This window comes from Dendrobium catenatum, unplaced genomic scaffold (genome assembly GCF_001605985.2).
Source record: "Dendrobium catenatum unplaced genomic scaffold, ASM160598v2 fragScaff_scaffold_447, whole genome shotgun sequence".
In the NCBI taxonomy this organism is placed as follows: domain Eukaryota; kingdom Viridiplantae; phylum Streptophyta; class Magnoliopsida; order Asparagales; family Orchidaceae; genus Dendrobium; species Dendrobium catenatum.
Window position 1 is genome coordinate 288,969 of NW_021318909.1, and position 53,726 is coordinate 342,694.

Here is a 53,726-nt window from a genome sequence, read left to right on the forward strand (position 1 = left end):
GTTATTATTATCTTTTCAGATAATATAATATTATACTTGTTATATTCAATTTTAGAAATGTTGAATTTTATAAAACTCATTCTTGCTTTTGGATATCTCTAAGAATGTTATGTTCGTCTTTTAAGATGATATAATATTCTTCTTGTCATATCTAAATAAAAGAATGAATAAACTTTTTCAAAAACGTATTTCTATCTTTAAACATATTCTATAGAATTTCATGTTCATCTTTTGAGATGATATATTATTCTTTGAACTATGTTTGATTATAGAAATATCAATTTTCAAAAACCCTATTTTGATATTGAATCCATTGTAGAATATCGTGTCAATCTCTCGAGATTGTATTTTATTCTCAATGCAGTATTCGATTACAAAATAGGAGAACATCAAAATCTGCGTGGTGACACATTATTTTTCCCACCACATATCAGCTCATTTACAAAAAATCTCATGACTACACTCATCTCAGAATGTTTGGTTGTTATTGCTACCCTTAGCTTCATCCTTATTCATCTAACAAGTTTGCTGCTCGATCAATGCCACGTATTTTTTCTTAGATACCCTTCTTCACAAAAAGGCTATCACTGTTAAAATCTACTATTGGTCAAACTTACATTTCTAGAGATGTTACATTTGATTAATTCACTACCATCCCCTCCTCCACTCCCTCTCATACATCCATTCCACCACTCTCTCAAACTATTCCAACTCCTCCACATCCCCCAACTTCAATTCTACATTTTCCCTATATCTCCTGCTCTATCATTTCATACCACATCTTCTTCCCACTCCACTCATCCATCCATTTCTTCTTCAAATCTTCCTTCCAGCACTCACTGATTCACAATTCTCCTCCCACCTCCACTCCTTCCACTTCCAATTCCCTTAACTCCACACTTCCCTCCTCCATTTCATCTCAAATTCTTTCTCGACATCCCATGATTACTTGATTTCAGGATGGCCACCTCAAACCTCACCAAATTCTTGACCTTAATCACACAATATGCAACACTCCCATAGCTTAAACTCTACTATTAAAACAAACAGAATTGATTAAGTCACTATCTAATGAATTTCATGATTTACATTCACAAGAAACCTGGACACTTGCACCTCTTAGTTCCAATCAAAATTTCATTGGCAGTAAATGGATCTTCAAAACTAAACGCCATTCTGATGGATCCATTGATAGATACAAAGCTCGACTTATTGCATAGGGCTATAAACAAGAATATGGTATTGATTATCTATAAACCCTTAGCCCAGTCAACAAGTCCCCTACAATACGCATATTTCTTACTATCACACTTCCCTTCAGTTGGCCCATTTTATAGTTGGATGTTGCAAATGCCTTCCTACATGGCAAGTTGCATGAGACACTGTATATGGCTTAACCATAGGGTTTTAAAAATTCACAACATCCTGATTGTGTATGCTTATTATACAATGTGCTTTATAGTCTAAAATAAGCTCCATGATATTAGTTTCTAACACTTTCTTCATAACTATAGCAACAAGGCTTCCAAAATAGCTATGCTGATAAATCCCTTATGTTATATATGCATTAAGACATCAGAATTTATATTCTTATTTATGTTGATGATATTTTAAAAATAATTAATGATCAATTAACCATCTCAAATATCCTTTACCACCTGAATTCTCGCATTAACATCCATAGCAGAAGCACTATCTCTTGCTATCTCGGTATTGATGTATGCTCTTCTTCTATCAGTTTGACTTCTCACATCAATCCTACATTATAGACCCCCTTAAGAATACTTGAATGACTACTTGGTAGTCCTTATCGAATCTTCTACCTATCAAATCCTCCACATCAGCTATTTTGTAAGCTGCTTTTGCCCATCCAACCCTATTTCACCAACTCACTGGTTCTCTTCAGCATATAATCGCAACTCGCTAAAACATTACCTTTTCTTTTAACAAACTCTGTCAAAATGTGCATAATCCCATGGATCACCATTTTTAATCACTTAAATAAATTATTCATTATCAAAAGGGAACTGCTTCTCTTGGACTCCTTAAAAAAGGCGACCTTTAGTTCACTGCTTATTTTGATGCTGACTGGGCTGACAACAACTTGGATAGGAAGTCTACCATTGGTTTTTGCATCTTACTTGGGCTGAATCTACTATCTTGTTGTGTTAAAAGTAGATAATTATTACATGTTCTTCCACTAAGGCTGAATATCTTTCTCTAGCAGCTACCACCTTTGACTTAATCTGGTTTCATTCCTTTTTTCATGACTTTTCAATTTCTTTGGACACTAACCCACTCTTCTTGGATAACATCTCCACCATGTCGATTGCAACAAATCCAATCTTCCATGCTTAAATAAAACACATTGAGATTGATCATCACATTATTCAATAATGTATTAATTCCAAATCCATGGTTGTTCACCATATCTCTTCTCAAGAATAGCTAGCTGATAACCTCACCAAATCTCTACCAACACCACTATTTTTCAATCTCTGATACAAGTTGGCAATTCAACCAGCCCTCAACTTGAGCGGAGGTGAAAGCTCAAGTTAAGCCATTTCTCCACTATAGTAAATCATTTAATATTTTTCCATGTCAGCCATTATGCCTGCTACAACTCTTGAAGCTAATGGCAGCTCCTAAAGTACAGCTACCCAAAGGGATTATAGGAACTTCATTTTTATGTTATTCCTAGTATTTATATACACCATAATGTGCATGTATTACATAATATAGAAATCACATTTATCCTTGCTTTATTTCATCATTATTATTATTCTCTATTATCTTTTACCTCTTATTCATTTTTCTCATCATAAGATTCAATAGAGCATAACTCGCCGACATTCACCAAGCAACACGCCTTACGTTGGGTAATCAAAAAGTTCCTAAAAAATCACTTTTCATTTCAATTAGATCCTAACACCTTAGCTCACCAAATTTAGTTGGAGGAATGTGCAACGCTAAAAGATCTCAAAAACCACTCAACTATTATTGTTAGGCTTAAAGATCCTTCACCCCCCAAAACACTTTTTCTTTCCTTTTATAATAAGGTGGCCTTATGCCTCTTACAACAATCACTAACTTAGTAAGATGATTCACCAACTACAAGTCCATCTCCTCTCAGAATTTTCCCCATATTCACCTCATTCTTACTCTCCCTTCTTGATCTCGCTCAATGATTCCCATGACCATCGAATTCACCCTCCTACAACCAACCAAGAGCTGCCACATGTCCTAAATTAATGTCTAGCTTCGTATGGGTATTTGTCTAGTTAAAATTTTGTTATGTATAGTCTTTCCTTTATCATTCAAAAGTGTATAAATACATATGATGGGGATTAGTTTAGGACCTTTTTTCTAACATTTTTTCTCACTGTTAGGTTTCTTTAGCTTTATTTCTTGTATTTTTTTTATTGAGATATTGGATATTCTACTAGCCTAATCTTCTTCTCTCCATTTTCTCTAATATATATTCTCACTAATAGGCCCTCAACTCACTAGGTTGATCTGCTAATAAGGTTGTGTATTAACGATATGAATAACTATGATTCAACATTCTCTTTGGAATGGTGAATGTGGGGTTGACAAGAGTGATGAAAAGACATACTCAGTTTAATTAGCAACCTTAGTAGGAGCCTTTAATAAATAGGGAAAATGTCAAATTCATTACTTATTGCAACTTGCAACATATGGAGTGACTGATGAAAGCAATTAGGATGCCCTGAGAGACATCCCTCTACAAGTGTAAGCTGATAGCGTGCTTAACGGATCTTTCAACTTAGTGATTCGCTTAAGGTGATTAGAGAGAATGTTTTCCACCACCCCAATCCCTGATCACACTCACATCTAGACAAGTAATGAGACTATATCCCATCGACTAAGAGAGATAGGAGAGAAGAATTATTAATGCCTTTTATAAGCAATCTCTATGGCTAGGCCACCTCTTAAGTTTGTGGTGTCTCCTGGAGTCATACAGAGGAAAGACTGATCGCACATATCATGTGGCGAACTTAAGTTTATGACCTCTCTCCTATACATATATGATGAATTTATGTGTTATCTCTTCTTTGTGACACTTCAATAGTCGATGCTAAGATGGTTCTCTTGCTTTCCCTAGGAGTAGCCACCTCCTTTGTTGAATTCAGGTAAATGCTTGTCACATAATTTTCTATTGCCCAAAGACTTTGAGAGGTCACAAGCTCAGCTAAAGATGAGGCAAGAGCTTGGAGATTCATTATAAAGCTTCTTTATGATGTTTCAAATAGATAATTTGGATGTGAAGAATTAGAACTTGTATTCGTCTAGGTTGCTCTAACTCAAGGACTAAGGGAAGCTTTTTTAAGATATGCAGACAGCTAGTAGTAGATGTGAGAACTTGTCGAACTGTTGTAGCTATCCAATATTCATGTGAGAGTTGAGGAATACAATTGAGTGGCTATATATTTCTTAGCCATTAGCCATCATACAACCACCAAAAGCAGAGACCCTTGCTGAGGAAGAGAATGAGAAAGAAATTTTCTCAGGTATAGAAGGGACAAGAGATTAAATTTGATGCATGATCTTTGATGCCATGAGTAGAGGGCCATGTAGTATTGGCCCTTGAGGATAGTTGTGAAACCCATTAAGAAGGAAGAAACTAAAATCTTAAACTTTGAGATTCCTTTTGATATGATGGCTAAAATGTTATTAAGAAACTCCACCGTTAACTATGTTCTTCCTAAAGGGAATATAAAAATGGGAAAACTCCTGAGAATTTACACAAATAAGATAATATAGTGAGGCATTAAACCAAAAAGGATAATACTCTCAGAGTAATACATCCATCGAAAGATGGTAACTAAGTTCCATATACAACAAAGTGTTGTCTCACTCTCTTGTACCAATGTATTATATCATATTAGTCAATCTTCATGTACCTTCCTTTTCATATCACTTAGATTATAATACAAACCTTATTTAAAGAAAATTTTGTTGTCTCACTCTCTTGTACATGGTAATATATCTCTAGCCAACCTAAATTAGTCAATCATTTTCAGTCATTCTTTTTTGATTTTACACACATTATGTATCATATAGAATATAATAATAAATATCATATGCACCCAATGCAACTATCATTATACTCATTTAATATACATATAGTATGCAAAAAAAAAAGTTTGTCTAAATGAATAGCAAATGTATGCATAACATATATTGATATCCAAAAGTAATATGTAAACTAATTATTTTGTATTCAATATTATGCTACTCTTTTCAATTAAAAATGAAATGTACAAAAAACCAACTGGTAAAATTTTAATATCAACCAATCAAACTGATTTGGGTGATGATATTTATGGCATATCAGAAGTTACACTATAGAAATTCCCTGAAAATGAGAGATATAATATTTTAATTAATTTTTGGGAGAGAGATAATAGGTAAAATGCAAAGTTATGTAAAATAGGGGTAAGGTTCAGGTTTCCTATCATTATATGGAGTGATGATAAGACTTGGAGAAGGCAAAAGAATCCATCATGGAAGGCGAGGAAGGTAGAACTCTCAGGATTAGTACTTTCAATAAGGAATATGGGTGAAATATCATCTAAACCCTTAAGAGTGACCTTAACATCTTTGCATAGACAACTATCGAGATGCCAAACATTAGTGAAGAAGCTCCTACCATCAACTAAACGTAAGGAGGGATGCTCACCCTTTCATGTAGAAGATCAAAAGATAGTCACCTTACTTATCAAGCCCATACAGAGGAGTGGCAGAGAAGCTCTTAACTAATGAATTCATTTGGGAGGTACATGTTGATATCACTTTTAGCGGAGGTCACTTTATCCATATTTACCTGATCACCTTAATCTACAGTCACTTGATTTATAGCTATTTGATTCATAATTAATCAACTTATAATCATTAAAGCAATATATATTCAATCATCTTAAAGCAATCAATAAAATACACTCAATCAAATTTCAATCAACTCTTGATATTCAATTACATTGACCAATCATCATTTATACAATCAATAACCTCAGAACTACAATCACCTGCACAATTACAAACCTATATTGCAATCAGGTGGCCTAGTGCACTACCTTGTATGACTCCTTAACCTTATTTATGACCCAAACCTTTTTGCTAGGAGTTTCATATAGTAGATCACCCATCATTGGATCCTTAAGCCATTAACTAATCAAAATGACCCAGTTAAGCTAGCCCATGCTAGCTCAAATTATCATAAACCCTAGTCAACATCAATGAAGCTCCAAATGAACCCTGATCCTTATCAAACTTTCTTGATCATCACTTCTAGTAAATTGTGCTTGATGGGTCACCCTAGCTTAGGTTCAAGACAATTAAACCTACAAGGCTTCCTCCTTTCATAGTTTTAATACCTCAAAACTCACCATGAGTGAAACAATGGCAAGTTTGACTTAGTCAAACCACCATGGTTGGTCAAACTCTTCTATACCTTCATTCAATTGCTCAAACATCAAGTCCACTCCCTCAAACCCTTTGATATTGATCCCAATAGCACCCATACACTTCCTCAAGTCCACATCAGCAAGGCTTGACCAGTTGACTTGTAAAACAATCAACAAATACGTAGAATAGGCTTGAGTGGTCACCCTCTTATTTAAGCCCATTTCACTCCCATGCAATTTCAACCAATAGCTTAAACTAACTCCATAAGCTTCCTAATCATCATCCTAACCTGGATTGAACCCTAGTTAGCCCTAAATAACCATGGTAGTCCCCCATGTGTAAATGACCTAGGTCATTTTCCTTCTACCTAGCTCGTTCTCCTACTGCCTAACTATCCGGGTCAGCTATCAAGTATAAAGGCAACATCCTTGATGCGTCTCAGTCATTCATAACACCTCCATAAGTTGGAATAGGGTAAACCTCATGAAAGTTTTCATTCAAACTAAATTCACTCTACCTACCTCCTCCAGCCTCTCTCTTATTTAATTTGCATTCCCAAAGATTCCTCTACACTCTCTATTCATTTCTCAGTAATTTCATGCTCGCTCACGACAAGGTTGATGAAGAACAAAAGCTTCATCCTTCCCAAGTAATCCAACTCTTCATCCAGCCTCGGTCTGAGCTTAGTGTCTTCTACAAAGTTATAGAGGAGCTTCAAATGAACAAGACTAGCCATCAAACTCCTTATAATAAAATCTATATTAAAGTGAAATTAAAACCCTATGTGTTTATCTAGGTTCTTAAATAGCTTGATAGATAATGCATGAATGGTTATGAGAAATGTCCCTCCCTCTTGCCTTAGTCATTTTAAAAGCTTTGTTTGAAATCTTATCCGATTTAAATCTATATATTTAAAGCTTAATATTAAAAATGAATTTAAGGTTTTTTATTATCTCAGGAAGAAGATAGAATCTATTTGTTTAATGAGATTTAAATGATTATAATTTTGCCATTTCCTAAGTTCTTATGATCCGCTCCAATCACTCGGAACTGCTAGATTTGATCCTAACCATCCATTATGCTTCATGCTAGATCGAATGGACACAATCATTACCACGCTGGATAAGTGGCTACTTAGCTGACCACCGTCATTTGAGTCAGCCAATGGTGTCTTGCCATGTGGAAAGCCGTCGCCGCCAGATGTATAATTCCTCTTAAATTATTTATTAAATGAATTAAATATTTAAAACTTTTAAAATACATAATTATTTCATTTCTTGATCAATTAGAGCAAATAAATATTTATCCTCTTCAGAATTAAGATTTTTTAATTTTAAAAGTAAAATGGAGTCCAAAGGATGAATGTACATGGAGCAATTTGACATTGAGTTTTAATGTAAGTTCATTAAATACTCCTTGTATTTCATCTGATTAAACTCAAATTCGGCTGAGACAGTAGGAGGGAATTTTTTTACATCCACCCATTCTTCTAGAGTTATTTCAAATGAATATTACTCATACATGAATTTACAAAAACCTTGGTCATGATTTGAACTAGATTTTTGAAAATTCATTGTTAACTCAATCCTTGCCCAATCATTGCATGTTAGGGCTCTATGAAATCAGTATGACAGGCTCTTTGATTTAAAAATAAGTTTAGGATATGATCATGCATAGTTGGAGAGCAAATGGCCTTTAATTGTTTATGGAATTTCGTATATTGCTCTTTAAATATACGTGAGTTTAAGTTCAAACTAGGAGGAGAAGTTTTTAAGGATGTCCCTCACATGCTTTGAACTTCTTAGCCTAATCTTAAATTAGCAGGAGCAGTAACCAAGATTAATTTAAAAAGGAGAGTGATGCTTGAATGAGCTAAATATTTTGGTGCATTCTAGCAAATATTTCTTCTCTCACCAACTAAATCCGTAAAAACCGGCACGCAAAGTAGATCTGTGCCTGTTGGTTGGGCCACAGAGATGCTTCAAGCTTCATATATAAGGCTTTTTAAGGTCGAAGGTGATTTAATCCTTAAGACTTCAAAATCTGCATGCATTAGCTTTGAAGGCGCTACAGAGTGGTTAGTTAAATTTATTTTGTTTAGAAATTTTCAAGTTACTTATGTCCAATTTAATATCTTTAAATTTCCGTTATCATTTCATGAATTGTATCCACAATTTTGCAATTTTAATACTTTGGGTTTAAGAAGATATTATATTATATATTTATTATTGATATATTACCAGAAAATTATCTTGGTTGGGCACAAATCTTGAGGCAAAATCAAATTAGAAATTTTAAAAATTAAATCCAGGATCATATTAACTCCAAATTTAGCAAACTTGCACCCGAACTAAATGTATAAAAAATGAGAACCCAACAACACCAAATTTGACACAATCCGAGGTCAAATGAGTCCAAATCAATGACCCGAAGCGCATTTGGAAGGTTCAAACCAGAATTAGGATTACCAAACAATTTCCAAAAGTGACATGCTTAGAGTCAAATCGAGCGGCTCATCGAGACGAATCCAACGATCCCAAGATCGCCAAATTTTGATATCATGAAGACATTCAAATTCCCAGTAAACATCTACATGATCAAAGGGATCAATATCAGCCACCCATTCAAATCACTCCAAGCTTGCCCTTGATCTCCTCCTTATTTATTGGCCATGCCACCCTTAGAAAACTATAAATAGACCCCTCATTATTCATTAAAGGGGGACCAAAGGAAGGAAGGAAGCAAGAAGGGAAGGAAGAGTTTTCTTACCACCAGACTCCTCGACCACCGCTGGACTTCAGCCCAGCCACTGGCGGTCGCCGGACTTCCACCCGACAACCGAATGAAGCCAAATTTATGCCCGGCCACTGACTATCTCCGGACTTTAGCCCAGCCACCGATGGAAGCAAGGTTTCTGCCAGGCCACCAACTATGGCTGGAATTCTGCCCGGCCACCAACTGACACCAGAATTCCTCTGGCCACCAATTGAAGTCGAAATTCTGCTTGGCCACCAAAAAAAAAAAAACTTCTACTCGACTTTCAGCTATTGTTTCAATTCCACCCGACAAAGGTCTTTTCAACCTCCGTTGCCTTCTTACCACGATAATTCCTACCACATTTTCCGACTATAGTCCTTTCAACCTCAATCACCAGACAATAATATTTCCGACCTCCATTGCTCATCAACTACGGTTCTTTCAATCTCCTTCACCGACTATGATCTTTCCGACCTCTGTCGTCTGTAAATAATGATCTTTCTAACCTCTGTCACCCTTCGACTACGGTCATTCCGACCTCCTTCATCAATTACAATCCTGATCTACGTCATTAGAAAACAGTCTTCTCAACCTCTATCGTTCAGTTACTATGGTCTTTCAGACTAAACAAACATGTTAATATGGATTATTCCAATTTCCACCTTATAAAATGCCTTGTATGATGCATATTTGCTACATCAAATAAAGGCCTTCCCCCTAGGAAGGGCATCATTTGTAATTGATTACAAACACTAGTGGATTCATTCAAATTGGGCCAAGCCCTATTATTTTCCCTCCTTTTTACGGGTTTTTCATATAAAAAACTCTGGTGTCTCTTAAGAATGTTACATCCTCTCTTTTATCTGATTGTGTGTTGGATCTTCATATAAAGCTAAGACATTAAATTTTATATTTCTCTACTATGAGGAATATTTCAGGACACAATAATTTGGCTATGTCTGTGGGACGTGGTTCCCAACTAAGGGACAGTTTTTGCTTCAATCTTAAAAGGTTATTTGTATCAACGTCCGAGCGTCAACTATTACTACCATCAATTTTATGGGAACTAAATATGGACTGGGGGCAACTTTGCTTAATTCGTAATCAAGAGGATTCATCCAACTCTTTCAATATCCAAGATAATATATTGGGATCATATATCTTCTAGAAAATATAATGGTGGTTATAATAAATTTCAAGCTTTATTTAGTTCCTAGCTAGACTTTTAGTCCTTGGGCAAGGTATTAATCTAGACCTCAATAAGGCAGTAAAGGTATAAAGATTGACATTTCTTCACTTTTGATTATAGATACACATGGGGTCTGCCCCCTTCCTAATCAAGGTGAAATCGATCCCAAGGGGATTTGATTTGACCTCATTCATACATATTAACATCATCAATTAATACTCTAACATACAACCTTAGATAGGTCATACATCCTTGATGGATTCTCTCGACCTCTTCCATATTGGTTAATGTCATCAAGCAATGCTCTAACATACAATCTCGAATATGTCACACACCCTTTGTGGATTCTCTTGACCTTTTCCATATAAGTTAACGTCATTGAGAAGTGCTCTGATATATAATCTCAGATAAGTCATACTTCCTTGATGGATTCTCTAGATCTCTTTCATATTTAATATTATCGAGCAATGATTTGACATAAAACCTTGGATATGTTATACATCCTTGGTGGATTCTCTCAACCTCTTTCATATATGTTTACATCATCAAGCAGTATTCTGACATATAACCTCAGATAGGTCATATATCTTTGGTGGATTCTCTCTACCTCTTTCTTATAGGTTAACATCATCGAGCAATGCTCTAACAAACAACCTTGGATAGTTCAATTATCCTTTGTGGATTTCTATCAATCTATTAACATTATCAAGCAATACTCTAATAAATATCCAGTAAAGTTTAGCCATAAGGTAGCCTCAAAAGGAAGCTTGTACTGGACAATATCCTCACTAAAAAAACTCTATAAGATTATTTGGTTGATAAATTCACCACTCATATAAAGATTTTAGGAAGCTAAAAATCCTTAAAAGGTACACAGAAGTATGACTTATTTGAGGTTGTTTATCAAAGCATTGTTTATAACTTTAAGCTTTGTAGAAGAGGTCAAGATAATTCACTAAGGATGTATAATCTATCTGAGATTATCTGTTAAAGAATTACTTGATATTAACTTGTGTGGAAGATATCAGATCAAATCTCTGTGGGATTGATCATTAAGTGATTGAGACATAATATAAATTATGTATTTCTTGAATCAAGGATTTTAAGATTTTATTGATATCCTCCTAGGATTTTTTACCTATCCGAGGTTGCTAATCATACTATTGCTTGATCACATTAACCTTTGTGTAAGAGGTCAGATGGAATCCCCCTGGGATCGATTATGCCTTGATTGGGAGGGGGCAAATGCCACATGTATCTCAAATCAAAACTAAAAAATGTTCCATCTTTAGACCATTACTACTTTTTGAGGTCAATATTAAGACCTTGTCTAAAGAGTAAAAGTTCAGCTATAGATTGTATAAAGCTTGCAATTTAGTGAAAGTATCATTGCATTCACTAGAAGCTTTATAAAAAATAATTTCCCAAGATATCATCTTGTATAGAGGAATCATCATAATAACCACGACTATATTCAAGGTTACCCCCCCCCCCCCCTAATCCACATCTTATTCCATACCTTATTATTAGTTTACATGAAATATTTATTGAGATTGGAGCAGTAATTACCCCCCATTTAGGAATAATGTTCCTATTGACAGCACCAAATTGTTGTGTCTTGAAATTATTGCTGTAGTAGAGAAATATAAAGTTTAACGTTTTAAATTTGTATGAAAACTTGCATACAATTAGATAAATGAGAGGGTGCAATGTTCATAAGATACAATAAAATTATTACGTTGAAACTACTAAAAAGGTAGAAATAGCACAAGGCCTATCCCAATTTGAATGAATCCATTATTATTTATAGTCGATTACAAATGAGACCCTACTTTGGGGGGAAGACCATGACTTAATATAGCAAAAATACATCATATAGAATTCATTACAAGGTGGAAATTGAAATAATCAATATTAACATGTTCGTTTGGTTGGTAGAACCATAGTCTCCAAGAAAAAGTGGTCAGAAAGATCGTAGACTAGTGACGAAGGTCAAAAAGATTATAGTTGGCAGACAACGTAGGTTGGAATGCCCATAGTCTAGAGAAGGAGGTCAAAAGGACCGTATCGGTAGGTGATGGAGGTTGGAAAGATCATAGTCTTGTGATAGAGGTCGAAAGGACTGTAGTCGGCATTCAATGAAGGTTAAAGACCATAGTATGGTGATGGAGGTAAGAAGGAATGTAGTTGACGGGTAATGGAGATTGGAAAGACCATAGTCTAGCGACAAAGCTCGAAAGGACTGTAATCAGAGGGAAAAGGTGGTAAAAAAGACCATTATCTAGTAACAGAGATCACAAGGATCATATTTAGTGTGCAACAATGGTCAGAAAGAGGGTTCTTTGGTGATGGAGGTAGGATGAATCGTAGTTAGAGGGTTGCTATGGTCTAAAAGGTTGTTATCTAGAAAGGCTGTAGACGGCGAGTGACAGTAGTTAGTAAGATCATTTTCTGGCGAGGGAGGATGAAATGATTGTAGTCGGGGGGCGACGATAGACAGAAGGACCATAGTATGGAAATAATTTTTAGAGGGGAAGTCTATTTATAATCGATGGTTGTGATTAAGTCCAGCAACAGCTCAGTGACAGTCAGCAGGCTGGTCGATGTTTTATGTTAGTTGTTATTTGGGAAGAAGTCCGACATCAATAAATAGCCAGGCAAAAGTCCAACGTTGGTCAATGTTCGACCCAAAGTTTAGAAATACTCAATGAACTTTTTGAAGTTCAACATCAGTCGATGGCCAGAAGGAAGTTTGGAGATAGTCTGGTGATGGTTGATGGTCGAAGAGGAGTTTGGTGGCAAGAGAATTTTTTTCTCTCTCTTTCTTACTTTCTTCCTTTCTTCCTTTCTTCCCCTGCTTCCTCCTCCCTTCCATTAGAAATGAGGGGTTTATTTATAATTTTTTGACAGTGGCATGGCCAGTAATTATGAAGGAGATCAAGGGCATGTTTGATTTTTCTCGTCAAGTCACTCGCTTTGACTATAAGTATGTAACATTTGAAAATTGTTTCGCCATCCAATTTATAGTTTGAACCCTCTAAATGCGCTTCAGGTCTTTGATTTGGCCCCATTTGGTATTCGATTGAGTCAAAATTGGTGTTGATGGGTTTGTCTTTTTGAGATGTTCAGTTCGACTATAAGTTTGCTAAAATCTGAGTTCAAACAGTTCCATATTTAATTTTGGAAGTTTCCAACTTGATTTTTCCTCGAGATTCATGCTTAATCAAGATTTTTTTATAATATATCAATCTTAAAGTAGCTTTTTATATAATATCTTAAACTCTAATCTAAATCTATAAATATGAGGCCAAAGGGATACTTTTAATACATGAAGTCAGAAGGACTTATCTATTGTATTCTTGGTAAGCTAATGAAATCCTAGAACCTCTTTCTCTATTTTTTTTCATCTATGTTTATCCAATAAATCTTATTAGAAAGATTTTGATATTTTTCAATGATAAATTTAAGTCTAACATAACTCTCTTACCCATTAATATAAAAATAATATAATAACTTTAAGAATTGCAATTAAGTCAATAGCAACTTCATAAAAAAAAATTCATTTTTCTATTACTTTTATCAAAAAAATTCCTTACTAAACTTCAACATGTAACTTTCACCCAAAATAATAAATTTACAAAATAAATTAGATGTCAACATCCAAAAACGTTTAAGTTGAAACAACATCAACCTTAATTCTTGACTTTCTCTACATAATCTGCAACCTCATTAAGAATTATAGTGTAACGTTTCACAACTAGGCAAACCTATTCCTCCAACACCATGAATGTTTTTCTTCTCTCTCTTCCTCATTAAAGAATCTAATCATAAGGAGTTGGTCCTTGAAGGTATTTATGGAGCTGAACATCGAGGTCAAAGATGACTTCATATCAGTTATCTTGGCCATTCAGTCCTTAACTTTCTTATATATGATTATCATCACTTTTTCTTTTGGAAAAAATAGGGGCAAACATGTCCAATTTCTTTCAAAAAAATGAAATATTACAAAAGATATATGTAAGGAAAACAAGGGAAAAAACTTATAATATCAAACTAGAACCTAAAAGAAAATAAAAAACTCCTAAAATGGAGAAAAAACACAAATAAACAGCCAACAAAAGCGTGAAATCACAATAAAATACAAAATCAGAAACCAACAATTATCCAAACCAAGCCACGAGCTAAGAGAAGACACCACCAAGATGCCGTAACCTTTCCAGTAACCAGATAAGAACAATCAACCAGAAAGTAAAGCACTACCAACAACAAAAACAAGGCTCCAGTGACATTAAAGTTCCAGAACAGAAAAAACCTCAAAAAAGAAGAGAAACTTCTTGTAGCAAAAACCAAGCTCCTCTGAATCCGGGAGAAAGAAGAAGAATCTCTTTCATCCCAAAAAATAGCAGCAACAAAAATCCACAGAAAAATCAAGCTCCACTGAAGAACATTCACTGAAAAAAAGAAAACTCCAGAGTCTCTCAACAGTAGGATCTGAACTCCCTGAATCCTGAAATAAGCAAAAAAGCCAATCCAACCCAAAAATAGCTCCCCCGAATAATGCCTTTAGCACCCTATCAAACCATAAGAAGCAAGTGAGTTTAACAGAAAAGAAAAACTCCAACTCCCATGGAATAGGATAAACCTTTAAAAACTAAAACTGACCATCCAAGGATTTAACCTAAAACCTAGTTTCCAGTTCTACCCAGATAAAAATTCCATAATAGAATGAAAATATTTCCAATGGGAAATCTTAGAAATAAGATTAGAATATATAAGCTTACAAAAAGTATCAGTGTTAGAAAATTTATTCTCAAATCTCCCGAAATTTCTTTCTTTCCAAATAAAATAAATAGAACAACTAATAGACAAAAGAAAGAAATTCTTAACCTGAGATTCAAAGTTAAGAGAAAAAATAAAATCCAATAATTTCACTAAGTTCGATCTAAACAGGAAAAAGTTAATATGAGACAAAAAATTAGAAATAATAGTAAATGAATAGTAACATTAAAGAAAAAGATGATTGTGACTTTCATTAGCTTTCAAACAAATGATACAAGAAGTTGAGACATTAATATTCCTCTGAACTATGACATCAGCTACTTTTAGCCCCTTTAACAATGCCATCAAAACAAAGCAAGAATATCTCAAAGTATATCTCTTATACCAAATCAACTTATACCACTCCATATTATTAGATGCATCATATTAAGCTTTATAAAACTAAGGAAGGAAGTAAAACTCCATTCCAAACAATGTCCAAAATTTGAGGACCCGTAATAGAAACTTGAGATAAAATAGAACTAAGGGACGAGCATAAAGAAGAAGCCAAATTCTAGCTTTTATTAGAAATCCAATTTCCTAATTTCAAATTAAGAGAATCAGAACCCAAAACAACCATATTAGATAGAACAATTTCCTGAACCGACCTCCCCAAACACCCTAGATCCAAAAAAAGGGAACTATTAAGGAAAATATTAAATTGAATCTTGCCTTTATTATCTCTATCAACCAAAGAGATTCTTCCAGAACATGGAAACCGACTTATGCCAAGGCTTCCAAAAAGAGAAATTCATAAACTTTACCCAAATAGCTAAAGGATCAATGTCATTATTGATTCTCCAAATAAGAGAACAATTATGAGCAAAACTGAGAGCTTCAGGATAAAAAATACCTAAACCTCCAACATCTGTAGGCTTACAAATTTTTATTCCAAGCAATTATATGGTTTTTCCTACTGGTAGGATCACCATGTAAAAGAAACTAGAGCACATTTTTCTAATAAATTTAAAACAATATTTGGGCAAAGTAACCCTAATCCAATATGAAATAACATTGGAAATAGTGAAATTCAAAAATTATACTCTCCCAGTAAAAGAAAGCAATTTAGCTTTCCAGCCAGCCAACAAAATAGTTATCCTACTAAATAAAGGCTGAAAATCAGTAACTTTCAACTTCTTACCAAAAAGGGGTAGCCTTAAATATTTAACAGAATACTGAGAGATTCTAATGCCAAGAATAAAACTAATAGTATCTTTTAAAAGACAAGCTTTAGAAATAATAAGAGAGCTTTTACCAGAGTTAATAAATAAACCAGTTACAGCCGCAAAATAATCCAAGTTATCATTAAGCTTTCTAGCATTCTGCAAATAAGGTTTCCCAAAAATAAGAACATCATCCACATAAAGAAGATGAGAAATAATATTATCACAAACTTTAAACCCCTCAAAGCCTTTGCTTTAAGAACCATCATCCAAAATATTAGACAACGAGTCCATTATAATACAGAAAAGATAACGAGAAAGCGGACAACCTTGCCGAACACCCAAAGTAGAATTAAAAAACCCATGCATAGAACCATTAAGAGTAACAAAAAAAAGAACATCTTCTATACAACCTTTAATCCAAGAAATGAAAATCTTAGGGAACTCTTTTTGAAGCATCCTAGAGACTAAAAAATCTCTAGAGACCATATCAAATGCCTTATGAATATCAATTTTAGCATAAAAAACTTATCTCTTGTAGAGTAATTAAAATCTCTAAGAAGTTCCATAGCAAGAATGATATTATCCGTAGAGATCCTCCACTTAATAAACTAAGATTGGCTTTTATGAATAATAAAAGGCATCACACTCTATATTATATTAGCAAAAATTTTAGCCACAATTTTATAAAAACCATTGCATAAAGAGATGGGCCTAAAATCCTAGATATTAGAAACATTATTCATTTTGGTAATAAGAGAAAAGACATACACTTTAGCAGCTCACGACATGAAATCAAAATTGAAATAACAAAGAACAGCTTTACACAAAGTAGGACTAACTATCTCCCAGGTAGTCTTACAAAATTAAAAATTATAGCCATCATGACTTGTGGCAGAGTTTTTTGGATTATTTAAAATAACCTTTTTAACTTCTTCTACCAAAACTGGGAGAATCAAGGCAGCTTTTAAACAGTCCGGAATTACATTGCCCACAAGGATATTAAAAGAACAAGAATTAGTCTGAGTAGGAGAATTAAAAATCAATTTAAAATGATTCTAAACCCTAAACCCTACAAATGCTCCTTCGGGTGAGAAGGTCACAACATTGAGGGATAAACAATTGAATCACAAACTTAACAGGGAGTAGGCTTCCAATCATAAACAATTTTAAGAGGAAAAATGTTTCCAACAACTAAGATATTAACTTCATCAGGAAGACTCGAGTCCTTAGAAAGTAAAATACAAAACCTAGCAAAAGTGAGTCTCATTTGTTCTAATGTTATAGAATCAACAGTAATTGGAACCCCAATCAGACTAGCAAATTTTGAAATGCCTTCCGACGTCCAGCAAACTAAAGGTAGATTAAGATATTTGACCCATAAAGGAATGGACGTAAACTCTTCACGCTTTGGATGAAAAATAGGTGACCATTTCTGGATAATAAATGGTTTTTCAAGGAAAAACCAAGGCCCACTTAACCAAACAAGCTAATAATCTGCCAAACAAGAAACTTTCATAAAAAAAAAACCCTCATTCAAAAAAAGAAGAGTAAAACCACCTTTTAATTTCCAAACCTTTTGCATGACAAATTTTAAAGCTGCAAGTAAGACCTCTTACCCAAAGAGTACCCTACCAATGTTGGGCCCCATTTTTTAGAAGCTACAAAGACATCACCTTTAGAGAAAGAAGCAAGATTATAAAAAGAAGACAAAATAGAAACTGAAAATGGTTTGGATAAAGATTGACTAGAAGTAAATATTCCAATCCATTCATTCATTCTGGAAGGGAAAATACCCAAATTAAGACAAAAATTTATATATGATTTTAAAGGGGAAAAATGAGATATATAATCCATGAAACAACATAAGAAAAAAGGCCACAAACAACAAAAAAAACCCTAAGAGAATCCACCAAGAATGTGGAAAAACAGAAAAACAAAGCAAAAAAATAGCTTAGTGAAACTAAGAGTGAAACTAAGAAACCCTCATCGAGATAAGGATGGGGATGCTTCTCGAGGCTCCGCTATCCAAGGCCCTTTAGATCACATCACCACCGGTGTTCCCCTCCTCCTCCTCGAGCATTCCTATTGCCTACTCATGATATATAAGTGAATGATGGGTAGTACTATGAACTCCACGACTAAAGTTCATTGGAGCTAAGACTATATAAGTCTCCTTATTGACAACACAACTTAGAAATTCATTTATATATCATTGGAGCTAAGACAAAAATGAGAAGTCTCCTTATTGACATAAACAAAACAAGTTAATGGGACACTAAACCATAAACCATTGTTGCTAAAGCAACTTCTCTAGCAATTTTTGGGATAGGATCCCATTAACTATCTTAGGAGCTCTCGCTAAGAAATATTGGTGACATTTCTTTGTACATGTTTATTCACTAATGAGCTAAAAAAATCTCTTCTAAAGAAAGTTGCCAGGATAATCTCTCTACAACATTGTAAGTCATTAACCTAAGGATGAGTTTGAGAGGCCAAATCTATAGCAGTTAGAAGATCTTGTAGCTAGCTTAGATACTCACTCATAATAAGATGTAAACAAAAAGTTTTTTGAATCTATTCCCATTGGGTCACTAATTGATCTACTTTACCTCTTGTAAATACCTCCTAGTCAACTCACATTATTAGGGAAATCATAAATTTCATAGGAGAAATCAGACAAACTTGCTGAATACCCAAAGTAGAATTAAAAAACCAATGCATATAACCATTAAGAATAACAAAAAAAATGAACATCTTCTATACAACCTTTAATCCAAGAAATGAAAATCTTAGGGAACTCTTTTTGAAGCTTCCTAGAGACTAAAAAATCTCTAGAGACCATATCAAAAGCCTTATAAATATCAATTTTAGCATAAAAAAACTTATCTCTAGTAGAGTAATTAAAATCTCTAAGAAGTTCCATAGCAAGAATGATATTATCCGTATAGATCCTCTTCTTAATAAACTAAGATTGGCTTTTATGAATAATAAAAGGCATCACACTCTGTATTATATTAGCAAAAATTTTAGCCACAATTTTGTAAAAACCATTGCATAAAGAGATGAGCCTAAAATCCTAAATGTTAGAAACATTATTCATTTTGGTAATAACAGAAATGGTAGACGCTTTAGCAGCTCACGACATGAAATCATAATTGAAATAACAAAAAACAGCTTTACACAAAGTAGGACTAAATATCTCCCAAGTAGTCTTACAAAATTCAAAAGTAAAGCCATCATGACCCATGGCAGAGTTTTTTGGATTATTAAAAATAACCTTTTTAACTTCGTCTACCAGAACTGGGAGAATCAAGGCAGCTTTCAAACAGTCTGGAATTACATTGCCCACCAAGATATTGAAAGAAGAAGAATTAGTCTGAGTAGGAGAATTAAAAATCACTTTAAAATTATTCACAAAATTATTTTCAATTTCAATTGGGTCCGTAACAATCCCTTGAAAAGAAGAAATACCATGAATCTTATTATAATTCTTCCTATATTTGATTTTGGAATAAAGAAACCCATAATCATATTCTCTATAGGTCATCCATTTTTTTATAGCCCTATGAGAAACCCAAGAAGATCAAAGAGAAATATGATCTTTAAAAGAATTCACTTTAATAAGAGCTAAATTAAGATTCTGTTTCATTGGATCCTTCTGAATAAGACTACCCAGTTCACTTTGTTGCCTCTTAATTTTCTCAATAGAAGTGGAAATATGCTTAAAGGAAGACCAAACTTGCTTCTTGATTAAAACTTTAAGTAGTTGAAGCTTACAATAAAGGTTATTGATAGGATTATCAACAAAAGTTTTAGAAAAAACCTCACTAAGCAACTCTTAGAAACCAATAATTTTGCACCATTAATTTTTGAACATAAATCTATATTAGAAGAAGAATAATTATTGCTACAAAAAATAAGAGGACAATGATCCGAGTAAAGAGGATTATCAACAACATAATAAGAAGAAGAATAAGCATTCAACCAAGAGTTGTTAACAAAAACCCTATCTAATTTATTATGGCCCGGGTTCTTACTTTTGTTGATTAAACCAAGTATAAAAATTACCAATATTATAAAGCTCCAAAAGCCCATAATTAAAAATACAATGATTGAAGGCACCCAAATTATTAAAGGAAATAGAATTACCACCATATTTTTTATTGGAAAAACGACAACAATTAAAATCTCCCAACAAAATCCATGGTTCAGTAATATTAGAAGAGATATGAAGAATATCATTCTAAAGATTAACTCTATTCACACTTGAATTTGACGCATAAATAGATGTAATAAAAGGGAACCATAAACAAACTTAATAATCCCATAAATAGGCTAGTTAGTAATGAGAATAGAAGTAAAAGAAATACAATAAGTATTTAACTTTAACCAAACTCTACCCGTATCAAAAAAAGTAAAATTATTACAACTATCTTCTTGCTGAAAGAATCTGTGTCTAGCATCAAATCAAGAATTACCAACAAGGTCAATATTGATTTTAGCTTCAATAATGCAACAAAGTCATCCTTAAAATTATTAACAAGATCAACATAAGCCTTAGCTTTATCTAAATAGTTAAAGCCTCTCACATTGCAGGAAATAATATTAGGCAAAGGCATTAATGTTTAATATTCAAATTAGAGGCATTCAAATTTTATTAGCAGACTACTCTGAAAAAGAAATAGCAATGAAGAGATCCACTGTAAAGAATTATTCGCATCTATAGAGATATCATTATTGAGGGAATCCAACACTTTAAACTTATTATGAAAATCACAAAAATTGTATGAAGATTTTGACATAAAAGGAACATTAGAAACACCCAAATTATTATTTAAATTGAGATTTGTAACAATCTCTTCAGCAGAAAGATTTAAATTGGGTAATGTCTCATTAAAAGAAGAGATAATAAACTTTCAGATTTCTCCACAAAAGTATTCACAACCTTCAAATTTCAGAAGTAAGAATCGAATTCTCCTGAGGGATATAAGAAAATATAGACAAATTAGTAATTTTCAACTCATTAATAGAAACCTCATTAGAATTTAATAAAGAATAAGAAATAATTTAAGAATTAGGTAATGCATGATCTTTCTTTTGAACCAAATTCTATGGCTATTTAAAAGAAGAAGATTTTACAGAACCTGAAGCAACATTCTAAACCTTCCTATTTTTACTTCTCCCCCTAATAGGTTTCTAAAAGTCTGCCAAGTGCTCACTAATCCACTTTTCACTAGCCACCTACAAATGCTGCTTCGGCTGAGAAGGGCACAACATTTAGGGATGAACAATTGAACCACAATCTTAACAGGGAGTAGGCTTCCAATCATAAACAATTTTAAGAGGAAAAATGTTTCCAGCAATTGAGATATTAACTTCATCAGGAAGACACGAGTCCTTAGAAAGTAAAATACAAAAACCTAGCAAAACTGAGTTACATTTGCTCTGATGTTAAAGAATCAATTGTAATTGGAACCCCAATCAGACTAGCAATTTTTTATATGCCTTGTTTAGCAAACTAAAGGTAGATAAAGAAATTTGACCAATAAAGGAATGGATGTAAACTCTTCATGCTTTGGATGAAAAATAGGTGACCATTTATGAATAATAAATGGTTTTTCAAGGAAAAACCAAAGGCCACTTGACCAAACAAGCTCATAATATTCTAGACAAGAAACTTTCATAAGAAAAACCCTTGTTCAAAACAAGAAGAGTAAAACCACCTTTTAATTTCCAAACCTTTTGCATGACAGATTTTAAAGCTGCAAAGTAAGGCCTCTTACCCAAAGAGTACCCTACCAACGTGAGGCCTCATTTTTTAGAAGCTACAGAGACATCACCTTCAGAGAAAGAAGCAAGATTATAAGAAGAAGACAAAATAGAAACTGAAAATGGTTTGGATGAAGATTGACTAGAAGTAAATATTCCATTCCATTCTTTCATTCTTGAAGGGAAATAATACCAAAAACTAGACAAAAATTTAGATCTAATTTTAAAGGCTGAAAATGAGATAAAGAATCAATGAAACAACATAAGAAAAAATGCCACAAACAACAAAAAACCCTAATAGAATCCATCAAAAAGGTGGAAGAAAAGAAAAACAAAGCAAAAAAATAGCTTAGTGAAACCAAGTAACCCTCATCAAGATAAGGATGGGGATGCTTCTCGAGGCTCCGCTATCCAAGGCCCTTTAGATTGCTTCATCATCGATGTTTCCCTCCTCCTCCGAGCATTCCTATTGCCTACTCATGATTATCATCATGATATATAAGTGAATGATGGGTAGTACTATGAACTCCACGACTAAAGTTCGTTGGAGCTAAGACTAGATAAGTCTCCTTATTGATAAAACAACTTAGAAATTCACTTATATATCATTGGAGCTAAAACAAAAATAAGAAATCTCCTTATTGACATAAACAAAACAAGTTAATGGGTCCGTAAACCCTAAACCACTGTAGCTAAAGCAACTTCTCTAGCCATTTTTGGGATAGGATCCCATTAACTTGCTTAGGAGATCTCGCTAAGAAATATTGGTGACATTTAGTTGTACATGTTTATTCACTAATGAGCTAAAAAAAATTCTCTTCTAAAGAAAGTTGCCCAGGGTATTCTCTATACAACATTGCAAGTCTTTAAGCTAAGGATGAGTTTGAGAGGCCAAACCTATAGCAGTTAGAAGATCTTGTGGCTAGCTTAGATACTCACTCATAATAAGATGTAAAAATTTTTTTTTTTGAATCTATTCCCATTGGGTCACTAATTGATCTACTTTACCTCTTGTAAATACCTCCAAGTTAACTCACATTATTAGGGAAATCATAAATGCCATAGGGTCATCCTTTAAAGGGAAGTATTTTACATTATTATGTTGAACTCACCAGCTAAAATAGTCTTATGAAGATTAATAATTACCAAAAGAAAGATTGGTAAAGCTAGTAACTCAATTAGTAGCTCAATCATTGGGATTACAAAAGCCATTGTTAAGATGTTAGCTAGTTTACCCACTAGATTTGCTTGGGTGGTTGTTATCCTCACCATCTATTAATTTCACTTTTTATGCATCTTATTGAATTTCTATCTCTACTTTATCCACCGAGCATTTTGATCTACCTTGCTTACATTTTGTAAGATACCTTAAAGCAACTCTAAATTAGGAATGTTATTCTTCATGGTAGAAATTTTAGCATCTTAGCTAGGACGAGTTGCGAATTAAAAAAAAAATATCAAGGAAGTAATTAATGGAGCGAGCTAACTTTAAGATGAGAGAACTATGCCAGTATTTATAGACCACCATTGATGTTGACATGCGCACAAGTCAAATCTATGTTGTTATTAAACTAATAAATTGGTGATGCTTTCAATATGATAGCTCATTAAGATAATAGATCTTCTATTGTTTCACAACTTTGAATAATACTAAATGTAATTTAACTCTTTTGTCCTATTTGCTAATTGGTTTTCAAAGATACAAGAGAATCAACAAACTAAATATATATCCAAGTATCTTAACGGCCCAATTCAACAAAAACCCTATTCAAGGTAACTCGATGGAGTAAGAAGAAACAAGGACATTGATCTCACAATAATTACCATGAACTAGCCTAGCTTGGTTAGAATGGATTTGCAAATGAGTATATTGAGTTTAGACTTAACCAAACCTATCTTCCCAAATTTGAAGGCTTCTTTCCCAAGCATAAAAACTATAGACCTACAACTCTATAAGTCGACAACCTTATCTAGCCAATCGGTGGCTTGGTCCAATTAATTGGCGGAAATTAGTTGGTGGAAAATTATGATAATTGTCAATGTGTACGCAATTGACTTTTTGGCTAAACACCTCATGTTCTTATATATATATATATATATAGATGTTGCGTGCTAGAATATACGCGACAGTAGAGTTAGAAAATACTCTTCTTAGCGTTGCACGAGTATTCCGCACACAAACAGAAAAGAGAAATGAATATCAGAGTTTTTACGTGGAAAACCCAAAAAGGGAAAAAACCACGGGGCCTCGCCCAGTTGCAAAGTTCCACTAGTGTTTTTGTAGATTACAAATGGCTGATTCGTCCCACAAGTCGGGACAATCAGAATACAATTTGTTTATTCCAGGAAGTTTACAAAGTTCTGCAAATTCCCGGCGTGGCAGGAAGAACTCCGGCGATGGTCAAGGAGGAGCTTCTTCCTTCTTCTCTTCTTCTTCTCTCTCTTCACTTGAGTTCCCTTGGTGTAGAATGAGGGCTCTATTTATAGTTTTTCTGGAGTGGCATACCAATGATTAAATTATTTATAAGATCCAGATAGATCTCTTTCCTTAGTTTTGTTTATGTGGCGGACATGGTCTGGGTCATCAAAATAATTCACTATCCCCATATATATATATATATATATATATATATATATAATCTTATACTCTAACCCAAATCTATAAATAGGAGGCCAAATGAATACCTTTAACACATCGAGTCACAAGGGTCCATCTCTTGTATTCTCGGTAAACTAATGAAATCCTTGCACCTCTTTCGCTATTTTTTACATGTATGTTTATCTAACAAATTTTATTAGAAAGATTTTTATATTGCTGAATGATAAATTCAAGTCTAGCAGAGCTCTCTTAGCAATTTAATATAAAAATAATATAATAACTTTAAGCATTCCAATTCAATCATAGCTAACTTCATAAAAAAAAGTTCATTCTTCGATTACTTCTATCAAATTTTTAAATTTTAACATGTAACTTTCGCCCAAAAAAATAAATTTCGGAAATAATTTAGGTGTCAATATCTAATTAAGATTTTATTTGGGACGGTTTTCTTTTTTAGCTAATAAAATTATTTTGTATGCTAAAATGTTCTTTTTAAAAATAGTAAGAAAGCTGTCTCAAATGAAACCTAAATTTATAAAAAAATTTAATTGCAATGTCTCTTTAACCGAATTTAAACCCTTTATTTAGATTGTCCATAAAATTGCTGGTCAGCTACCTATATTTTGATAGGGTTATTCATGTCAATAATAGGATTAGGCAAGGCCTTTATGAAAATTTCTCTGCTCTTTTGGCTTTTCCTAGAAGAAGACTTTGAGGAGGACTTTGCCTGCCTTCACAAGTTATATTAACCAATTTATTAAAACAAGTAAGACTATAAGAAAACTTTAATAAATGTGAACGACGTCCATTCGAAGGTTCCAGATTAAATGGCATCTCCTTTTCAGATTTTAGTTGAGTGAGATAGTTAGTCAACAGTCAATATTCAAGATTACGTAGAACCACTTATTATTGACTTCAGCTACTTAACACCAATCCAATCAATCCTCCTGGCAATGCAATAGAGGAGATTTGGTCAAAATTTTTTATCTAAAGCTAGCATGGATGCTAAAGTCTCTCTCTTTCTTATAAAATGGATTGTTGATATGGCACAACAAAGCTAGTATGGATCTTAGGGCATGCATGAATTATGATGCATCATGAATCACAAAAAAACTTTATTATATATTATAAAATAGTTATAGATTTCAATGGTCTTAAATGATTGCATACTATAATATGCAAAGCCAAAAGGGGGAAAAACAGGTGGCCATTATATATTGGTTCTCTTATCTTGTCTTTTTTAATAAGGCTTTAGTTGCTATATATGACTATATTGAAAGGGGATCAATTGTTGTTGCCTCGATTTCTAATTTAGGCTCAAAAGCAATTCCTATGTCTTTTTTCATTATGACCAATGAATCCTAACTCAAGTCTTTCTGAAATGTTTTGTATTATCACAAAAGGGTGGGTTATTCATGTTATTTTATCCTCGAATAGCTAGCAATCACAACAATTATAATAGGAAGAGGTAAAAGTATCCCTGTGGCACTCTTATGGCACTCTTATCTTACTTTTTTTTTTCCTAGTATTGTCTATTAAAGGCACTCTTATGACATTAAAAGATATTGATGTTAATGAGTGAAGAATAAATGCTACGGATGAATTAAAAGTAATCATAGTAATTTAAGGTTATTTAGATGTTGAGATCTTGGCATGAGCTATGGAGGAGTAAATCATAAATGATCTATGACTCATGTTAGAGTTATTATCTATGACGAAAACTTCATAAAAAAAAATTATCATGAATGAAGGTATGACAATCAAGTCAGATTTGAATCAAATTATTTTAATTATTTATGATTTAAGAATCATTAATGATATGGGTTAATATTGATTATTATTATTATTATTATTATTGTTGTTGTTGTTGTTGTTGTTGTTGTTGTTATTATTATTATTATTATTATCTCCCTCTTATAATCACTTTGACACAATATTGTATGAACTAAATGTTTAGCTTAAGGAATATAAATTATTAAATTTTAGGAAAATATATGATTTCAAATCTTAAGGGTGCGAACAAAAAAGAAACCAGGGTGAGAGAATGTTATGAGGGGGATATATAGAGAAAGTATCTACCTCCAAAAAATATCTATTGGTAACAATAAAATTTATTTTTATTTCAAAAAATAAGCGCACATCAAGCAACATTGCATGACATTAAAGAATATGAATAAATAAATAGATGAAAATTGTAAAGAGGATAAAATAATATATGTAAATATAGTTGATATAGATTATGTTGATGTTTCTTCTATGAAAAGTTTATTCCCATTGGCTAGGCTAAGGTCTGACTAAATGCTATATAAGCAGGCAAAATCTACTCAAGGTCCATTAGGCAAAGGTAGGTGGACCCTATGCAACTGTAAATTGAAATGAATCTAGCTACACCTAGTGTTCAAGGATGATGCAAAGTTAAGGTACTAGTGTTCAGTTTGGAAGATTATGTTGAAAGGTTGTAAGGCCATTGCTCTGGTTTTCAAGTGGAATGTGAAGGATGGGAAGTCAATCAATGTGCTAAAGGATGTTTGGTTAATGGATAATTGTCTTGTTAGGTGGCCAACTTTTGTTTCGGTCCATGTGATGGATGACACAGAATTGGACTAGTTCATTGCTCATGGATGCTGGAATTTAGAAGAATTGAATATTTGCTTTGGAGAAGAACTAGTTATTTTAATTTCTCAAATACAAACTTGTTCTGATCTTCTGAAGGATACTTTGGAGATGATTCATTTTTAGATATGGAAAACTCTTTCTGCTATTGTTTCAGAAGTTAATGCTTCAGGTGATCTAATGGGAAGAGAGACTTATTGGAATTGGCTAACGAAACTCAAGCTTATTCCATGGGTGGAAAATTTTTGGTGGAGGCGTTTTCATGAAGCTATCCCAACCTTTGGATTTCTTGTGAAAAGAAGATTGAGAATGGACAATGTATGTCCTATGGGTTGCCTAGAGGTGGAAAATATCAACCATGTGGTGGTAGGATGCTCTAAACTAATTCAGGCAATCCAAGATATTAATAGATGGGGTTTCTTGTTGCCGGTTTTTGCTTCTTTAAAGGAATGTTGTACGTGGATGGAAAAAAATGCTGCTAAGAATCCTCTACTTGTTAAACTTTATTGTATTGTGATATTCCTTAATCGAAAATTGAGACGTAAATGTGATATGGAGATAATGAAGACTCTTGCTTGTATATATATAGCAGCTCAAACTATTTCTCTTACTTCTTTTGTTGGAAATGAAACTCTCATATTAGGCTACTGGGGTGCTAATCAGCCAAATAGGCTGTTGATGAAGAGTTGGGATTACTCGGTATTTTTTGGGATTACTCGGTATTGCTCAGTATTTTTCATTTTGTGCCTGCGATCTTAGTGCCGGCCGAACGTAGCTCTACGTGCGTTCACCTGATCAAAATAAAAGTTCCCTCTCCAAGGAATGGCACCGGTAGATACCACCGTTAAAAAAAAAACCCTAATTTCTTTTTTAGTTTAACTTATAGTTTTCATTAACTTAAAAAAAATAAGTGCATTGAACGTACGCATGAAGCGCACATAAGCCGGTGACCAGAACGCGGAGAGCAAATGCTCCGTTTTCCACTTTTCAGCCATGGAAGCAAGCAGCGAAGAAACCATGTAAGCTTCCTCCTGCTCTATCTTAAGCTTTGTCTCGCTTTCTCTTTCACCTGTCTCTCTCTGAATTTGGTATTTCTTCGAAGGTTTGAGACTAGTCACGTGCTGGGAGCGGAGCTCGCTTGCTCGCCGCTGCTTGCTCTGGCATGGCGACAGTGTGGCCTCGCTGCAGCCGCGGCCGCCACCGCCAGCTTCGCTGCCGAAGAGGTGGACGACGTTCTCTACGTGGCCTTCTCTGGTGCCGGAAGCATCCAACCAATGATTGACAGCGATTGCTTTTTCTCTACCATGCCTCTCGCCTCCGCTTGCGGCCGCGAGCTCTTCTCGCCTTTGGTGAGTGAGGACGGCGATGGGGAGACGGTGCTTGTTCAGGCTTGTGCGCTTCAACTCTTCTTCTCCATCTTCGACACTCCGCAGTTCTGGGTAAGTCTGTTTTCTGCTGTGATCATCAAGGACAAAAAGTTCTTCTTTTTTTTTTTTGGTTGGTTTACCTTCCGGCTGGGATTAAGAAAGTTTCCCTTTGTTTACCTGGTTTAGGCTTTTACTGATTGCTTCGATCATCTTTAAGAGCTTTAATGCCTGCTAATTAAGAGTTAAATTTGATAAATTTGATGCATCAATGCTCAAATTTGTAGAATCAATGAAAGGGAATAGAATTTCTCTTAAATTAGGGATGTGTCAGTATTTGTAAAGCCCAGTTTAATTACAGAACATATTTCTGATTGATGTTTGGTTAGACAGAAATGTTTCTACTTTCTAGTTCGGTTTTTGAAATCCTCTCCTTAGTTCATACAAGCTTCATCTTTGTCGAGCATTATTGACATAACTTTAAATGAAAGAGTGAAGTAGAAATAATACATGTTTGGACCCTTGGAGATTAGGAAGATTAATTTGATAACAGTTCAGTCTCTGCTGTAGGAGTTAATGATTTCACTTCTTACTGGCTCGTTGAGGATTAAGGGAACAGAGAATAGGATTAGTGTTTATTTTCTTTCTTGATTTTAGTAAACATGTTCTGTAAATTGAATCATGTTCTAAAACATTTTTACTATCACTAAGAAACCAAATGCCCCCTTTAGCTTCTAATATAGAATTTAAGAATCATTTTCTGGAGAAAACTGGTCTGATTTCTTTTTTTCCAATGTTTTAGAAGCTCATGGAGACGATGAAGACGGGTAACAAGAAAGTAATATTTACAGGCCACTCGGTTGGAGGATCCTTAGCTTCACTTGTCAGCCTATACTTCCTCTGCTCTTTATTGAGCTCCTCTTCATCACAACCCTCCCTACTTTGCATCACATTTGGGAGTCCACTCCTTGGCAACGAAGCCTTGTCACAGTTCATTATTCGTGCGAGATGGACTGGTATATTCTGCCATGTCGTATCTCAACATGATATTGTGCCGAGGCTCCTCTTCTGCGCACAAAATTCCATTCCTATCCAGCTAATCATCTGCCTCCTGCAGTCATGCCAATTCTATTTGGCATGCCCTCTACTTGCAAAACCTTCATTGCAGTCTTCTCGTGCTCACAAAGCTGAGCTTCATCAGTTCATTACAAATCAAATTACTCCATTGTGCGGCGAGCAGAAGCTCACCTCTCATCAACAAAACAGCAAGTTCAGGCCATTCGGCTGCTATGCTTTGTGTTCAAATGAAGGCATGGTCTGCATTGATAACCCGATTGCTGTAATCCGAATGCTTTGCCTGACATTTACGACAGGCTCTGCAAAATTGAGTATTGAAGAGGAACATTTATGCTATGGTGGTTTCGTGAAAAAGGCCTCACAGCAGTTACTGCAAAAGAAAAAAAATGATTTAGTTGGTGATGTTTCAAGATCTAATTGTGCTGCTGGGATCTCACTAGCACTCAAGGCCTCAGGTATTGGAGTTGAGGTATGCTATTATGATCCTAATGCTACAATCTTGATGATTCAAATAAAATTCAAATTTTTTTAGTAAGATACAATGCTGCAAATCATTTGTTGTCAATCATGAAATCAAGGAGTTTGAGAAGTGAAGTAACGAGTAGTGCTTACTATGCTATTGTTCACATAAACTGGAAATTTGGAATGAATTGGAGTTTTCATTACAGGACAAAAGAGTCATGGATGCCAGAGAATGCTTGGAGATGTCAATGAAAACTAGTCGAAGCCCCAGCCTAAACTGCGCTAATCTCTCCATCAGACTGGCTAAAATTACACCCTGTCGTGCTCAAATTGAATGGTACAAGGCTTGCTGCGACAGCAACATGGGCTACTATGATTCTTTCAAGCAAAGGAAGGCATCCAAGAGGGACTCCAAGGTGAATATGAATCGAATCAAGCTCGCATGCTTCTGGGATGATCTAGTTGACATTGTTCACAGCAACCAGCTTCCTCATGATGTTCGCAAGCGAGCCAAATGGGTAAATGCTTCTCATTTCTACCAGCTTCTTGTGGAGCCATTGGATATTGCTGAATACTATCGAATCCAAATGCACAAAACCAAGGGGCATTATCTTGCACATGGGAGGGAGAGAAGGTATGAAGTTTTTGATAAATGGTGGAGAGAAAGACACAAGGAGCTATTTGAGAAGGATGACAGGAGGCGGAGCAAGTTTGCCGGGCTTACTCAGGATCCTTGCTTCTGGGCGAGGGTGGAAGAGGCAAGGGAGTGGCTGGAAGAGGCTACTAGTAATTGCCATGGAAATATGTTCAAATTGAAGCTAATCTGTGAAAAGCTGAATGCTTTTGATTTCTATGCAAGCTCCTTGGTGGAAAAGAAGGAGGTCTCTGTTGATGTTTTGGCTTCTAATTCCAGTTACAATGTTTGGCTGGAGGAATGGAAGGTTTTGAAGGTGAGACTGGGATTGCAATTTCGATTTTAGCTTAGTTATAGGATGCTAATCTTCATATATTCTTCTACCATGTATATATTATTAATATATTAGCATTAAGAAAATATGTTAGCTTCTAATCTTGCAATCATAGAGCACTGGTTATCCTTGTAATTTACTTGGTTTGGTATGTGAACTCAAGTAATCTTTCTCAACCTATAAAAGATTCTGTCATAATTGCCATAATTTTAATGGATTCCAATCAATTTATGAAGATGACTTAAATGTGTTTTCCTTTCATGTGTTAGTGTAGAAATATAAGTATGGCTGGCTTGGCTGTTCAACTCCTTGTTTTTTTTTTTTCCCTAAGGGGGGTTTGTACATTTAGGTTAATTAAGGCAAATTCACACACACATCACATATGTAAGATTCAAACCCAAAACATCTTCATTGATAAACAAAACTCTCAACTAATAAAACAAGATAAGATGCATGATTGTTCAACTCTATTAAAATGATGCTACTATATATTATAAATGTTTAAAGAGAATTATTTGAACAGATTTTGGGTAAACTTTTGGACGTTGGAGCATAACTCGCTTATTGCTATGCAATAGAATGATATGCCATAAAAAAATACACAAAGTCGAGTACAAATCTTGATGCATATTGAAATTGAAAACTTTTGGAATTAAGATTCATGATCATTTGAAGTCTTATTTTAACAAACTTATATTACAATTGAATGTCTCAATGAAATAAATCCAATGAAACTCAAAAGTTATCTTGTTCAAGCCCAAATAAATCCAATCCAAGCACTTGAAGCATAGTTAAAAAATTCATGATACTAATTAAAGAATTATATGATCACTAAATGTTGCATACTTGCAATTGAATCGAGCACTTGATGAGAGCAATTCTACTAGCCTAAGATTACTTGATTATGAGATCATTAAGGCATGTATATGCTGAAAGAATGGTCGAGCATTAAGAAAATTAAAATGTGTTTTTTGATAGATTTTCTTGGAACATAGGCCAAAATAACTAAAGTATCACTCTCAAAATTATGAATAGGACCTCATTTTTTATATGAAAAGTAGTTTGAACTTAGACTTTGACTTGAAATTAAAGAGAATTCCATCATTCAACTGCCATTGTCTGATTATAACCATCAACTGTTCTTGTTTGACCATTGCTATCAGCCCTCCTCTACCCATCCAACGCCATTCGAGCATTGTTGTTAGACTAGCGTTGCCTAACTACAATCTCCTATATCGCAATCTGGGAGCCCTACCTTGTATTTTGATAATTACAAATATTATTTGATGTCTATTTAGTTTCTCGTGCTATATATATTACATATTTTTCCTGTATGCTTCACTAACATTTCAAGTTAAACATGTAAAGCATCATCAGAGAATCAAAGCTAAAAAAAAGTTGTATAGGATAGACTTGTTTGAAAGAGTCTGTAATTCTATTTTTCTTGAGTTAATATATATGCTAGTTTAGCAATGATGCACACACACCAACGGAGTGAATAATAAATATTTAAATTTTTATGTTAATCATTCTATACGATCAATACCATAATATACAAAGAGTTCAATAAAAAATTAATTATAATGTTTAATTTCAATGACAAAAATGAATTTTATTTATAACCAATCATATTGAATGATAGTTAATTGTAATGAACAAATAGTTATTATAAGAAAGCCCTCCGTCAAATCAAACTTACTTAAAATAAACAAATTTGAAATTTGAATTGTTCATATTGTAACACATTTGTATTATACGATCTTTTATAATATTGCCTAATTTATGTCACATCATTAAGGAATCAAATAGAATTTGAATTAATTACAGATTGTATTAGATGATCATGTATCATAAAGTATGAATGACTTGATGACTCTATGGATGAGCCTTGCTTTGTCCTGTACAATTCCTATCATGCTATACCAACAGAGTCTGTATAATTGAAAATTTAGAATTTTTAAGCCCGCTATTTAAACTATTTTTAAGACTTTGTAAGAGTCTTTTGACAATCTTGTGTCGTCTATTAGTGCTCCTCCTCGAGAGGCAGTTTCATCTTGAGAGTGCCTGAAGAGAGAACTTTGAGTAAATGTGAGAAAGGGAGATGTTGTGTGGGAGGCAGAAGAGTATTAAGTGTGACAAGAAAGTGTAAAAGAAGTTTTTCACACGGATGCTCTAGCTAGCCTCACATGAGTTCTTCCATACACCATTGTTTGTCTTTAGGGGAAATCTTTGTGAAGGAAGACTTTTAAGCCAAAGATCGTATGCTACTTCATCGCGCCAGAAAGGTGAAAGTGATTTGAGCTACTCCGCCACATCGATGATGTTAAATTAATTTTATTTCTCTGTTGCAACAAGAAGGTGAAAGGAATTCTGACTACTCCACATAGAGGAGGTGAAAGGGATTTCAGATCTTTGCCATACAGAGGAAGTGAAAGTGATTTTATAAGGGCTTCTTTGCCTAGCCGTGAGAGCTTGAGGAGAGTCACTATTATTTAGTGCAATACCCGAAGAGGAGGATTTAGGGAAGTGGATGCAGATCAAAGCTAACTGAACTACCATAAAAATTTAGTTTGCATTATTTTATTTTTTGCATTTACTTTTTGCAGCTTTACTTTCTCTCACATTTATTTTCTAAAATCTGGTTGACTTTGGTTTTTATTGCTATATGAAAATCATCTTGGATGATTTACTTTGATCTTTATTTAAAAACAAAAAAAAATATATCATTGTAAAAATAACAAAGAGATTTGTTAGTAACTTTTTCTATAAAATAAAAAACAAAAGTTTATATTTATTTTATTATTTTTTCCACTTTAAAGATTTTGAATTTGGTTGTTTAATTTCAAAAGGATTTCAAAAAGGATTTTGTAATGCCAATTTACTCCCCTCTTGATGTGTCATTCAATAGTTCAATTGATTTCACAACCATCCATTGAACTTTCATCATGAACATCGTCACTTGATAGTCTCATGATCATCATTGCTTGACTCTAATCTCTAGTATATAATCACCTAATTATAGTCTCTTCACCAATATCACAAGACTCTTGTCATCTAATAACAATCTCCCTAGTACTATCACCTATTACATTCTCCCACCATTATTATTATACTACATATTTTCAACCATCATCATAAAACTACGTTCTCTCAACCCACATCACACAAGTATGGTCCCTCAACCACAGTCACTCAACTATTGTCTCCTAATCACCATCGCACAACTATAATCTCCCAACACCAAATTACTATCTCCCAACTATAATCTTCTAATTATCATTGCTAGACTACTGTTTTCTAACTACCATCACCCGACTTTAAACTTTCAGCTGTCATCACTTGTTGATTGTTTTTTTTTTACTACCATCACTAGATTATTGTCTCTTGCCTATGGCTTCTTGACCATCATTGCCCAATTATTTTCTCCCAGCCACCATTACAAAGACATGATCACCAAATTAGGGTCTACCGACCACTGTCATCCTGCTATGATCTCCTAACCATCATTACTCGACTATAAAATTTTCAGCAATTACTGCGAGACCATTGTCATCTAGCTATTATCACACAACTACAATCTCCCAACAACCATCACCTAGCTATGGCCTCCCAACCACCATTAACCAACAAACATATCCTTATAACTCGATTATAGTCTCCCAACCACCATCCTTATAGCATGATCTTGACACTACCATAAATAGATCATTGTTGCCTAATCATGATCTCTCGATCTCTGCCACTAAACAATGATCATTTGACCATCCACTACAAGAAAATCTATTATTACTAGCATCCAAAATTCACTAAAAATCATAAAATTCTACTAAAAAAATATAAATTTCTAACAAGTATTTGGTAGAAATTTAGTTGACGGTAAAACGCATGTCGGAAACCTTGTTCCAGTGGAATTTTTTCTTCAAAAATATTATGGGCAGATGTTCTGACAAAATTTTGGTGGAGTTATGTAGAAATATTCATCATTTACAAAGCACTCTTACTAGTGATTTATCCACCACGGACGAAATCCGTCAGAAAATTCCAGTAGATAAGATATTAGAAAATTTCGCTGGACATAACAAGTAGAAAGTTTTGACGAATTATCCGTTGAAACTTTCGGCAAAACATTTCCGTTGGAAATTTGAAACATTTTTGTCGTATCTCCATTCCAGTAAATATTTTGTCAAAAATCTTCTTAAAACCTGTAACAAAATAAATAACATTCATTCTTATGTTTATGTTTCCTACAACATGATAAACATGCATAAAAATATACATATATCATATTCATTCAGACATTGAACATAAACAAACACTTTAACATTCACCAAACTATTTAATAACATATTTGATCATTCCAAATTAATTGAACATTCACCAAATAGTTTAAATTTATTGATAAAGTTTGTTCGTTGCACATTTAAAAATGGACAAAATAAAATATCTTATAAACGAAATGTTCAACAAATAAATGAAATGTATAGTAATAATAGAAAAATATATAATCAGAGTCAATCTCCTCCTCTGGTGATGTTGTCTACTTTCTACTGAACTACTCCCTCAATTTCTACAACTCATCTAAGAATTGAGTTTGTTGCATCTTCATCTACACTGTATGTTAGCTTGTGATTTCCTGACTTGTTCTAGCTCAGCTGTAAGAGCAGCTACATGTTGGCTATACAATGACTCCTTCTATCTCAAAAGCTAGAGCCACCAAATGCCTACCCCTCGTATGTGTATGCTTGCGAGCCTAAATCATAAACACATCAATTATGCATTACTCCTACAACTTTCGACCAAGTATAATAGTTAGAATAATTTGTTGATCTCCCAAAAGATCCCTCACCTGCTCCTAGTTAGCTTTGTCAAAGTCGTGTATACTTTTCCTACAAAAGTTAATACAATATTAAGAAATTTACATATGACACCGAAAATATATTAATCTTATATACTAACGTAGGCTCTCTTTGTTCGCTCATCAACCCATTGCTGGTCCTCATGTCTCTTGTGTGTATAACTATGCAACTCAATAGCGATCGGTTCGAATCTCTACCCAACACCCTTTTCTGTAATATACTTATATTAGTATTCATATCTAAGTAAATTATTAAAATCTTTTAAAATTTCTTACAAAACATCACATGTACTTAGTATGTTGAACTGAGTCCTCAGTATGAAGGGAACTTCTCATGCCCCCAACACCAAAAAATTAGTTCTATATATTTTGATCCCTCCTCCTTATGTAATCTGGGCTACCCCAAGCACTTGTCAGCTCACCCCATACACTCACACAAATCCAGAGTGGTCGCTTGCCTGACTTTCTAATGTCTATGAACATGTCTTGCATGAGAGCCCACCCGCGCTTCTCATTTTATTTTATTTTATTTTATCATTATGCTAAAGAAACCAAGACAATATTTTTGTATTAAAAAATATACAACATAAAATATTTTTGTTATCTTAATTTAAAAGATTTAAAATATTATTTATTTTATAATAATTAAACTCAAACTCTCTAAACTATATTTCACTCACTTCTTTTGGGATTTTCTTCCAAGAAATATAAGGAGCACCATACATGCTATGTATAAAGTCTCATATTTTATACATCGGTTACTTTGAAAGATGAAACCTACACAAAATATGTTAGGTGAAAAAATATTTATCAAATTTTAATAGTATGTTAAGAATATAGTAAGCACGGACATGTTACCCTCAAGTGCAATCTATATGTTCCCCTCTAACATTTAATCTGCTAAAACTAGGGTGGAAGGTCCACTTACACAGGTCTGAGGAGGTGGCAGGGGATAGTATGATGGATATGGATAAGCGGGAGGGCCTTCATGAGAAGGTGGGGGTAGTAAGGGTATAAGGGAGTACTTTGCATGGCGTCTAACGAAGAAAAGAGGGGTTCTGGTGAGTAGAAAGAAGGCTACTTGATGGAGGAGTAGGTAAAGGCAGGCTAGGCTAACTTTGAGTGGCACGTTTAAAAAGAGGCCCCCTTAATATGTATAGACCTATTAGCTGAGCCACTCGTCACCTTCTTGCGTCTACCAAAAATATTTTTGATCAATCCTCGATGAGGCTCATCACTTGAAGCCATTTGTAATAAAAATTTAAAAATATTATTAACATAAATTATAAAATATTTAATATAAAATAGAGCAGTAATTAAATAACTGAAGTAGAGCAATAATAAAAAAACGAAGTAAATATTATTATACTGTTAGAAATAAATCATATTATTAATATAAATTGTTGATTTATAATTTTTTTTATAAAAAATCATTAAATACATTTACCTTCTGTTTACTCACATTTGTGGATTCACTTACATATGATAAAATATCTTCATCGCTATCAGATTTCTTATGACTTTCCTATATATTTAAATTTACTTCCTTTAATTATAACTCGCTCTCATTAGTTGAAATTTGATCATCCACATTATTAGCAAGATCTTTTAAGTTTTACATAAGCTCTTCTTGATGTGCTTGTAATATTAATGTGATTTTCTGTAATATTAATGTGATTTTCTCAATGACTCCTCTTAATTTGATCTTCATAACTACAAGTCAATCCTATTTGCCTCAAAATCTATATAGATAGTTAGCAAAATAGACTTGGCTTGTCTGGCTAGCAATAATGAATGGGTTAAACTATGCATATCTCTTATCCCGCTTTATATATGTTATAGTGTAAAGTGGATGTACTCTTGTACCTCTGTTCTACGCTGGATCAAACTAATCACAATTGAATAGATACACATTATTCATATCACCTTGATATTTCAATTATAATATTTCTTATGATACACCGTAGTACTTAGAATCATCACCTATATGGGTGTTTCCTCTTACACAAATATCATAATTATCCATCTTCCTACCTTCACTCCAAGATTTGGTTCAGAATTTGTAGATATTAACTAAAAAATGGCTAACATTTCACTAATCTATTTGGTCCTCAAGCTAGATCCAATAATTCCTAATACTAAAAATCACTACCTTGAGTTTACACCTTATTGGTCAATAAAATGTTGATAAATTAGTAGCACGTCTATTGACTACTGTGTTAACTAATTAAGATAAATTAGTAGAAATGAATAGTCAAAATATATATCATATTATTGAAACAATTTGAGAATTCTAGTTTTACTATCTTTTGGACTTTTACTGATATTGATACATTCAACCGCTAATAAAACTCCTGTAAATTATAAATAGTTATGATTCATGAGCAACAAATATATGAATAAGCTAACTCATACTTACTCGAGATATGACTCAACTTCATTACAGCTAAGGAAGACATATAATGCAGTAGTTCTAATCTCTTTTTCAATCAAATAGTGTACAGTGCTAGCACTCATGGGTTCACCACTTCAGTTGAATATAAATTTATTTAAGGATTTATATGAATATGCATGACCGCAATTTTGAGGTGTGGTACTCCTAGTTGATTGTGATGATGTATTTAAGTAATAAGAGCAAAATTGGGTTGTCTCATACATTAGATATGTTTCACAAATTGAGCTTTTAGGATGTGCTTTATTCTTAGTAGTCTTCTTGAGTTTATTTAAATACCTCAAAAAATTATACATCCACCAATACTGAACATGTCCACCTATTGTAGACTTATATGGTAAATGCACGTGTAAATTCTCCAAAGAGTAAAAAAATACTTGAGAAAATATCTTTTAAACTTTACACAAAATAAAAGGAACATGTTGCTCCTTAGCAAGTACTGTGCATTCAATTTTGAAGAGCATAAATCCTTAAAGAATATACTTAGCTCTCTTAAGAGTTTTAAAATTGGATATGGCAAAAAACTAAATGTAGTTGGTAGTAGACATTGCAAGAAGATATAACAGTCATGACTTTTCATTCCAAACAATCTCTCAGATCTTATATCAATATATCTACTTAAATTGGAAAAAAAATCCAACAGGTAACCATAGATCTACACCATTCATAAACTATTCATTTATGCTTTAAAGTCAAGGTGAATGAAGTATTTTGTTTGAGAGATTTTTCATTTTCACCATCCTTCAACTCTAAAAATTTTCTTTAAGTTCATCATTTCTTTTATATTATCTTTAGATTTATCTTTAGCATTCATGACTGTATTAAATATTAAAAATATTTTTCTCTATATGCATCACATCCAAGTTATGTTCCCAAATATGAAAGGACCAAAAATTATTTTTCTTGGTCCAATTATGGTTGATATCATACCCTGGTAACTTATAATCAACTAATGATTGAGAATTAATTATAATGGGTATTAATCTTACTATTTGAAATATTTCTTCATTGATTAATCTAAGAGACAATGATATTGCCATTTTATTTTAAGTAAAGACATCCTTTTTCGTCTAAAAGGATGGCCTATATGTAAGAACATGTAGTGACAGTCGAACTAAGTGTTCTTCCCCTAATGCTTTAAAGTGAATCACTTTATAAATTCTAACTAATATGGACAAGCTAACTTACAAAAAGTTTTCCAACCTGAAAAGCATATTATACGTAGGAAAGTCACCAATTGTCCAAAATAGTGATGCCCTCATTATAAAGTTTTGTTTGATGAAGATATCATATATAATTACTCATTCTTACCATAATAAATTAAAATCATCAATTAATAGTTACAAGAACACATTGATCTTAAATTCTAACGGATGTATAATAACACCTTCTTATGAGAAGTGTTCAATATGTCATCTCATATGTGCAGCAGATCTTTACTAACTAGTACATCTCTCAGTTTTCTTTTTGTCCCAGACTTTGGTTAAATTTTGGTGCATTGTAATGATGACATGAAATCTTTGATAAATTATCTTTATAGTATAACATGCATCCATTGACACAACAATATATTTTTATATATGTCAAACCAAATTTGAAAATCAACTTTTTAGTCTGATATAAATCTATAAAAAATATATTATCTGTCAGGTTGATTTCCTTAAGCAACTCAATAAATTGATTAAAATATTCATGGGGGATATTATTTTCTATCAAGATGCTTAACATCTTCATAATAATAGACAACTCTGAGTGAGTGGTGTACCTCTTCTATACTAGTTGTTGGAAAGTATGCAACAAATCATAAAAATTCTATGCCTTCTTATTTAATGACACTTTTGTATATTATTCAAATTGTGTTTTAGTTGTATCATAAACTAGTCCTCAAGGGGTTAAATATTTTCTTCCTCAACTATATTAGAACTTATAGATAGGTACCATCCAAAATCAAAAAGTAGCTTGTATTCACCATGAGAAGTCCAATACCAAAATTCTGGCATGAATCCTCTGCGATATAAATAAATAATTACATTATTTAGTCTTAGGTTCACTTTATTTTTATATTCAAAACATGGGCATCAAAACTTTTCATCTAAAATGAAGTGTAGCAATTAGTAGGTTGTCTGAATGAAAAATTTTATCTCATTAATGAACTCATCTGTTAATGTATGTCATCCACACACCAATCAGTTATGTATCTAACTTCTTCACTTTCTAATATTCATATTAGAGATTGGAGTAATATCTGTTGAAGGAAAATATATTGAATTGAAATTGATTTGTAATGTAAATCTGATTGTATTATTTCACACAGGTCAACTATCAATGAAAAATCTAGTAGCCTCCTAGCATATGCCCCATTTAGGAGAAATATAAGGAATCTTAGCCTGCCCCCCATCTCAAGAAAGACATGTATGATCAGTGTCAAGTGACTTCGCGATTGTAATCTTCAATCGTACTACACCAAGAAAGGTGTGTATAGGTCTTCAGGGGGTGCCTGTGTGAAAGCACAATTTGTGTCAGAGATATTCAGGAAGTTTACTGACTTTTTTTGGCATGTTAAAATGCAGTTTGCACTCTTCCCATGTCACAAACATCCAAGTATTTTTATACCTCTATACCTTTCTTAACATAAGCCACATCTAATACATCTACTTTCCTAACAAGGTCATTAAGAGGCCACCATTTTATGTGACCAAACTTTCTAAGGCGACTCTCTCACCCATGAGCATTCTCATCTCTATAAACACTTAACTTGATGTTATACTTCTCTTTTAATGGCCAACATTTTACACAATAAAGCATTATAAGTCTCACCACATCTTACAAAATTTTCTCCTAAGTTTGAGGGGAATTTCCTATCACATAATAAGCTCAACACATTCCTCCACTTTAACCATCAACTCCCTCTCTAGCCTTATCAATAAGAAGAATATCATCAACAAAAAGCATACACCATGGTACAATCACTTGCAAATATCTATAGAGAACATCCATGACCAAAGAAAAAAATAAATGGGCTACTTGTGATGAACTTCCATCGATTTAAGCAGAGAACATCGACAACAGAGTGGTGTACATGACGTCGATGGTGGTGACGCTTATTAGGTTGGAGGCGATGTTTATTCGGCTGGAGGAGACTAATGCGAACGAGAGCGAAGGAAAATTAGAAGTAGCGAAATGAGAAGGGAGATGTATGCAGATAGAAAATAAGGCCTTTTCTGGAGGGATTTCAAGATGATAATTCACCAGAAATATTTCTGGAGGAATATCCACCGGAACTATTTCGCAAGTTTAAGTAAGCTGGAAGCTTTTCTGCAAAAAATTCTACCTATAATTTCCAACATATTTTCCACCAGAAGTTACCACCAATTTTACAAAAATTGATGGACTTGACAGCATATTTTCCACCGATAATTTGTCCGTAGAATATTTGATGGTTACAACATAGCTTATATCGGTGTTGGGGTGGCAAATTTTGACACGACCAGAAACCCAACCTGAAAAAATTCGGGTTTGGATCGACCCAAATAGCAAATGGGTCGGGTTCAAGTTTGAAAATCTGACCTGATTTGATTTTTGGGTCGGGTTTGGGTTGACCCAAAATCCCAAAATCGAATCAGAATTGACCCGGAACTACTCTACATCAATGTGCTGCCCGACGTGCCCGGCCTGACCACGAAATGACCCGACACTGCAAGCCTGCGACACGTCGAGTCTCTCAAAGCGTCAATCAACTCAATCTGTCACTTTGCGGGTGTTAGTCACGGGGATCACCGCTCACGCCAGTTCGCCTCCTTCGACGTCGTCGCCGTTGTTACCGCTGCTGCCCAATCTCACGCGGAAGTAGCAACGGGAAATCGACGATGCAAAATCGACGATGACCAGCTCACCGCCTCGTTGGAAGTGGAAGTAGCGATGGGAGCTTGACGATGTCCCTTCATGTCGATTGTCGAATCGAAAATTCGTGTCGGGTCGGTTTGACCCGAACCCGAAGCAGTTCAAGTTTGGGTGCCAAAAATCGACCCGTTTTAACAAACAAGTCGGGTTTGGGTTGACTCGAATGGTGTCGGGTCAGCTCCAGGTTCAACTCAAACCTGACTCGTAACCCGAAATTGACACCTTTATATCGGCGGATGTAATTCCACCAAAAATTCTTCCGCTAAACCAAGGTTTTCCTATAGTGATCATCACACTGATTTCCCTATCACCATTGCTAAATTATTATTATTGGGCAACAATTTTATGACCTCTATTTCTCGACAGTAACCTTTGATCGCTATCTCCTAAGTATGGTTTTTTTACCACCATTATATATTGGTGATTACCCAAATATGATCTCTTAAACTATCAACATTTTATTTTGATCTTCTAACCACTATGGAAAAACTATTTTCACCAACTATGACTTCCTGACGACCACCATTAGACTATTGCTAGCCGAGTAGGGTTTCCTAACCATTGTTGCTTGTACACAATCTCCAACTACCATTGTCTAACTACTGTCATGTGACACTAAAATTGATGCCTACTAAATAAGGCTGATGTAAACTATGATGATGCATGGCACAACTATGACTCAAAATATCAAAATTAATATTTATGACAAAATTCTTAATTTTTTGTCTTCTTTCTTCAAAAACAAAAGAGTGAATAGAACGCAAATAATTTCCTGATAAATAATTATAATGCTGCAAGGCTCTTTCAACTTAAACCTCTACGATTTGTGTCTACTATATTGTATTAATATATTCCTCAATTATTAGGAAAAAAATTATTTGTAGCTGATGGCATACATTAATTGAATCATTTTAACTACATTAGGCAATGTGGATCCTTCTTTTTTCAAAATATTCACATTAAAACTATAGTGTCTCTTGTAGCTTTTCTTTTATCTCTGTATACTTGATTTTCGTACAAAATTAATGTATTAAATACTTCCTTTTTTACAAATATAAATATTTTAGCATGCAATAATTTGACGCCATCTATGGGGGGTGATTTTAGGCAGAAGGGAAATCATTGTTATAACCTCAAAAGTTCATTCACATCAACATCCCGGGATGGTTGTAGTAGGGTAGCCCATCTAAATATATTATTCAATCATTTTTGAAAGAAGCAAGTATGATTAGAGTTAGCTTTGATTGTAATATTAAATATTTAACATCCTCTGTGATAATAGTTAGAAACTCCTCTCTTGTATCATCTATTATTAAATCAATTCCATGAGAAGTAATCTATGACTAGGAGGTAACCCTAAATATAGCCTTGAATGGACGTTCATGTTAAAAAAATCCTAAGCACATTTGTAGTTGGGTAAGTCTTTTCATCATGCATTTTTTTATGCATTAAGGCAACCTTAATAACAACTATTTTTATTAAGGCATTCTATATAAAAATGAGAATTTTTATAAGGAACTTTCATGTGATTTTGAATTTCTACATATAGTCCGCAATTAAACTTTTACTCTGTAGGTAAGGTCGCAACTGTGACTATTGAAAGGCTGTAACATTCTCTTCACCCAAATCAAAGTATAATTGATCCGATAGGAATTTAACCTCTTTCACTTATGTTCACTTTAACAAGTAACACTATAATAAACAATCTCTGATAGATAAAACATTTTAGTAGATTTCTCTTCGGGGTTCTTATGACCACTTATCATTGATTTACACTCAATTTAAACATTTTTGGAGCCAAACGAAAGCCTTACATCTAATTTTGAATAATTTTAAAGAGTTTAGGGTGAATATTTTTAATAAATTTTTACTTCATTTGATGTCTTAACTTTAAGCTAAGACAAATTTATAGTTGAGGAGAATTTACTTAATTAATAGCTCTAGGGGGTCCATTATGATGTCAAGGAGAATTCATGTGATTCCTACATGTTCAGTTCTAATCATGAAATAACCACGAGACTCTCATATGTTTGTTGTTTTTTTTTTTTGTTTTTTTTAAATATATTTATATAATCACAAGTTTAATTGATATAATGTTTTAAAATATAAATTAAAATATACTTTTAAGTTATTTTAGTCTTTAAAAAAGTTATGACTGTTTGGTGAAGAAATAGATGTATAACCTCTTAAATCTCTATAAGACAAAGTTTGACCCGCATCATTCAACTAATATTACTAGAGTCACTATAAGCCTAATTTATAAATCATCTTCACTATATCATAGATAATATTATAATATTATGCTCTATCTATAAATATTTTTAATATTTTGTTAACATTATACATGTGAAGAGAAAATGATGTTTATTCAATTGAAATTTCTTTAAAAAATTGACACATGCAAATACAAGCGGGTTTTTTGAACTGTCTGGTGTTCATTTTGAGAACTGGTCTCAACAAGGCATTCTAGACATGATGAGATATTTTATAGACATTTTAAAATAATTTTTAGAGTTTCAAATTTGAAGATATTAAAAAAAAAATTATAAGAATTTTATGCTAAAATTTAAACAAGTCTCTTGATTATTATTGCCAGCTACTAACATCCAACTACAGTCTTGTAATTCTAAAGGTAATTCAGATGTCCGTGTAATGGCCTTCTCATTTTGTTCCACATTCTGGAATTGCATTGAATTTTTACCTGACACTCATTACTTTACGGGAGTAAATAGGAAAAATTATTAAGTGCGGTTCCGGATTCAACCGGAAACCAATAAAATTGCATCACATCATTTCAAAAAATGTATCAAGTGACAGCAAGCGCTTGATACCGCTGGGTACCGAGGGCGGAATCAAACAGTTCTCCCGTCCGATGCATGCACAGAATAATCACCCAGCAAAAAGACTCATCTTTTCCCTATATAAAAAAAACAAACACATATAATTCGCTTTAGGACCGACTCAAATCAACAGAAATAACCTTATTTTCCTCATGCGGCGTCTTAATGAAGTGCTACTTGTCATGGTGTAGCATTACAGGATATGACTGCAGCGTCGTATCTACAGTAGACTGGCTGATTTTCATTTTTTTTTTTTTGCTTAAAAATGATGTCAATTACTAATTATTTAGGCTAAAATAAATTAAAAAAACAAAAAATTAGAAATGATATCATGTGTTTGGTAACCAAACCACTGTATCTGATGGAAGAAATCCACATTGCAGAGAGGAGTCTAGCTGGTCGGGAGTTTGCATTCGAGCACAGGTGGGACGGATCGGATCGGCATTAGCCAAAGCAAGTCGTTGCATTTCTCAACGAATGGGTCGCGCAAGTCGTTTAAAAAAGAAACGATTTGCCCAAAATTAGTAGGCAAATCATTTAAATAGTAAACGACTTCCAATATAATATATTAATTTTACTATAATAAAATGTACTAATTTAACTTATTAATTTTACTTTAATAAATGTTCTAATTTAATTTATTAATTTTACTTAAATATAATTTACTAATTTAATTTATTAATTTAATTTGTTAATTTTACTAAGAAAATAATTTCCTAATTTAATTTATTATTTTTGCTAATATATAATTTACTAATTTAATTTATTAATCAAATTTATTAATTTCACTAAACAATAATTTATTAATTTAATCTTTTAGTTTTATTTATTATTTTTACTAAAATATAATTTACTAATTGTGCTAAAATATAATTTACTAATTTAATTATTAATTTGACTAAAATATAATTTACTAATTTTGAGCAAGTCATTTCCTTTTTAAATCACATTCATGGACCAGTCGCTCTGTGGTACCATGTAGGATTACCTAGACAATTGGATTGTAGACTACGGAGTGGGAAAAGAGTCCTAGCATGACTGTGGAGCAGACAATAGGTGCTAAATTATTCACTAATACTCTTTCTAATTTGATATGTATATGTTTATCTACCCTCTGATTAAACTAAGAAACAAGAGGCCAACTAAGGTAAGATCATGTATACCAATATTAAAGATGAGGTGGTTGAAGGCTTAGAGTTTACTATTATTTATACTATTACCACTAAATTTTTCATGAATATATCTACAACAATTAAAATCATTAATAATGGCCCATGACATGGAAATTCCATCAATAATGGACATAAGTAGAGCAGACATCTTTCATCATGTTAGTTGGAAGAATCAACCACATAGAGCTACCAAGTGACCTTTGAACCAGAGTTAAGAGAGCCATGAGGGGTAGAAGGAGATGTTGGAGGAATTACACTTTATCTAAATTGTTATAGAAGAAGAAGAATCAAAGTTGGCAATTTTTTCTTTATCATCGAATTTATGGGTGGAAGAGAGAGAGGAGCTACGAGTCGTGAAATTATGAAGCTTTGCCTCCAGAATGTATAACATATAAAGACCATGAGCACAAACAAGATCCTTAAAATTAAAGACTTTCTAAGGGCTATTAAATCCTCTAACATGCCAACTTGTAATGGCAGGGAGGGTGTTTGAGATTTTGATGTAGGGGTGGCTTCATTCTTGACATATTTGGTTCTAGTAAGCTTTGGGGGTGAGAAGAGGTCTGTTGATTTTAGGGTTCCTTAGTTTTGATTAGAGTCTCATCAAGGACATTTATTGAGGTATGTTTGTTGATTATAAGGCTATAAATTTGTTATATAAGAGCAAGCGAGAAGGGTTATTCAAGGGAATGAACAAAGTGAGATTAGTAAATGATCGTCTCTCCCCTATGGGTTAGTTAAGGTTATGGATGAGGTCTTCATAAGGTGCTAATGAAGAGGAAGCAAGCAATTAATGAGGGCAGGAGGTGGAGAATTAGGGGGGGTGGGGGGGGGGGGGGGGGGGTGGGGTCATGTAGCATAAAAAGCAAGGGAGGTGACTAGAGTGGTTGTTGTGCTAAGGAGTATGTACATGGTTTGGGGGCCAAGGGCCTTGTAAGAGGTTTACTTTGTTTATGGCTAGTACTTCATCCCCTTGTTTTGTTGACTATAGTAGTTTGTAAATGTGGTTTGATATGATATAGGTTAAATGGGCACACAAGAGATCGACCAACCCCTAGAAGGTGTTGGTTTCTAATCATATTGCAAATTTTAAACAATATTTTCAGTAACAAACAAACTAGTGAGACATTAGGAAGAGGGGTGTGCTATTCACTTGAACGCATATCCTAGCAAACAATATAAGAATTTTCTCTGTAGTTAAAGAATCGATATCAAGAGGATATCTTACAAAGTTGGTGATCTTGAATATACAATGAGGATTCCGACTTGAAAGAAAAAGTTCTTATATTTTAATTCAGAGGGGTATGGATGAAAACTAATTTATTTTATGTTTGAACTTATGGGTGGGGTGTTGCCTTATGGAAAGCAAGCGCATGTGCCAAGATGACAAGGAGGCTCCAAGACAGCGAGCTGCTAGGGTTCTCGCAAAACCCTAAATCTATGATTCTACCCATGCAAATTATCGCTATTAAGGAAAAAAATTATAGCTATTAGGATGTTAATATCATAAATTGCCCATGGGTGAATTTTTTCTTTACTAAATCTTGACTTTGATTGAGGCAATCAATTTAAGCTATAAAGCTATAATTTTATTAGATTCATTTTCAAATTTTTTTTTGAATATGGCTTAGATTAGATAAATAAATACTTAAAAATAAAATTGTTAGAACAATATGAAATATATTGCAAAATATATAATTAATTTTATAATTAAAATGCATTATCAATTTAATCATATTGTTATTTATTAGAATATATATGTAAATAGTTTTATATTATGTTCATAGACTCTCTGTTAGGATTATTCTAGAAATATTTTCTTGTAGTTGGCTTGTCTATAAATAGACAGCTAAGGTATTTGTTTGGCAACAAGTAATAATATACTCCTTCCTTCTTTATCTGCTATTGTTTTCCTCTTCTATCTTTTCCTCAAGCACTCTGTTTCTACATGGTATCAGATCAAGCAGATCCTACCACTTATTCAGAAGCATCAAAACATCTGCATTGGCGTCAGGCTATGGCTGAAGAAATTTTGGCACTTCAAAAACAGGGCACGTGGGTTCTAGTTACTCCTCCGGAATCAGCTTCAATTCTCGGTTCCAAGTGGACTTACAGAACAAAATATCACACAGACGGCTCGGTCGCTAAACACAAAGCGAGATTGGTTGCACAAGGAAATCACCAGGAGTTTGGTATAGATTACCTCGAGACGTTTAGTCCGGTCGTCAAATTACCAACGATTCGTGTCTTGCTAACAATCGCTCTATACAAAAACTGGCCGGTTCAACAGCTTGACGTTGCAAACGCTTTTCTTCACGGCGCTTTATCTGAAACAGTCTACATGTCACAACCTAAAGGCTTTGAAGATCATTCTCGTCCGGACCACGTTTGTAAACTAAACAAAGCTATCTATGGTCTAAAACAGGCACCCCGTCAATGGTACAATACATTCACGTCTTTTCTGGTCACGCTTGGATTCTCCCACAGTCAAGCAGATCCATCATTGCTCATTTACCGCCAGAATCAAACCAAATTTATCTGCTCGTCTACGTCGACGATATACTTATTACGGGAAATGATGCTAAACAAATTCAGTTCGTTCTCTACAAACTCAACGCCGAATTTGCCATGAAGCATCTCGGTAACGTTCACGAGTTCCTGGGTATTAAAATTCATAAAACTGATACTTCTTATTTTTTATCTCAGGCAAAATATGCATACAACATTTTTCTTCAAGCGGAGCTGCAGCAATGCAACCCTTTGGCAAATCCTACGTGCACCAAAATGCCAAAGGAGTTTCCAGATGAGCGTTCTCTGCATGATCCGGTTCGGTACAGGAGTATGACGGGCTCTCTCCAATATCTCACGTTGACACGTCCGAACATTTCGTACAGTGTCAACCTCCTCTCTCAACATATGCACGATCCTCTTCCGCCCCATTTCTATCTTCTCAAAAGACTCCTCAGATACATTCGAGGTACGCTACATTACGGATTACCGATAACAAAAACTAACTTGACTCTTAAATCTTTTTCAGATGCTGATTGGGCCGGCGACCCGCTTACGCGGAAGTCCATATCAGGCTATTGCTCCTTTTTGGGAGAGACTCTCATCTCTTGGACGGTGAAGAAGCAACGAACGGTATCCCGCTCCTCTACGGAATCCGAATACAGGGCCCTTGCTGCCTTAACCACGGATATAGTTTGGCTCCGCCGACTACTTACAGAGTTCGGTATCTCACAAAGCTACCCCACAGATCTTTATTGTGACAATATGTCTGCAATTGCTTTAGCGAACAACCCCATGTTTCACTCCCGTACGAAACATATTGAAATCGATCAAAAGTTTTTAAGGGATCACATTCAGCAAAACAACATCCGTCTTCATCCTATCAGTACGATCGATCAAGTTGCAGATATATTCACCAAATCTCTATCTACTCCACGCTTCACTACTCTTCGTAGCAAATTGACGGTCATGATGGACCCATCAATTTGAGGGGGCGTATTACAATATATATGTAAATAGTTTTATATTATGTTCATAGACTCTCTGTTAGGATTATTCTAGAAATATTTTCTTGTAGTTGGCTTGTCTATAAATAGACAGCTAAGGTATTTGTTTGGCAACAAGTAATAATATACTCCTTCCTTCTTTATCTGCTATTGTTGAGCAAGAGTTGAAAAGTTTCTAGCCATTCTTGTTTATCAACCAAACTAAATAAGAATGAGTGAATAAAAATATTTTAAAATATCTCTTCCCTTTTTTATTCTTTCCCCTTACCTATGTCATTCCTCACGCGCAACCTATTTAGCATAAGAAAAATCCTTTACCTCCTAGACGAGAGTGGGTTAGCCCGTTTTTGTTGATCTTAATTGCAATAAGATTCATCTTCTTTTTATTTCTTTGTTAAAGGAGAATCATGATAGTTTTTCTATCACTAGTAGCTTGTAATATCATTTTTTTTTATTTTGATGCAATTTGTCTTTTTCTTTAAAAAATAGAGAGGGTTTGCTAATAAAAAATATTTTGATATAATATTTTCTAATAATAAATACTTTCTCAGGTTAGGCACAAAGTAGTGGATCTGCGACGCCTGCCTGCAAATTAACGACGTCCGTCCACCGCGTGGGCCCCACTGCTGCCTGAGGTGGGACGGTTAGGTTACCTTTACATGTGATCCGATTGAGATTTTGAAGGTACAACACAACTCTCCTTGGCCTATTGGTTGAGAGCTTAGGCTTCCAACTAAGAGGTTTAAGGTTCGAGTCTATGTGTATGCGTTGTGTGTATGAGTTTGTCTTAATTGGCCTAAATGTCCCAAAAAAAAAAGAGATTTTGAAGGTACATAAAGTAAGGCTACTTTTTAGTCATTGCAGTCATATAAATTTATGCATTCTTTAAACCTAAATCACTGCAAAAATCTCCACCGTTGCTTTGCTTTTCCCACGTGCCCTTTATGCTTTCCACACTAGCTCGTATTAAGTCAATGTCTTATCATCAACATTTTGACAATATGCAAATTACACATCATAAATTGACCACTAAACTTGAACTATTTATAGCACTTTCACACTAGCTATGCAAAAGAACCGAGCCGAGTTTCAGCTCATTTGCAAGTCCCTGTTCAATCTTGCTTGATAAGGGAAGAGCATTTCTAGCCTATATTCGAACTCGAGCTCGTTTAACAAAGTCCTGCTCAATCTTAGTTTGTTTATGTGTTCGAGCTTGTCTATTTAGGCATATTGAGCTATTCATTCAGGTGTCCACCCGTTTCCTAAAGCCCTACTCGAGTTCGTTCACATGTCTGCCCTAACCTCAAAATCTTGAAAAGCAGACGAATCAGATCTCGGCTCCATCTTCCTGCTTATCTTCAACATTTGGTCCAATTATTTTCGTCTTATACTACAAAACAAATCATTTTTTTTCACAGTGTGGGACTAATGCATCCGGAGCACGCAGGAGTGGAGAGCGAGATTTTTTTCTTTTTTTTATTCTAATGTTGAGCGGGAGAACGGGAGAGCAGGAGCAAGCAGTAACGATAGACCAGGAGCGGGATTTCTGAAACGGATAACAATTTAAAAATAAATCATTAAATTAGTAAAATAAATTATTAGTTTAGTAAAAATAAATGATTAAATTAGTAAATTTAATTGTGCTCTAATCGAGCATCTTAGTCAAGTTCTAATTGAGCTTTTTCACCAGCTTTAAATGATATTGTTCATGAACATAATCAAACACCAAGCTGTTCAAACTCGTTTATTTAGCTATTGAGTATTTATCAAAAGTTTTTAAGCTTGTTCGTTTACCTTATCAAATGATTATGAACGAGCACTTATCGAGCCGAGTCACAAGTAGCTCGTCAAATGCTCGGTTCATTTGCAACCCTATTTCACACTGAAAAAAAAAAAGAAGCTATAACAAAATATTAGTAAAGGGTTTTATTTTTTAGGTGGATTAATACAAATGAAAATTTATATAGATATTTTTATTTGGATAGTACTTTTATTGATTTGAAATTAAAAGTCTATACAAGTTGAGTTTTGTATGTTCATATATATATCCAAAAAGGTAATTAATAGGTATCAAATAGGTTCACCTAGAAGCTTCATGAAGAGGGGCATTCTCCGGAACAAGGTTATAAAAGTTCTAGAAGCGCCAAGAGGGGGGAGGGAATTGGTACCTTAAAAATACTCTTAAACAAGAGTACTAACTATTTTAGGGCAATTTTTTAAACTAAGTACCGTTTAAAATTTAATTAAGCGATTAACTAACGAAAAAAAAAAAATTTAAACTCGCCAAAGTCGCCCGTTGAATGGGCGACTTACTTATTTAGGATAAGTCGCCCGTTAAACGGGCGACTTAGCTCTTTTCTTTAACCCCCCGCGGGGAGCCTTTCTTGCCCTAAATTTGTGTTGCTTTCGGCGAAGGAGGAGTCGGCGAGCTCGGCATATCCGCGAGGTAAGGGTGTTTTTAATTTTTTTTTTTAACCTCGCCAAAGTCGCCCGTTGAATGGGCGACTTACTTATTTAGGATAAGTCGCCCGTTAAACGGGCGACTTAGCTCTTTTCTTTAACCCCCCGCGGGGAGCCTTTCTTGCCCTAAATTTGTGTTGCTTTCGGCGAAGGAGGAGTCGGCGAGCTCGGCATATCCGCGAGGTAAGGGTGTTTTTAATTTTTTTTTTGGATGTTTTTGTGTTAAATTTCTTTACTTTATGAGTTTTTTTTTCATTTAAATTACTTATGTTGGATGTTTATGGTTACTTTAGTGATTAGATTTAGGATTTGTGTGTGCTTTGTAGTATTTTTTTGTGAAAGCATGAGAAAAACTTATTTTTTGCTAGGATTTATTTGGGAAAGTTCAATTATGTTGTTCATGTAACTAAATTTTTGTGAAACTTCTTGTGGAAAAAACATCAAAAAATCTTAATTTGATTTGTGGGCGGTGTTTTTTGATATATTTTTGATTTAATGAAATTAATATATGAAAATTTTATAAAAGTAATGAAAGGTTATAAGGATATTTTTGAATAAAATTGATTTAAATTTATATTATATATTTCATCAAATTAATATAAGGATATTTTTGTTCATTTTCTTTCGTTTCTTAGACAACGTAATTTTCTTTGTCAAATATGAATACGAAAGTCATCGATTCGTGTTAATGTCAGATTTTTATATCGAAGTACAATATAGATCATTGTGGGCAAGTAAAAGTTTTCTCTATTAAAAAAAAATTAAAAAAATATTTATCCTTTTGTGAAAAAAAAGAAAGATATATATTTAAATATATTTAGTTAAAGCTTATCGTGAGATTTTGATTATTTCAGTGTAGTAAAGATTGTGTTTGTGTAATTATAGGTAATCATAAATGATACTTAGTAGTGCAAGAAAAAAATCTGGACGGGGAGCATCCCTTTGTTCTAATTATGTATGTTGGAACTTGTCTTTAAATGAAAAATATTCACCAACATATGTTGGGTGGTAGTTACCGGCGTTGCAAGTGTCTACAAATAGCGAACTTAGAGCAACTGAAGATTAGGATTCTGAAATCCCTAAAATATGATACGTCGAAGTACTCAGTAAACTTAGTTTGTCGTCTACCCATAGGGGAATGAGTTCATAGCTTCAGTTGTGGACGATGATGAGGTGTGTCAGATGGTGTTATTCGCATGCAGTTGGGCAAATACTTATACTTTATGTAGATGTCAAAGAAAATTACTACGTAATATAGCTTGTTTAGATCAACTAACATCTCACATGCACGAGATATATACTTTCGGACTGACGTGACAAA

General features: G+C 33.9%; 1 protein-coding gene across 2 annotated transcripts; it reads left to right on the plus strand.

Moving 5' to 3' along the window:
* Positions 1-28,239: 28,239 nt before the first annotated feature.
* LOC110111151 (lipase-like PAD4) lies at positions 28,240-31,451 on the plus strand. 2 transcript variants are annotated; one of them, XM_020842894.2, is made up of 4 exons: positions 28,240-28,359; positions 28,443-28,779; positions 29,507-30,250; positions 30,450-31,451. In XM_020842894.2, the coding sequence occupies exons 1-4, from the start codon at positions 28,334-28,336 to the stop codon at positions 31,221-31,223; spliced, it is 1,881 nt and encodes a 626-aa protein (XP_020698553.1). In that variant the 5' UTR covers positions 28,240-28,333; the 3' UTR covers positions 31,224-31,451. The 2 variants fall into 2 exon arrangements, with proteins under 2 accessions (XP_020698553.1, XP_020698554.1); XM_020842895.2 differs by having other exon boundaries at positions 29,510-30,250.
* The last annotated feature ends 22,275 nt before the right edge of the window (positions 31,452-53,726 follow it).

Bases quoted from the DNA above. Each gene is read 5' to 3' on its own strand.
- LOC110111151 (XM_020842894.2), top strand. From the start codon at position 28,334: ATGGAAGCAAGCAGCGAAGAAACCAT. The intron at 28,360-28,442 runs GTAAGCTTCCTC...ATTTCTTCGAAG, and splicing joins GCAAGCAGCGAAGAAACCAT to GTTTGAGACTAGTCACGTGC. The intron at 28,780-29,506 runs GTAAGTCTGTTT...CCAATGTTTTAG, and splicing joins TCGACACTCCGCAGTTCTGG to AAGCTCATGGAGACGATGAA.